The sequence below is a fragment of the Lycium barbarum genome, chromosome 8, assembly GCF_019175385.1.
Source record: "Lycium barbarum isolate Lr01 chromosome 8, ASM1917538v2, whole genome shotgun sequence".
NCBI lineage: Eukaryota > Viridiplantae > Streptophyta > Magnoliopsida > Solanales > Solanaceae > Lycium > Lycium barbarum.
The window spans coordinates 13748091-13809038 of record NC_083344.1 but is presented as its reverse complement, the minus strand read 5'-3'; the positions used below and the strand labels follow the sequence as shown (position 1 = coordinate 13809038).

The 60948-nt window shown below is 34.2% G+C and overlaps 2 protein-coding genes and 1 pseudogene across 2 annotated transcripts; all 3 read right to left on the bottom strand.

Moving 5' to 3' along the window:
- Window positions 1-405: 405 nt before the first annotated feature.
- Window positions 406-25301, bottom strand: LOC132607703 (uncharacterized; annotated as a pseudogene).
- Window positions 25302-38219: 12918 nt separating this feature from the next.
- Window positions 38220-38902, bottom strand: LOC132605959 (protein transport protein Sec61 subunit beta). Its single transcript, XM_060319244.1, has one exon. The coding sequence runs from the start codon at window positions 38770-38772 to the stop codon at window positions 38461-38463; it is 312 nt and encodes a 103-aa protein (XP_060175227.1). The 5' UTR covers window positions 38773-38902; the 3' UTR covers window positions 38220-38460.
- A 7706-nt stretch (window positions 38903-46608) lies between these two features.
- LOC132605958 (MLO-like protein 6) lies at window positions 46609-56821 on the bottom strand. Its single transcript, XM_060319243.1, has 15 exons — window positions 56402-56821; window positions 56232-56289; window positions 55768-56027; window positions 53621-53737; window positions 53427-53487; window positions 53219-53307; window positions 50947-51021; window positions 50729-50823; window positions 50572-50621; window positions 50145-50185; window positions 49554-49727; window positions 48143-48178; window positions 47904-47971; window positions 47731-47791; window positions 46609-47290 (listed from the first exon to the last, which is right to left on the bottom strand). Exons 1-15 carry the CDS (start codon window positions 56522-56524, stop codon window positions 46787-46789), a joined length of 1812 nt encoding a protein of 603 aa, XP_060175226.1. The 5' UTR covers window positions 56525-56821; the 3' UTR covers window positions 46609-46786.
- Window positions 56822-60948: the final 4127 nt, after the last annotated feature.

The window sequence follows — 60948 nt, the reverse complement described above, 5'->3', positions numbered from 1 at the left end:
TTCAGTTCTCTGTAAAGCTTTATAATAGAGACTTCTCTCTAGTTTTTTCTCATACTCATGAAGCATTTGTCCTTAAAGAAGAAGCTTTTAGTACCTGAAACTTGGTGCCAGTTGATGTGCCAAGTTCTTCTCAAGGTCACTTTGAGCGGAGTTCTTTCTTGAATCATCATTTCCATCACTTGGCCAAGTCATTGGAAGTGTTAAATTTCTATGAAAAGATATGAAGACTTGTAACGTCAGCTTCCGTATCCGAAAATGTCAGTATACTTGGATTTTTTAAGAACAAACGACAAGACAGCAATTCAGAATTAAGAAATGTATGTACCGCTCCACAAGCTTGCATTTGCAGCAATTCAACATATCGATGGTATAATTACCGAAACGGATGTCAAGGACTTTTGCCAATTTTGATATCTGATGTTCTGGTAACTTGTCCCAGAATTTTAACACTTGAAAGTTTGTCAAGTTCTCTAGCAAAATATCTACACTCCAAATTAATTTTAGGTGCTTAACACTGTTAGATCTCCAATAGTTCAGATGAATTCCCGCCCCTGTTGCCGAATAACCTGTGCTTTCCTGGCTTGCGCCAACCACTTGAAAGCTTCTCCAAAAGGGAGATCACTTCTTTACGGATCTCTGCATCTTTAATTCTGGCAATGGACTTTGAGAAATCCTCACTAAAGAGAACCTGCTATTTCACCGAATTGTAAACAGAATAAAAGAATTAAATCCTGTAAAGAAGGAATATCAAGCACTTACTAGCAAAATCCAAATCCAACAGACTTTTTCAGTCATCAATATTCAAGAAAAAAAAACATTAAAAAGCAAAATACTTTTCGCCAACGAGTTTTAAAACAGTAGGTAGTTTATGCTTAGGGAGGAGTTGTGGGAAGGCCTTCAAATTTTTCATCGTAACTAATTGACTTAAAGAAAAGATCGATTATAAGCCAAATGAAACATCATACCTTCCACTTGGCTGTTCTGAATATAGGGGAGTCCATGCTGAGTAATGTTTCAATCTGTCCAACCTCAATGGTAGCACTCAAAATTGCTTGAGTCAAACTTTTTTCTTCATTAGCATCAAAGAAACAACCCCGAGCCTTGGAGTCGATGACTAATTGCTTCCAAATGGAACCACTCTTCACCAAAGTTGTGGCATTCCCTAATACCCAAAGGCAGAATCTGCGTACAAAGCCAATGAAAGAGCATACTCATCAATTATCTTATCACTGATTGTAATGTTCAAACACTTTGCATAATATTGTTGTCCAGTAAATTAGTACCTTGCTCGAGTCAGTGCTACATTTTCTCTCTGATAACTAGAAAGGAATCCCACTAATCCACTTCCATTACTACGAACAGTGGAGATAATAATCACATCTTCTTCACTGCCTTGAAAACCATCAATAGATCGTACATTCACTGAGAAGTGACTGTTGACATCTGTGCGATATTTCTGCCCAAGTTTTTGTTGAATCGCAGAAACTTGAGCCTTGTAAGGAGATATACAACCGACAGAAATCTTTCTCCTTGAAGTAACAGAATCTGTAATTCACAAATGAAATTAGACTTGCCAGCACAATTGCCATGCGAACCGAAATATAGTACTGAAAACAAGAAAATTTCATCATAGGCATAGATGAAGTCCGTGACAGATAGAGTATTACCTTTATAAAGGTTGGCAACGATCTCATCTATGACATAAACTTCTGCCATATTTCTAGTACTGTGTTTGTTATCATACTGCTCTTTTCCATTGCTTATGTTAATAAAAGAATAGGAGCCAAAAATATTTCCTTTAAGAAATCTCTTCTCATACATTGCTTTTTGAACATTCGGACCATCCATAATTTTATTTTCATAGAACTCTCTGTTTGGAAACAAACTTATTGCAGGATGCATTCTATACTGAACATTAAGAAGGTGCTTCTTGTGCCCCACAATTACCAGCCTCTCAAATAAGCTCCTTCCAAAGTCAGCCTTCTCACAGATCTGTCAATAATGGACACTTTGTCAATTATCTAAGAGCAACAAAGTCATAATTTCTAAAAATTAATAAAAATATAAGCGGAAAACCTTGCTGTGAACCATTGCAGGCAACTGTTTCTCATCCCCAATGAGTATGGCATGACGGAGACCTGGGAGCTGTAGGGGAATAGTGGTCTCACATTCCTTCAGCTGAGCTGCTTCATCAATTACCAACATCTCCAGAGGCGTCATTCCTTCTGTGTACAATTTCGATTAGCTAGAAGCAGTGCAGAAAATCAGACATGCACCTTTCAGACAAAAACCTCGAAAATCAGTGGTATTTGGAAGAGAGATTCTCTCACTAAGAGATTTCAATACTTTGATGCTTTCTGTTTTAGTTGCACATGTATTCGCCAAATGTATCCCATTATTCCCAGTACGGAACAGTGTTCCAAGAGTTTGAAGCATCTCAAGAACTCTGATCATATCTTTAGCTACTTCTAGTGGAATGAAAGAAGTAGGCAGATAAGTGTACAAGCTCGTTAGACAAAATGTCAACTGCTCATGGATCATTTTGAATTGACTTATGACAAACTCCTCAAATGTAAAACTACGGACTTGTTTCTTGTTTCTTGCCTCCCCCTCATTCGAAATGGCCTTGTTCGCTTTGCCAACCGATCTCAATCTTTTATCATCATTTGATATCTTCTTCTCATTATCTTTTAAAATCTGAATGACGAATGTTTTCCGCAACTTACTCTTCCTATTCTCAGCTAGTCCTTGATTATTTATACTTATCGTTCCTTTCTCTTCCTTTGCAACATCATTCATTCTATGTTCCTTATTTTCTTTTACCAAGTATTCACGGTATTGCTCTTCAGGATCTTCAAGCAAAGATATCATGGACTGTGTACGATTTTTCCACCCCTGATCAGGAGACAGAGAGCTCGCAATAGCAGCAAGTCGGTTATCAAGAAATACATCGAACAGATCTTCATGATCATCAATCCCCATTCTTTTTCTATTACCAAATAAAACTATGTCTCCTAACCCATAAGTGTCATATTCCAGACCATCCTGTACTAGTTGCATCACCCTCTTTATAATTCCCAACACAGCAATGTTGGTGGGAGCACAAGTCAAAGTTCTGCATTTCATGTTAAACAGGAGATAAAGTAAGGAAGCAACTGCTTTTGTTTTTCCAGTTCCAGGAGGACCCCAAATTAGCTTAACAGCATTCTGGTGACCACACTCTCTTGCAGCAATGCAACTTATAACAGCCTCTCGTTGCGCATCATCTAGACCAAAGGAGTCAATGGTTGTCCTATGATTTGATATGGCACTAGTTTTTGTTTCATTGATGGAGCAAAGAGCGCAATTCTCCTCATCCTGCAAATCAGTGAAAATTGTAGATCAAAACTGACAGGAAAAGTTTCCATAAAATATTCCTTTCAGAATGACTACAAGAGTAAAAGAGAGAGAGAGAGAGAGAGAGAGAGATTCTCTTACAACACTTGGATCAACTTTCAACACAGTCCTAATAATGTTCAAGTTGGCACTTGCCGTGTCAGAATTCAAAGCTTTCCATATTCGAATACTTGTTGTCAAATTAGAAAGGTAAACAATGAAAAGACTGTCTCCTTGTTCACCCTTTTCCCTGTCTGTTTTTTTAAACAAGATAGGCCTCGAAGACAGGATTGTTATCCCGTTTGAACCTTCATTTTTGCCATGGACGAATGCAATGAGAAATGACCTTTTTGGCCTGTTCAAGTCCCCAGTGCTCTTCGGCCTCACATCTGATAGTGCAATCAGATCTCCGACCTCCGGTTCATATGTTTTTCTAAATCTTTCTCCCTCGATAGCAATGTTCAACCAAATGTTGTAGTATAAACCCTTGGCTGGCTTATAATCTGCTGATATTTTGACATCAAGTACCTCGACATCAAGTACCTCAAGTGCAGGGGATTGAGAAGCATTTGTCAAGCCTGAGAGCAAATCAGCATGTGTTTCTTCTATTAGTGGACTGATGAATGACTTGAAGTAATGATCAGTTGACAAGAATGTCTCTGGAATTTGTTTAACCTGACAAGTATTAATGGGACTAGCTGTTTAATAAATCGCACATAAACGAGACAACGACAATATCAAAATATGAAAAAAAAAACACAAAAATCTTTTTGGAACCACTATGTTTAACAAGGAAGAAAACAGCTATCTCCAATAACATAAATATGCAAGTCCTTACTTGCAACCGGGGACACAATGGAAGGCGCTTTACTTAATAGGACACGAGATGCAAGCCCCAAAGCATGGGGCACTACATGGATCTTTAAAGGGCGCTCGTGGATACGTAGATACTCCAATGAACTTGCCACAAATTGACATACTGGCAGCGGATGCAAGATTTTTACTAAGAGAATTCAAAATATAAAGGAGTAAACATAAGTGGAAGACATGGATATTCAACGCCTACTATGTATATAATTTTTTACTTTGTATATGTAGTTAATTGTCTTTACGCATTCACAACTCAATTCCAGAGAGAGAGAGAGAGCAGCACCAAAATTTCCTCATAAAGCAACAAATATCACTCCCTCACAGTTCCCCCAACAAATTCTTTAAATACAACATTTCCCTAGACAATCCAGAATCTGGATAATTTGACCTGAGCAACGTAGACATTAACTATGCCTACTCCTAGGAGGCATTTCTATCTTATTTACCGCTTAATTTGGATCAATTTAACTTCACTGAGTGCCAAGCATTTATCGGAGACAACCTCCCTACCCCACCAACCCCACAAAGGTATATAAGGTCTGTGTACATCCTACCTCCCAGACCCCACTTGTGGATTACAGTGGGTATGTTTTTGTTGTTAACTTCACTAACTAGTGAGTTTAAGAAGTGGTTTAAAACAAAAAAATCACTTAAACAGCCTTTAGTAAGAGAAAATAAATTGAAAGGAAAGGAGTATTTTATGATATGTTACCCCCTCCATCCTAATTTATATGCCACTTTCGGCTTTTTCTTTGATCGCGTTTTTTTTATATGCCTATTAAGTATTTTGAAGTGTTAATTATTGTGACTTATAGTACTTTCTTACGTAGTTTTTAAATATATAAACTTTATTTTAAAAAATTTAAAGATCCTAATAAAATGACATAGTAATATAAATATGAAAAATACATAAAATATTTGAAAGTTTAACAAAATAATTAAGAATCTTTTAGTGCCATAATTTAAAGCATCACTTCTAAATTCTAATCTCGATGAAATTAAACTTCAAAAAAAGTTTAGTCTTAAAAAGTGACTTGCACATACAGACTACAGTTCAACTCCATATTAATTAAGCACTTCCATACATGCAAATAAATCAAACACTTGCTGAGGTTATTAGTCAGAGAGTATTCCTTAAAGATAATTATTTGAAGGTAATTATTCTTCAAGACTCCACTTAAACGTTAATTAGACCCTTTTACCAATTAAGTAAAAATATAACACATGGCCAATAATAGTTGAAGATATAAAGTAATTAGATTACCATTTTTTCAGAAATATTGAAGTAAAATATAACACATGCAGACCAATAATAGGTAAAGATATAAAGTTATATTACCTATTTTCAGAAATTCAATCATATGTGATTTAAAACATAGAATGTATATATGATACTAGAATAAAGGATTCGAGTTGCATTAAGATCAAGGATTAGCTAAAAAATGGCATATTACTCTGGGACCCCTCTGAACTTGACACCTTCTATTCAATATGTATACCTGAACTATTATTTGTCTTGATTATACCTTTGAACTTGACAATTGGATAGCATTTACCTCTTGAACGCTGACATGGCAAAAGGCGTGGTCGATTTTAGTCATATAGCTACTTTGGTGTCAAAATAGTTTAGACGGGGAAGGAGGGGTAATATTTAAAATATTTAAGTTAAATCAGTTGATAGTATAAGGAATTTTTACACTGTCAATGTAATATAACTCATTAAAATAGGTACTGTATTTCCTACGTTTCCAAATAAAGTCTATGAATTACTCCTTGTTATTCACTGGGTATATTGTCGTTGTTGTAGTTGAATTATCCCTTGTTATTGCAGCTAATTAAATTTGATGGTGTACGAAATGTCTATACTTACACTCCCAATATATATGTATAAGTAATAAGTTCATACTCACACTCAAATATTTTTGCGATATAGAGAGAGAGAGAAAGACAAGAAAGACTCAAACCTCGTGTTTGAAAAGATTTTTGTTGAGAACATCAGCGAAAGACCAAGAAAATATCACATCTATCAAGCCTGGAATAACTATTTCTTCACTTCTTTTATTCCTTATACGAACACAATATTCCTCTTTCAAGCCTGCTGCTACTACTTGTTCTTTTTTCACCTCTTCTCGATGTGGAACATTTTCTTGCTTCAATGAAGCAAAAATGGAAGCAAGTTTAGTCAACATGGAGAATACTAAATGGTACTTTAGACAAATTAATATATTAAGCACAACAGTGTCAAATGATCAAGGTATTTAATTAGGTGAAGATCGAAAATGAGAAATTTTGAGGAAGACAATTATGAGTCGAGGTTGGGATAGATTAAGGGAAATTAAAGGACTTGCAATTAGGAGGCACAATACTACTACTGCTACGTATATAAATAGGAATAAGAATTTCAACAATTAATTACGAATGTCGTTATATAATATGCACGCAGTGGGGAAAAGCGGTTTTAGGGATTAATGTTTCGTTTTCTTCGTTAGGTATTGAACATTGACGAGGCTTTACATTTATCCATCTCATTAATTAATTCTTCTGCTCTTTCACTTCTCATTATTAAAAACATTTGACATGGATGCACGAGTGGACTTAGCTATGTACTACTCCAATATGGCTATATTAATGATGCTACCACTACTATGTTTATTTTCATTTCTCTTCCCCTCCTTAATTTGTTCTTAGATATTATGTTCTTTAAGTTTTATAATTAATCAAAATTAGAATATTATTAATTTGATTTTTTTTACCATATTAGTTACAAATATGTGATTACTAATTAAATTTTAATTTTAAATTTTTTATAATTAAATTCTATTTTTAAATCAAACTAACTGTGTAATACACTTATGCAACCAAATAACACGCTTGTAATTACACTGCAATTACATTATGGCAAACAAACATGTCATTGTAATTACATTATTGTGTAATTACTAGGATGTGTAATTACTACCCTAGTAATTACACCAATTCCAATTACCAAGTGGCTTCCCAAACAAACCCTTAATGACTGAAAAAAATTTGGGCACTAAAAATGACTTATTACGACTGGATTCATGTCCCTCCGTAAAGAAGTGGTCGTTAAAAGTCAAGTTTCTTGTAGTGCAACCTAAAAAGAAAAACAAATCATAGGTAAGGGTATCTTTGTTAACGCAAGCTCGGAGAGGTTATGTGTTACACCCCGCACTTTCAGTGTTACACCCCGTACCTCGGAGAAGCTCTGGTTAAATTTGAATGTAAGTATGTCGAGCTATGGCTAGGTAAAACAACTTTGGAGTGTGAGGAAGGAAGCATTATTAAGTATATTGTTTAAGTAAAGGATGAATTATGATCTTGTAAGTCGTAACCGGGAAGGACAACCTTGGAACCAAAGTACATGACCATTATCAAGTATGATTAGTGATAAATATCATGTATGGAGAGTTTTGGAAGATTTCGGGATCAAGCAAATCGAAGAAAATAAGTTTGACGAAAATTTAGAAAAAGTTGGCAGGATTTTGGGCAGCTTTTTAGTCAACTTTGGAGGGGTATATCTCCTAGTATATTAGGAGTTTTAAAGTTTTTCAAAATCCTAAAATGAAGTTCGTTGAGTCTAGTTTCCAATGCAACAAACCTCTCATCGATACGATGTCGAAGCAAACAATTATGAACGTTACAAGTTAAGTGGGTAGAGCAGGGCGCACTGCTACACTGCCGCTACAGTGCTATAGTATTGCTACAGTACCACCGACTTTGACACCCTATATAAGGGTTAAAACCACATTTTTTCTCCATAATAATTCCCCCAAATGTTCTAGAGAGATCAGCCACCATATGAGAGCATGCACACAACATAAAAGTGAGGATTTTGAGTAATTTCAAGTGACGGAGTATTAATCGAGGTCCGGGTAACGTGTAGTCGCGATTATAGTTTTGTCTTGCGTTGGAATTGACTTGGATTCAAAGTAAATATTGAAGATATTGCTGCTCTAGCAAGAATAAGGTATGAATCTCTCCTTATTAATATTAATTTCAATTTATTTACGGAGATAAAGTTATTAAATAGTCGTATAACAAGTTGGATAGTTGAGAAACTTGGAAAAGATCGCGTGGGATGTTTTATGGAGCCTATTGGTGTTGATAATGTTGTTGTGATGTTGGTATGGTTGTTGTTGCTGGTCATTGGATTGTGATTTCGGGCTAGGCATATAAACAAGGGAGATGTTGCTCGAATTTCGGCAGATTCTAAATGGATTTAAATTGAAGGCTTAAGATAAGCATGTGACAATGATCCTAACAATAGTATGAATGGTTTACATGTAGATTTACGAGCTTGGAAGGATAAACGTTGAATAGTTAAGGAGACCAAAAGGTATGTTAAGGCTATTCCTCTTTCTTTTAAAGGCATGATTCTTTTCCTACCAACCCATGCATGAATTCCAAAAAAAAAAACAAAAATCCTCATTTCCAAGAATGTTAGAGATTCATGACTCTTAAAGTTTTTATGGTGCTAAATATGAATAATTTTTATTTTTTATGATAACCATGACGATGATTATGAGGGATTTATTTATCAAAGCTCCAAGGCATACAGATTTCCTAATATTATGAGATTATTTTATTCATAGAGATTTCCAAGTACATGAGCTTTATATTATTATGAGGTGATTGAGCTTACTTTGCAATTTCTTAATTTCCTTCATTGTTGGTAATCTCACCTTATAACCCTTGTTCCTTCAAGGTGGGATAAACGATGATGATTGATTCATAATATAATCGGAGGCTACCGACCTTACGTCACTCCGATATAGTTGTGGCTTTTGATTGGGCTCTCACGCATATATATATATATATATTTTCTCACACCGCGCCGCGCTATAGTCGGCCGAGCATGGCACGTAGATGTGCACACCACTGCAGTGGGCATGTCATGATATTGCTCCGGACGCGGGCTAATGATGATAACACCGAGCCTTAATGGTCGGGCATGATACTATATATATATGACACCGAACCTTAATGGCCGGGCATGGTACTATATATATGTATAATTTTTTTTTTAAATGGCTAAGCATGCATGACACTGCCTTATGAGGCATCCAGATGTACATGTTATCTCTCATATTTCATGTTACCTTTCAGATCTGTATTATGTTGTTATTCATGCCTTACATATTCGGTACATTATTCGTACTGACGTCCCTTCTTGTGGACGCTGCGCTCATGCCCGCAGGTAGGCAGGGAAACAGATCAGACCCATAGGTGTTCTATCAGCGAATTCTCAGGAGCAATCCACTTATTTCGGAGCTGCAGTCTATTTGGTATTGTCCTTATGATCACTTGTATTCTATGTAGAGGCTCGTAGACATGTGTGTACAGTTAGATGTTTTATAGCTCCACCGGTTCATATTGTTGTATAATATATTGGTGGCCTTGTTGACCTTATTTTGACTCTTGATACTTTACTCTTAGCCTTGCCGGCTTTATGATATATGTTATGTTGTGGCGACCTTGTCGGTTCGCATATGAATATATGTGCTGAATGATCGGATATTCCTATGTTGGGCCTTTTCTGCATGCAGGTGTTCTTTGAGTCATGGTTTATAATGTTCAAAGTAACGGATAAGTCAGGTGGTTCCCGGCCTACGGGTCGGAGCCCGTCATAATCCTGGTAGGGGTGTGCCTAATTGGTATCAGAGCAGTTCGTCCTAGGGAATGTCTACGAGCCGTGTCCAGTAGAGTCTTGTTTATGGGTGTGAAGCGCGCCATACTTATAAACAAGAGGCTGCAGGGCATTTAGGAACTATTGACCTTTCTTTCTTATCTTAGATCGTGCTATAGAACTAAATCATAGGATATGATGCCCCTGATTCTAACCCAAATGTTTGATCATAGATAAACACTTGATTATGCCGCTTTGAGGTAATTGCTGAGAATTGAAGTTGTTCATTCGAAAGGTATGTTTCCTGTTTTATTAATATGGATAGATGTTGATATAAGAACTTGAGCAAGATATTATGGGTATTTGTGATTGCTCTGTGGGGTGTTGGATGTGTTTTCTGAGATATGTGCAAGAATGAGGTGTCATACCCCTTTTTAACCGGGTTAAAATAGAAGTACGACATATTGGTGATTCCTATTTTGTTTATGTTAAGGAGTCGCCACCTAATCATTTATGGTGAATTAGGACACCTAAAGTTTATTAAAGTTATTTTAAAGTTAACTCTGTTTTAAAAGTCTGCGAAACTTAAGATTCTAGGTAAGGGTTCAATTAGTCTAAAGGGAAGGTATTAGGCATCCTTTAAGACCCATTAACAATGGTTAACCGACCGGACTTTGGTTAATTAATTAAAGCTAAATATGTAGATGTAATATTTAAATATTTAAGAAAATATCTTGTAAGTATTGCTAAAGTTATAGACAAATAGAATGTTATTTAAAATAAAACTTGTAGAAAAGTAATAGTTGCATAAAAGAGTTTAGTTACAAATGAACTAAAAGAAACAGAATGTTTAATGTTTATATGTTTTTGGAGAAAATGCCTAACAAATTTAAAATAGTTATTTAATAAAGTTTTATAGAAAGACTATTAGTTCAACGTATATTGTGCGAAGGTTGTTTTAAACAAATATGTATTTCAAGTGTTGGAAAGGAACTAAAGTGAAAAAGTTATCCGTTGAAACTAATTTGCTTTTTATTTCTTAGAATAAGCTAACGTTAGTGTAAGCTTTGTGACGTTTTAAACTTTTAAGATAGTAAGCATAAATTATGATTCCCTTAGCCAAAAGATGTAGTCATGCTATTTTGAAAATCCATTACTCAAATAAATGTTATAGATACTATAAATAGTTTAAAAAATAGAAGTGAATGTAATTTGTGGAATTAACTACCCATTACTAAACTAAAACCCTTAATGTTACTAAAGTTTATCTTAATTAACAAGCACAAATGTTAGTCATACAATACATGTTAAATGCACACAGAAATAAAAATAGAGGGATAGATATAATGTAAATGGGCTTGGCCCATTTGGATTGCTGTGATCCGTTTGCAGCTAGGCTTCGGCCCAGTAACAGTTTTTTAAATGTGTTGCTGCTGTTGTCACGCCTATTGGGCTTCGGCCCAGAATTTATGTTTTCCCCCTTTTTCGCTGTAGACAGAGGCTGAACAGGAAGGATTCCGTTGGACTTTGGCCCAACGCCGAATACGGGAGATGACATTGAGTCTTAAAGTAAGACTCTTCGACTCCGGTGTGTACATGTAAAAAGAAAAAGAAAAGAAAAAATAGGATTAGAGCGGTGGCATGATTCGGGATTTTATAATTGGCAATTAATCATAACAGCAATTTCAATATCCCAAACCAAAACAGGTGACTGGTCATATACGTTCATGCACATAATCAAACAACAATACACTTGCAATGTAGGGACGAAAAAGATGGACAGGCAGAAAACATGAGATGCCTTATAGGTTTTCATTTTCGCTACTATATTCTGTGAGACAAATAAGGTATGAGGGAGACGATAATCTTTCTACATGCTTCCTTATTCATGTTGGGTCATTTGTAGCAGTTGAGTAAAATGAGGGTGCCAAACAGATAGTATTCTAACCAATAGCCATGAACAATTTAGGCACAAAACAACCAACATTCGATCGAATAAGACAGGATCGTGACATTTAGGCATACTAGTAAGCTGCAGTGATCCTTTCTTTCGTACAGATCCAAACATGTATTTCACAAGAGCGTATGTTCATCCAATTTATGCAATGCCCTCAGGTGAGTACAAACAGATCCAACTCATTAGGAAATGATCAAATAGTACATATCTAGCACGTTTCGTTGATAAAGAAACTTCAACGTTATCACTAGACTCAACAGGTCACTTGTATGGGTTTAAAATTGCTAAAGCCGAGTTTTCAACAGAACTGAATCACAGCAACAGTGAAACTTAAATAAGTAAGACCTTTGTTTGGACAGAGAGGACCGAATCAAATGTAATTTTGGATGTGAAATAGGCCAAGCCCAAGAAATGGAAAATCAGCAGATTTAAATAACATAAGGCATGACCTATCCTTCTTATTTATCTTAGTTACTGGACTGAAATCAGTGACAAGGTATTTAAGTATAATAAATTATGTGAGTCAATGATAGAATCAGGTATTCAAACATCATATCAACCAAACAGATCCTTCATGGTAAATATGCCATTTTTTTTAGCACAGCCGAAAAGGAAAGGGGAAGGGATGGTGCAGTTCCAGACCTGCAACTAACAAAATCAAGTGAAAATCTTTAATCCCAGTAACACACCAGCAAATATCCCATAGACAAGATTCAGCCCACATAGAAATTTTGGAAAGAACTAGGAAATATGCAAATGACATAAAGGGACTGACTTAGCATATGATTAATTGACACAAGAATAACAACTTCCACTGAACTTAGCAAAAGGATTCAACAGGTATAAGGTCAGGCATTTTAGAGTTAAAACCTATATGTGGATCTAAACACATAAACACATAAACATGCTTATTGATCAACAAGAGAGTAGGGAAGGGACAAGCCCACACGAGCAAATTCAAAATGTGCAGAAAAAGGGAAAAAAAACTCATGGGCATCTCATATATCCCAAGCTAAAACAAATATGCCAAAGCAAATACAAAACACAATTACATGCATAACCAGAGAGAATACCCAGGTATCTTGACATGCTTCAAAAAATAGGTAATCAAGTGAACATGCATATTTGGCATTCCCATTTCGACATGTTAACTAGATGCAGCAGCTTCACCATTCTTACAGGTTCGAACGAATGTCCTCTAAAGGCGTATACTCATATGATTCATACAATGCTTATAAGTAAACTTAAATAGATTCTACTCAACAGGGAGTGATCATATAGCGTACAGTTAGCGTGTTTTATCAATAGGGAACCTCAAATATATTTTTCAGAATTAAGCATAGCCCTAGCATGTATTTGAAGGTACTGAAGCTGGATCTAAAGTGCTGTTCAACCTTATTAACATGTTCTAAAATTTGTAATATTGATACTAACAACATATTAATTGCAGAGGCTTCATAGCTTGAGCATGAGTCATTCGGATGAATACACAAGTAGTCTTTTTTTTTACTTAAAGTACCAGGTCAACGTCATTCTAATCCTAATGAATGCAGTTTAGGCCCTATTTTCATGAACCAAACAGGATTGAATGTCTCGACCCAAACTCTAATATATGACACTGAAGCTAAACCCAAAACTGACCTGTTTACCACATTTCTCATGGAACAGAATTGAAACCAAAGATGAAAGGGAAAGAAATTTGAGCTAGGCATCAGGGAATAAGGGAAAACACACCCATACAAACATTGCCACTTCCCTATATAACTAAATTCAGGCAACCAAACACACCACAAGTCACAGACCAAGATTACTGATTCAGATAAAACGAGTGCCCATTATGAATTAAACTGGTCACAAATAAGCCACATGAGGGCATTTAGATTTTACACTCACATACACAACCAACTGACACATACTAACCTATCGCAAAATAATTGTCGTTAGTCTAAATCTGATTTTGCCAACTTAAACCCAACCATTGCATACTAACACAGGTGGATAAACTGGAACAAAACTAACTTGTATGTTGGTCCACAGCAAGGCCAGATTAACCAACTAATTTATAACCTAAACCTATATGAGAACTTCACAAGCCTAATCTAAACAGAAACCAACACCACATCTATTACCAACGACTATTAGACTAATCCATAAGCTAACTAATAAGTACATAAACATATGAAACACATAAGATAACAGGACATATTTAATTCGCCGATAGTTACATAAAGCAAAAATGTTTACTGACCTTTCGCGTGTGCAGTGAACGAGGCGTCGGAGTCTCGAATCTATGCTCGAACGCGAATGACACTCGAATTTTTTGAACGCAAAACTCAATAAATCCAAGACACACAATGCAGAAGAAGGTTTCAAAAATCAAAGAAATCAAATTGGATTTTGTCGGAAGCCCTTTGTTGCGGCTAAAGTTCGTTGAAAAGGAAAGAAAATGTGGGGGAAAAAAACAGCGGGGTATTTCTATAAAAAATGATGACTAATCCTTTCACAGTATAAGCTTGTGTTTTGTAGGAGGAATCTTGGGATTCCAGATCTTGTTCGATCTAAAGCTGATTAGGTTTTTCCGCTAAAAAAATCCCCCCTTTTTAGGTTCCAGCTCCTCCCTCTTTATAGCGTGAGGAGAGAGAGGAGCGTATGAGAGAGAGATGAAGGAGCGGGGGGGGGACATACAAGAGTGGAGATGAACGTGAGGCGTGGGGGGACAAGGGGAAGCCGAAGGTGCAGAGGAACGTGAGGGAGAGGAGGGAGAAAGGGGCAACGGATGAAAGAGAGGTGAAGGAGGCAGCGTCTGTTTGTTGAAGAGCTTAGGGTAGGAAGATGAAAGTGATAAGTGGACTGGGTCGGGTCGGTTTGGAGTGGGTATTGGTCTATTCCGGGTAAGAAAGGGTGATGGGCTGATTTGAGTTATTAAATAGCATGGGCTGATCTGTTAAAATATGGACTGAGCTGAAATTGTTGGGTGAATTGTTAAGGGATGTGGGCTGGACGTTTGGGCTCAAATGTTGGTCCGAAATATGAGTTCTTATTTCTTTGTTTCAATTATTTGTGGGCTTCTAATTTAACAACTAGTACAATATATATTATGTGAAGATAAATAGTAATTAGTGTATAGAAAGTAAAGGATTTAACAAAGTAAAATTAATTTAACGAGTACAAATCCTACAATGAAACGATGACGAACCATTTAAAATTTGTGATAAAGTAATAATAGTAATATTGATAGTAGAATAGTGTAGATGAAAGTAACGATATCAATAGTAGTAGAAATAGTAGTGAAAATAAAATACTTAGCTCGTTAATAAATTTAGAAGCCCAAGGAAATAAATTAGAATAAAGGAGGGACAAAATTGGGTGTCAACATGAGGTAGTAAGAATTATAGAGGAAACTCTGCCGAAATTTTTAAAAATTGAATTGTTTGCATGTCTATAGAGAAAGAGTAAAGGGAAAATGTGACCATCAGCCGTTTGGTAATTCATGATTGAAGGAAAAACTATGCGATGCTTTCAAAGAGAAATTTTAGAGTGATTTTAATTTAATTTAAAGGAGAAAACTTGGAGGGAAAAATGGTTAGTAGTTCAGAAACTGGGATGAGTTGCATTCGAGATTTCGGAGGATTGGGACCTATTGGAAACATAAAGAAAGTTGACATTAGGAACTCAAATAAAGTATTACGGTTTATAGATTAGATTGACAACAAAGAGATATTGATATGAGAAAGGAAGTTAACGAGTACGGGAAAGTTCCACCCTAGAAGTATATATATATATATACGAGATCAAGATTGGTTTGTACTCATAGTGAAATGTTCTGCAAACTTCTAGGTAAATATTATTAAGTGGCAAACGGGAAAGAGCACTTTAAGAGCAAAGGAAATCAAGGAGGACCTTGAGGACAGAAGTACGAGAAAATGCGGTTATAAATTAATGAAAGGAAGTTATGTGATCGGTGACGATAAGAGGAAGCTTAATAAATTAGTAAGGTTGGCCAAAGGTAGACAGTGATGGCATATGACAGTGGACCTAGAATAGAGATGCGATTATAAAGGAAACATGACGAATATACGAGTAATAGACATACATACGAGCAAGCTATGGTATCGTAAAGGGAAATAAGAAATGAATGAACAAAGAAAGAAAAAGGCGTATTTTACTAAAATTTCATGATGAGAACGAGAATCGGCGGGACATTAGAAGGATTATGATACAAACAATTAGTTAAGAGAAACTATGGGACACTATGAGCTAAATTAAGGAAAGGACAAATCGTGAGAGTGAATGAGAGAGAGTATCAACTTTTACTGGTATGGTATAAACCTAACTCGGAATCGGGAACCAAGAGTAAGAGGAATCTCAAGGGTACTCGTGAAAGGATAGCTATGAAGGAAAATTGCGGCTGAAGGAGCATGGTATAGTCTGGCATTCTATAAGGAGCCTAACGAATTCCGATGTCACCATTGATTCATTAACCTAAGGGACTAATAGGCATGAAGGAAGGAAGTGGTTTGAGTTGGGTCCAATATGTGTGGACGTTTGACTTGATACAAGAATCCAGTTAGCAAAAAAAATAATAATAAGGCAAACCATGCGATGAAAGTAACTCCGGCATTATGTGGACTGGAGGAGTTGAAGGATCGCTAGGGTCGGCCAAATGACTACCAAAGACGGTCAATACTCGAATGTTACTGGTATACGAGAACTTTCTTAGACGAATTAGAATATTCCAAAGTACAAAAGAAGGAAATGTACTGGCTTGAAGGAGCCGAAATTCGAGATGGACTAATATATCAAGGATGTGCTAAAGAAAAGTGGAATGGACTAAATGCAAGTATATTATGAGACATACATAGGAAAGGAGGCATGACAAGGTAATGAAGGTTTAGCAAATCAAGGAAATAAGTTTTGTCAATGCAATACGTTGTGTTCCGGGCTATGATTCGAATCGCTCGTACCAGAGAAATTTTTAGTTACAATTAAATTTGCAGCAAATGTACCCCAAAAAGGTAACAAAAGAAGCGAGAAGGCATACAAGTGACCAAGGATAAGTATCAGGGACAGTCGGGATTAGTAAAGAGAAATCGTAGCACTGGAAGAGGTGAGGGTATTAAAAGAGGAATATTTTTAGGAATTTCAATGATCGTCAAAAGAAATAAAGACAGTATGCCTATGGATAGCACGACAGCAGTACTGCCTGAGACTAGATATACCTCCTGCGGCTTGAAATCATAAGTCACCGTTTATATAAAATCGTGAGAGTATATGTCATAGGACCATATAAATAATCGTCCTGATGAAATGGCTAGTAAAATGGTGTGGGGACGACAATAAATATTTGAAGAAGAATGAAAGCTAGTTAAGTCTCAATTAGCCGCTGGTACAGGAGAGCCAAGGACTTAAAGAGGGAAGACACTCGTATTGAAAAGAAGTTGTGATTAAGTAAGATTTTATTTTAGTCTCCTGCTTATGAGTTATTTTGTAATGATGTTAAGATTAGAGCAGAGGAAATTGGAGGAAAGATTCAAACATAGATTTGAAGATATTTTGAATAGTAGATTAGCTTGGGATATGAGCATTAGTATGTTATAACTTGTAAGTATAATCTTGTGATGAGGGATAACGACGGTGATAAGAAAATGCTGCATACAAGTGTATAAGGGATAATGCTGAGGTTGTTGTATGGGTCGAATTGAGTCCCATTTGAATAAAAATCCCTTGGCTATAGTATTTTTGACGCATCAGATAAGTAATATGAAGTAAAGTAATTAATGAGAATAATAAACCATTAGCAAGGAAATGCTATTGCAAGCCATCTGGGCGCTACCATAGGTGGAACTATGATGACATTGTAAGGAATTAAGGAATGATATGTATATAAAATCGATTAGTACTAAGAGGGATAATTTAAAGTAGCACTAGAGAAGCAAGCAAGGAAAAGTGTCACAGCCAAATAAGAAAATTGTCCACTATTAGAGAAATAGAGGGCTGCGAAACAGGAGGGACTAAGAACGGAAGGTGAAGTCATGGAAGTAGATGAAGATAAGATCGCAGGAAAAGGATTCAAGGATATAAATAAAGGAGATGGACATTTATGGAATTAAGATCCGCTTGATTGATAAACCGAAATGACAGATAATTACGTCAAACTATGGGAAAGACTTATTAAGTGAGAATCGGGAAAAGGTTAAAAGTAAAAGGAGAGCCCCAAAGGAAATGAGCCAAGGATATCACATTTGATTGGAATAAGCGGGTGACAATGAGACTTCATGGAACAAGTAACATGATGGCTCTTATTGAAAAAAGGGATGAATGAAGGTTACAGACAAAGAAAAGAATGAAAAGATTCGAATTCGCTGCATGACTAGGAATCTTGGTTATTCTTCGACAAATTTCTGAATTCACCCCTAAGTTATTAGCCTAACTAAGGATCAGAAACCTTAAGAGTAAATTGAAGGAAAGGAATCATTAAAGAAGAGGTTTGAGATGTTTTTGATATAACTACAAGAATTACTGTTAGTTAGCCAAGTGCCAGAAGTCCAATTGAAGGAAAGAGAAATTAAGCGAGACATTTCGATGTTAAACTAGTTGAAAGATAAAGTACCGCAAAGATTAATTCGACTGCTATAGAAAGCAAAGGATGCTAAAATCTTACCAGTATTGAGGTTATCTTTAATGGAGGAATAATAAGAATAAGTAAACTCCAAGAAGACAAGGGCCTGGGACATCTGTAAAACGTAAGAAAGATACGTGGAGATCGAAGAGAACAAGAATTTTTGAATAAAAAATAAAGGGATCAAAATTGGATAAAAGTATGTGGTAAGTACGGGATGAAAGAGAACACAAGAATGTAAACAACGAAGGCTGAAGAGACAATGAGAACGATAAAGCATAAAGAGTTGGTAGACAGACAGATAATAAGAAAAGAGACGAGCTTGAGTACGGGCGTAAATTTTGGCCACAAAAGAAGAAGGATAAACAGCGTAATTCGGATAAGTTAAGTTTTAAATGAGAAAGTAAGACTGCAAGTAAGTAAAGTAAATACCGACAAATACAAGTAAGAACATTGACATCTACCTCAGAGCGAACTCTACCTCAACATTCGAGGATGAATGTTTTTGAAGGGGGGGGGGGGAGAATGTTACACCCCGTACCTCAGAGAAGAACTGGTTAAATTTGAATTTAGGTATGTCGAGCTATGACTAGGTAAAATAATTTTGGAGTGTGAGGAACGAAGCATTATTAAGTATATTGTTTAAGTAAAGGATGAATTATGATCTTGTAAGTCGTAACCGGGAAGGACAACTTTGGAACCAAAGGACATGACCATTACCAAGTATGATTAGTGATAAATATCATGTATGGAGAGTTTTGGAAGATTTCGGGATCAAGCAAATCGAAGAAAATAAGTTTGACGAAAATTTAGAAAAAGTTGGCAGGATTTTGGGCAGATTTTTAGTCAATTTTGGAGGGGTATATCTCCTAGTATATTAGGAGTTTTAAGGTGTTTCAAAAGCCTAAAATAAAGTTCGTCGAGTCTAGTTTCCAACGCAAAAAACCTCTCATCGATACGATGTCAGAATAGAGAATTATGAACGTTACAAGGTAGGCGGGCAGAGCAGGGCGCGCTGCTACAGTGCTATAGTACTGCTACAATGCCACCGACTTTGACACCCTTTATAAGGGTTAAAACCCCATATTTTTCTCCATAATAATTCCCCCCAAATGTTCTAGAGAGATCAGCCACCATATGAGAGCATGCACACAACATAAAAGTGAGGATTTTGAGTAATTTCAAGTGACAGAGTATTAATCAAGGTCCGGGTAACGTGTAGTCGCAATTATAGTTCTGTCTTGCATTGGAATTGGTTTGGATTCAAAGTAAATATTGAAGATATTGCTGCTCTAGCAAGAATAAGGTATGAATCTCTCCTTATTAATATTAATTTCAGCTTATTTACGGAGATAAAGTTATTAAATAATCGTATAACGAGTTAGATAGTTGAGAAACTTGGAAAACATCGTGTGGGATGTTTTATGCAGACTATTTTTGTTGATAATATTGTTGTGATTTTGGTATTGTTGTTGTTGGTCAGTGGATTGTGATTTCGGTCAAGGCATATAAACAAGGGAGATGCTGCCCGAATTTCGGCAGATTCTAAATGGATTTAAATTGAAGGCTTAAGATAAGCATGTGACAATGAGCCTAACAATAGTATGAATGGTTTACATGTAGATTTATGAGCTTGGAAGGATAAACGTTGAATAGTTAAGGAGACCAAAAGGTATGTTAAGGCTATTCCTCTTTCTTTTAAAGGCATGATTCTTTTCCTACCAACCCATGCATGAATTCCCAAAAAACAATCCTCATTTCCATGAATTTTAGAGATTCATGACTTTTAAAGTTTTGGGAAAATACATAACCCCCCCCCCCCCCAACGTATAGCCAGATTAATTATGACGCACCCAACCTTTGCGGGCGACCTATTACTAAACCTGTCAACCGGTTCAAACCGGAACCGGTATAACCAGTTAACTGTTTATTTATTACCGGTCCGGTTTCGATTTTTTTGAAACCGGAACCGGTAAAATCGGAACCGGACCGGTTAAATTATTTTTTTTTTAAAAAAAAAATAGCCGTTGCGGCCCAGCACTTATGGACGTTATTGGACCGTTGGCAACGGTCCATTTGCAAAAATGGCCGTTGCCAAACGGCCATAAATTAATTCCCCCCCCCCCCCCAACCCCCCAAACCTTTTTTTAACACTTTAACCCATTCCCCAACCCTATATAAACCCTTCTTCATTTTCATTTTAATCCACACCAATTCACTCTTCTCTTTCTCTCAATTATAGTTACTTTGCAATAATTAGCCACTTTAAATTTCTCTCAAATAAATATTATTCTAGTTTCAATTATTAATTTTACAATTATAATATTGTTGGTGGAGTTGGTGATTTTGCAATAATCCGAAGTAGCTTTGGTGGATTTGCAATTCTAGCCGCCTTCACTTTGTTGGAAATTAATCCGGCAATTTGGTACCTTCGTTCCAACTCTATCTTTATTTTTCGCAATTTAATTTACGCAATTTAATTCTAGCAATTTAATTTGTTGTAATTTATTTTCTTGTGATTTATTTGATTGTGATTTAAATTAATTCTATTTAATAATGTCAAAGAGATTAAGACGTGGTGCCGGTAGTAGTAGTGGTATTGTTAGGGGTGGGCTTAATGAGGAAACATTTGTGGAAGAAACACCTGAATTAGGTATTGATGTTGGTGGAAATAATCCACTTTTAGGTCATGAGGCAATGCAACAACATTTTACCGACACTTTTAATGAAGATGATGATGATGATGATGAAACACAACCCCCCGAAAATCCCATAGGAGATACATGTCCTCCACAATCACATACACAAGACAAACCGCCTAGAACTCGTAAGCCAACAGCTAAAGTTTGGAAATTTATGACTAAGAATAGGGAAAACCAAACAGCTACATGTACCCTATGTGGACAAGTATTTAGTTTTAAGCAAGGAACTTGTAAGGATGGTGGAACGGGTACACTAAATGGTCATATGAGAACCAAACATATGGATGTTTGGGGAGAGCAAACGGGTTCAAATGTGGGGGGTATTCAAATGACGATAGACCCACGAACCGGTAGAAACTTTAAGTATGACAAGAAAAAAGAGCGTGTAGAAGTAGCTAAAATGGTAGCTTATGATTGTTTACCGTTTTCCTTTCCCTCGGGTTTGGGGTTTGTTACTTACATTCAACGTTGTTATAATCCGTTATTTGAGGGTATTCCTAGAAGTACTTGTAGAGCCGATGTTATAGATTTGTTTAAAAAATATAGATTTTATTTGCGCCATGTATTTAATTCTTTAAATTGTAATGTTTGTCTTACCGCTGATTTGGGTCTTAGTCTTAACAAGTTAGATTTTTTTGCTATTACATGTCATTGGGTTGATGACAACTGGGTTATGCAAAAAAGAATTATAGCTTTTTTATATGATGAAGGAAAAGGTCGTCACGATGGAAAATGTTTAGCGGATTCAATGTCTACTATTATGAGATTTTTTAACATTTATAGAAAAACACTTTGTATTGCTTTAGATAATGCTTCTAATAATACAAAGGCGATAGGTCTTATAAAAAGATAACTAAATCCTCCGCTACGAAATATTTTTCATGTAAGATGTAGTTGTCACATTTTAAACTTAATTGTTAAAGATGGTCTTGTGCATTTTGAAGATTCTGTTCAAAAAGTTAGAGATGCGGTTGCGTTTCTTTTTTGTAATGCTAATAGGGGAAGAATTAGAGATTTTAAGAATGCTTGTGTGGAAAATAACCTTAGACCTAGGAAAATTCAAGTAGAAATTGAGACTAGGTGGAACTACACTTACATTATGCTACAACAAGCATATGAGTATAGGATTCCCATACAACAAGTTCACAACAAATATAATACTGATAGTGATGATTGGTTAAATTTTTCGCATTGGGAAGATATTAAAGAATATGTTGAACTCTTAGAAATTTTTTATAATGCAACTCTTGCTTTTTCTAGACAATTCTATCCCACGGTAACCGGAATTTTAGCCTACTTAGCGGAAATAGCTAGAGTTTTACAAGAGTATAAATATAAACCCGATTATCAAGTGGCTATTTTTGAAATGATAATCAAATTTAAGAAGTATTTTTTTCCCATCCAACTTTATTTATATTGAGTTCTCTTTTAAATCCTTGTTTAAAAGTGTCTTATACTAAAAATTTGGTTAGTCAAATTTATACATTTTTAGAAATTGAAGAGGGAGTTCAACCATCTTTAGCTGAAGTCGAACTCGCTATTGATGATGAGTTTAGAAAAGTTTTTACTCATTATTCTAGTTTGGAAGAACGTGCTACACCCGTTGCTCCACGCCCTACTACTTCTCAGAGTAGCAAAAGGGGCTTGTCGGGTTTAAAAGTTTTACATTCACAGCCAACTTCTTCTTGTACTGCAAACTTTGATGAATATAACTTTTATTTGATGCAGCCAAATGTGGATATCAAGGAACTGAATGAATTGGACGTCTTAGCATGGTGGAAGAAGTACAAGGCAAGCTATCCGGTACTTTCAAGAATGACTCGAGATATCCTTACGGTTCAAGTATCAACCGTGGCTTCGGAGAGCGCATTTAGCTAAGGAAGACAGCAAATTGGAGACCATAGACATTCATTATCCGGCTTTAGCTTGCAAGTACTAGTGTGCATTCGCGATTGGATAAGATCGGAGCGACGCAACCAAAACTTAGAATCTCCATGTTTGTTATTCCAAGTACAGAATGAGCCAGAAGATTTGAGGTCTTGCTTCCCACATACGTCCACACATCTCTTAAAATCTCTTATTTCAGCTACTGATATTGTGCTTCCAACTCTTTTATTACTATTCGACATACAGTTGAAATCTCCCATCACTGCCCATGGACCTTGAACAATCTGATGAATGGATTCTAGTTCCTGCCATATTTCTCTCCTTAGTGCTTGATCATTATATCCATATACCAAGACACGCTGAATTGTTTTCCAGTTCCTCTATGTTGAACCTCATAATGCATCACTTGTGCAGACATACTAACTATGTTGACATTGAATACCCTTGGTTTCCTTGTTAGGTGTGGAATTGGCCAAACAAGTCAATTCTTTTGTTCACATAGTCGTGATGTAAGCGCTTACCTCATAATAGTTGTGATGTAAGTGCTTACCTCATCATAGGAAATTCATTCCTATAAATAGGTAGCTTATGGTTCATTTGTAAGATATCATTAAGATCATTTGCTATACACATCCCAAGAGAGAAAAAATCTAAGAGAAATACTCTTAGTGAAAGGCCTAAGTAAGAGAAGGTCTTTGAGAGAATTTTCTGTGGTAAAATTCTTGAGTGTAATTGGGATTGGGGTTGTGAGGTTGAGTGTTGTAAACACTTGTAATATTTCTTCTTTAATAAGATCTGCAGCAGCAACGTGGACGTAGCTCTCACATTGAGGGTGAACCACTATAAATATGTGTGTGCTATTTATTCTTCGCTTACATCACGGCGTAAGTAGGTTCTGTCTAAGGAGGTTGGTATTTAAGTGGTCCAGCTGTGACCCTCCAATCTTTCCTGGGAACCTGCTTACAAAGGTCGGATTTGGGATTTAAATCCTAACATTCCTTACTAACCATATCCTCCCACCAGGATGTTTAAATAGGTTAGTACTAAATGACCATCCATTGCATAGGTTAAGAGATACCCTCTGAGCATTATTTCTTGTAACCTTGGTTTTCAGAAGGCCAAACAGACCAATCTTACTATTATGCAAAAATAGATTCATCTCCTTCTGCTTCTCTGGTCTGTTCAGCCCCCTGGTGTTCCAAAATCCTATGCTATCCATTTTCTGGAGGCTTACCCCCAGCCTGTCCTCTTCTTGGAACTGCACCAGCTTCTGCCCCTTCAGGGATAGATGCATCAGCTTTAGAATTGTTACCTGCCTTCTGATTCTAATTAGTAGTGCCCTTGTTTGTACTGCCACCTTTTTGTGCTTCTCTATGTGCGGGATCAGCAGTTCTGCTTGTTGTTGTGCTTGATCTAGCCTTCATATTCACCTCAATCTCCTACTAGTTCAATATGCTAAAAGAATTAGCAATATTGACTGTAGTTCCTTGTGATGGAGCACCTTGTGGAGTCTTCTTATTTCTATTCTTCTGCACCTGTACAAATCCATCCTTGTCCTGGTTTTGTTCTTTCTTGTTTAGGTGTTTCCTTCTTTTCCAGGGGTTTGCCCTTCACTGCTTCCTTAGTCTTGTTTAACTTCCTACATACTTCCTTTGAGTGCCCAAAGTTTTTGCAATGGTCACATAATACGGGCCTCCATTCATAAGTCACCTCCTGTTCCACAATTTGGCCCTTCTCATTCTCAAACATGATAAAATCTGGAGTAGCTTGATTTAGTGGAACTTCCACCAAAATTCTGGCATACATCAATCTTTCCCTTATGTTTGTAGTACTATCAGTCTTCAATGGTTTCCCAATCAGACTAGCAATTTTTGTAAGTGCAGGCTATCCCCAATACTTAAGGTCTAGCGCTTCCAATTGAACCCAAACTAGAACCTTTTCCACCATCACTTTACTCATCTCAATATCTGGTTACTACCCCTTCACAACCACTGTTTTAGGATCAAACATTTGGATCCCCTCATTAATTGCCTTGTTCCTACCCTCCATACATGAAAATCGTACCACAAATACACCCTTGTTAGACTGAGCTACCTTTTCTATGCCTAATGGGCTCCATATATGTTTAAAATAGCCTTCAATTACAGTTAGGGGTGGATCAGATCCCAACACATAACATATCACTGTTGTGCGCCAGTAAACAACTTCGTCCTCAATGTCTTCTAATGTTATTTTCACATTCATTTCAGGTGTTATCTCAATTAATTCCAACCCCTCCCGATTTGGGGATTTTCTTACAGTCTCAGTCCATTTGATCTGCCCATGAACTCGTAACCGATGCTTGTGTTGGGCTCTGTTGGTTGCTAGCCTGTGGTGTTTCCATCTTCAACCCCGAATTTGGTGATTGTTGCAGTACTAATGGCGTAATTCCTTGTAGAACATTGACACTCTTCATTTTCTTCGCATCATCTGTCTTTGGGACCCCTTTCCTCATGTAGGTGACAGTTGTAGTATTCCCCTTGTCCATTTTTCCCTTCCTCCTGGCTTCGATTTTCCTGCCATTCAGCCTTAGCTGAAGGAAGTTCGCATCCTAGAGAGAGAAAGTTGATATCCTAGCTAACAAGATATTGTCGTTAGCTATATATAATATGGCTATATTAATGATGCTACTGCTAATATGTTTCTCTTCATTTCTCTCCCGCTCCTTTATTTGTTTCCTTTCGGTCGGTCTTTATTTTATGTGATGCACTTTAATTGCATACAGAGTTTAAGAAAAAAAAAAGTTATTGGTCTAAAAGGATATTTATATGATTATAAATTTCCTTATTAAGGATAATTTCAAAAGTTTTAAGTTAAATTATTCTAAATATAAAAATATCATTATTTTTTAAAATATACTAAAACAAAAGAGCTCACACCTAAATTAGGACAAAAGGAGTAATTCCTAGTGTATATAGTACAAATATACACACACAAAATCAAAGATTTTCTTTAGATAAATGTTAGTATGATGGAGGGTTTCTAGCGTAAAGTTGGGAGTCACAGAAAATTCCATATATACCATAATTAAGAAGGAAATTACTATATATACTAGTCTAGTTACGGGTTCGAAGTGCATTTTTGCTTTAATATTCAAACAAATGCAGTTCTATTGTCATAGAATATTTGTATCACCGTAATTGGTTGGGTGAAAAAAAAAAAAAAATTGGAATCAAAATATTTTACGTGACATAACATAATTTGTGTCACTTTCTTTTTCATGATGTATCAAAATGTTTGACATTCCATTCCTTACCACAATCACAACTTTCAAATTCAATTATCTATTCATATTTTGCCCTCGACACATTCTTATATTCTCATAATAATTATGTCAACTTAAAACGAAAAAAAAATAATCATAAGTAAGGGTATTTTAGGCAAAATCCTTCTTAACTTTTAGGAGTTAGTAAATACTTAATCCGTGTGCCCAAGCTCAAAACCTCAATTATTTTGGACCGGAATAATTACGAATGTCGATATATAAGATTGCATGCAGTGGAAGAATTAAAAGTCATATATGCATGGGGAAAAGCGGTTGTAGGGATTAATGTGTTTTTCTTCGTTAGGTATTGAAGTTCTATGAGGCTTTACATTTATCCATCTCATTAATTAATTCTTCTGCTCTTTCAATTCTCATTATTAATTTGACATGCATGCACGAGTGGACTTAGATATATACTACTCCAATATGGCTATATTAATGATGCTACCACTACTATGTTTATCTTCATATTTTCATTTCTCTCCCCTCCTTAATTTGTTTCCTTTTGATAAGTCTATGCAGTTTGATTGGATATAGAGTTTAAGAAAAAAAGAAATATTTATTGGTCTAAACAAATCAGGAATATTTATATGATTATAAATTTTCTTATTAGGGGTAAAGTCGAAAGTTTTAAATTATTCTAAATATAGAAATATATTATTATTTTTTTAAATATACAAAAAAGAAAAGAGGACATCATGTAAATTGATACGGAAGGAGTAATTCCTAGTGTATTAGGGGTGGGCATGGTACGGTATTAGAAACTTCGGTATGGTAATTTCGGTTTTCGATTTTTAAAAACACTATACTATTACCATACCAAATTAATTCGGTATAGTTCGGTATTTTGAAGTTCGGTGTCACACCCCGACTTTACTAGGGTGTGATGGGCACCCGACCCCATACCCGGAGCCGAGCGAACCCGCTGACTCTTATTACGTACTTAATTTCCTTAGACTCTTGCATTAATAAGGAGTGGAAAACATAGTAAAGCTTTCAAATTTTTTTTTTCATCGTACTCAATCAATATAGTCTGTGATCATATGGACTTTATAACATAACATAAAATGACACATAGGCCAGTGGAGCCGTTCACAATACCGACATCTTATACCCACGACTTTGTCTGCAAAGTCTCTAACATTTATCAGACATCGTAGCACATGTACTCTAACTCGGTAGCACTCCAGGAACAAGTGGAGCTTGCTGACTCTGCGGGAATATCTTCTATATTAGCTTCAACTCATCTGGGTGTACCTGCGCGGCATGAAACGCAGCCCCCGAAGAAGAGGGGTCAGTACGAGCAATGTACTGAGTATGTAAGGCATGAACAACAATACAAGGAGAGGTACCAGTGGATATAATCACAAAGGAATCATATGGCATCTCGTATGGAACATATCATGTCATATCATATCGTGTCATATCATATCATGTCATGTCACATCATGTCCTGTCGTATCATGTCATATCATGTCATATCATATCTTGTCGTATCATATCATATCATGTCATATCATGTCATATCATAGGGAGTCATATAATGTATCATAGACTGATTGAAGTACATGTACATATGAATGCCACTTAGGGCGGAAAGCATGCATGCTTATCGGTCATATCATATCATAGCACCGAACAAGTCGGCTCACCCACATAGCGCCGAAATACGTCGGCTCGCCCATATATCCCGCGTCCGGGATGATAATGCCAGCTGACCAGGTGGCGATGAAACATGTTTCCCTTCCCCATATCCCCATATACATGTATCCCTTCCCCCCTCCCATATATATATATAGCATGCATGAGAGCCCAAGGAAAGTCATGTGTCTATCGGAGTGACGTAAGGTCGGTAACCTCCAATTGTATTATGGAATCATCATGGTCGTCATGTCACGCCTTGAAGGAACAATTATAAGGCGAGACTATCAATGAAGAACATTATCTCGGGAAAACATAAAACAGGATCATAACATATTACTTCATATACTTTAAAACCTTCAAAGTAGTCATTATCCAAAAGTAGCTTAACATTTCATATCGTCGTATTCATGGTAAGAACATATCCTTGGCATATTCGTCATAGACACTTTCTCATGTCTGGCTTCATTATTGTCATCATAACTTCGTAGACGTTGTTTTAGTTATAAAAACTTTCAAAATTGTAAAACTTGGATTTTGGAGAAAAATTGTATATTTTGAAAAACATTTATAATTTTTTGGAAAGGAAATCATGTTTTGAATTCATAACTTCTAGCTTTTGAAAATAAGGACGTTATAGGGAACATATGAAGACTCAGAAACATATTTAGGGTCGATCGGAATTAGTATACGAAAGTTATGAGCGTTTGAAGTTCAGAACCTTTTATGAACATTTCAGAAGTCATTTTTGGAAAATCATTCTTATCATAATCATCATAGAACATTCTCAATCTTGACATCATCATTGTCATCGTGAAACATATCCATCGTCTTTGCCATAAGAGCTTACGACACCATAACCTTTATTTTGGAGAAATACGAACGTTTTGAAAAACATTGACGGGTTATCGGGGAAGTAAGCATACCTTAGAATCATAGACATCTAACTTTCAAAACACGGACGATATGGAAACAATTACAAAATTATAACATCGGGATCGTGCCATAGAAAGAAATGGACGAGCCTTAACATACCTGTTACACGTCCTATTAGCTACGCTTATGTGTCCGAGCTTGTAAGTCTACATTTAAGATAATTCACACTAATGTTAGCCTTTTCATCGTACACTTGTACCATAATTCAAATTATACTATTTTATATTCTGCCGAAAATCGGGCAGCATCTCCCCTGTTTATATGCCTAGCCCAAATTTTTAACTCAGCAGCCAACAACACAATAACAGCACCAACATCAATAATATCTTTTTTTCCATATCAACATATTCCATAAAACAGCCCACACGCTGTTTTTCAACTTTTATAAGTAATTAACTCAGTATACAATTATTTAATCGCGCCTTCTTCGTAAATAAACTAGTATTAACACAAATAGGAAGAGATTCATACCTTTCTCCTTTTAATATTATTGTATCTTCCCTTTTTCACCTTAATTTTATGCCACAACGCACCGCCATACGATTCTGCAGTGAAAACTATACGCTATCCGGACTGAAATTGGGAAATTATACCTGGTTTGGGCTAAAATTTGGTGGTGAAAAGTTGGGAAATTTTCTGGAATATTTAGGGGGTTTTTCGTGGTTTTGGGACGAAAATGAGGAGGTCTCCCCCTCTTTATAATTGTTTTGGAAGCTGCCAGAAGCAGCTGGAAAAATGCTCTGCGCGTTCGCGCTTACTTCTGGCGTGATCGCGTAGAGTTAAATAATTTCCTTCTGCGCGTTCGCGCCCCCTTTGGGCGCGTTCGCGCAGGGTTAAAATTTCTGACTGGATGTTCGTTCAGTAAAACGGTCATAACTCTTGATCCCGATATCGTATGAGGGCCCACGACCTATGGTTGGAAAGCTAATTCAATTATCTACAACTTCTATTTCTGAGAGTTTTCCCAAATTCCAAACTTATAATGCCGTTGTTTCCCTTTCAAGTCAGATCATCCGAAAACGTTTCCTTAAATCGTCCTTTTGGAGGGCTTATGCCTATTTTTGGCTTATGGGTCCTTCTTGGACTTGCTCAACTTTCCATATACTACTCGTATGTATCTTCATATGTCCTTTATAAAACTCCGATGTGTGGGCCCCACTTAGCTTGCAGCAACGAGGGCTTTTTGTCAAATAACGTATGAACTAATCTACACCATATGGTCTCCAAATGTCATATATATATGCTATTATTACCTTCTTATAACACCACCTTCATTCCTAACTTGATTCTTGAATTTTCGTTGAGCGCGTTCGCGCCACGTGGGGGCGCGTTCGTGCTGTATCAACCCTTTGGCCTGTACTAGCCGTCTACAGTTTTTGGTAACGCGAAATTTTTCCGGGGTGTAACATTCGGTTTCGGTATTTTACGGTACGGTAAATCGGTAACCAAATTTTGTTCGATTTCAACTTATATATACTCATATAGTAGAGATTTATGAATTCGGCTATTTAAGAAATGTCTCAATAGTATCGTGCTAACACCTTACACATGTCAAAATATTCAAAAGAAAGCACAAGCAATCCCCTTCGTAAATCAATTAGACAAAAGGGGCATTTCAATCAAGTTTAATTAGTCAAAATTCCAACATCTAAACAATTAATTTTGTACTAATACTAGATTATATAGTTGTTAATATTTTAATACTAATATATATGAATTGTATATGTAACTATATACTTCGGTATGGTATTCGGTATTTCGGTATATTTTTTATAAATACCAAATATACCGTACCGAATACCAAATTTTTTAAAAATGCATACCAAATACCGTACCAAATACCAAATTAAAACCACGGTATAAAAATATCGATTTCGGTATGGTAATCGGTATATACCGTACCATGCCCACCCCTAGTGTATATAGTAATATATGTTGAAGAATGAGAAAAGTCCCTCATCGATGGTTAATGAGATGGGTGGTCTCCTTATATGAACTTGGGCAATCCTCCCCTCATAAGCTAGCTTTTGGGGTTGAGTTAGGCCCATGATCCATTTCTTTACGTGATATCAGAGCAGGACCCATCTCACCTGATGTGGGGCCCCCAAATTAAATTGTGCACGCACCAGATGTCCAGTCCTGGGCGTGAGGTGGGGTGTTGAAGAATGAAAAAAGTCCCTCATCGGTGGTTAATGAGATGGGTGGTCTCCTTATATGAACCTGGGCAATCCTCCCCTCATAAACTAGCTTTTGGGGTTGAGTTAGGCTCATGATCCATTTCTTTACAATATATAAATACACACACAATTCCATATACCATAATTAAGAAGTAAATTACTACATATTCTAGTCTAGTTACAGGTTCGAAGTTCACTTTTGCCTAAATATTCAAATAAATGTAGTTCTATTGTCATAAAATCTTTGTATGATCACCATATTCGGTGTTAGGGTTTTTGCCCTGATTTTTCTACCATATATGAGTTTTACTTTTCTCTATAAGGAAAGTCAAAGTCTAACCATAATCGTTTTACTTTTCCTGAAAGGAAAATATAATTCTCTTCCATATTTGGCTTGTCCTTTTCTTGAAGGGAAAAGTTTTGGACCTCTATAAATTAAAGAATTTTTCTCATATGACACAACACAATAGCATCCACAATGTAGTCATTAAAGATTCTTGTTTAGGGGGAGATTATTCTCCCAATAGAGGTTATGCTTCTTTATATTAGTTTTTCAATATGTAGGTCACTTGACCAAATCATACTATAATATTATGTCTTTTTAGTATATTTTATTTGTTCTTGATTTATCGTCGTTCAATGTTTGTAATTGTAAGCTTCCGCATGGCCCCCTATTATTTCGATCCTAACAGTCGGTTGGGGTGAAAAAAAAACAAATTTGGAATTAGGTGATAAGTAATAATATTCGAGATAACTCAGTTACGATATTTTTTTTTTTTATGTGACGTAACTTAATTTATGTGACATTTTTTTTTCATGATGTATCAAAATGATATTTTCTTTTTTATGTGACATAACTTAATTTATGTGACACTTTTTTTTCATGATGTATCAAAATGTTTGACATTCCATTCCTTACCACAGGCACAACTTTCAAATTTAATTATCTATTCATATTTCGTAAAGCTTGTCGTGTAAGTAATAATGACAATGTAAATGGATATACCATACGTTGAGAGTGATGCAAAGGATCAATTCCCGGTTATAATTAAAGCTAATACAGTACAATCAACAATGGTATATTAGCCAATTGTAAAGTATCATTGACTTTTCGCATAGTTCACCATGCAATAAAAATAGCCTTTTTATATGTAACTTGCCATTGGAATATTGGATTGATGATAAAAAATGACGAATACTTTTTCATGTTGCTTTATTGCTTAGTTTTGTGATCCTTCACTCGCACTGAAAGAGTAAATTATTATTATGGATGTTATGATGCTTTATAATATCTGTTATTGTTTCCACACGGTCAAAGTGGATGACATTGTGGTATTGAGAAAATTTGTGGGATATAGAAAATTTGTAGACATCCTAGAACTTATGAAAATGAATAGGTACCAAACATATGAAACGTTTGCTCTCTTGTCGGGTATCTTGAAATGGAGGATGATATTCTGAACAAGAGAAAGCGGAAACGGAATACGATTTCCGTTCGTGAATATTATTGTTACAAACTGCAAATGAGAGATGATGAAGAAGTTGAAATCTTACACACTGGAAGAATATTTCAGCAATATTCGGTTGACGAATATATAAAACTTGAAACACAAAGGTTGGATTTTTATTCATTTAATCAGGATTTATTCAGAACGGATGTACTGCAAGGACTCATTGATATTTTGATATTGGGTGAGAGAGATGCTTCAATATCGATAAGAGAAGATTTCTCTCGAATTCTTTTATTGGTGGGCCTAGAGATAAGCGTCAACGCTACATGGATGCTATTGCATTAGTCTAGCGTTTTGGTAAACCTGATTTAATTATAACCATGATGTGTAATCCATCTTGGCCAGAAATAAAGGAACATTTAGCATCTGTTGATGAAGCACAAAATAGACCTGATCTAATCAGCAGAGTGTTTAGCGCAAAAATAGAAGAACTAAAAACGGATATCCTAAAACGAAATATTTTTGGAAAACTTGCAGCTTTTATGTATACCGTAGAATTTCAAAAACGAGGTTTACCACATGCTCATTTCCTTCTAATACTAACTACTGAATACAAGTTGTTAACACCGGAATCTTATGATAATATTATTAGTGCTGAATTACCTGATCAAGATGTAGAACCATATTTATATTCATGCGTTCTTAAACACATGATGCATAGTCCTTGTGGTAATCTTAACCCTACAAATTCTTGCATGAAGAAGATGGGATGTTGCAAGTTTAATTATCCAAAACGCTTCGGCGATCATACCTCAAAACGAGATAGTAAAGATAAGAGAGCACTACTTGGACAATTCGTGGGTTGTTACATACAACCCTTTTTTGCTTGGAAAATTTAATTTTCATATGAATGTTGAAGTATGCTCTGACATTAAAGTCGTGAAGTATCTATATAAATATATTTGTAAAGGACATGATAAAATTGCATGTTTTGTATATGCTAATGAGAAAAACGTAGATGCTAGATGGGTATCACCACCGGAAGTTACATGGCGCTTGTTTGGTTTCTCTATTAGTGAAATGTGACCAAGTGTATGTTCCCTTCAAATTCATTTTGAGGGACAACAATTTGTTTCATTCAAAAACAATGCTAATATACGTGCGGTTGTCAATAATCTGATGACTAAGCTGACCATGCTAACTGATTTTTTTTGCATGAATAGAACTAACACGGATGCTATAGAACTTAATTTGTTGTATAAAGAATTTCCTGAATATTTTGTGTGGTCGCCTAAGGACAGGAGGTGGTCACGCCGAAAAAAGGGCATACTATTGGACGTGTTGTAACATGTCATCCAACAGAAGGTGAACTCTATTATCTAAGATTGTTATTAATGAATGTTAGAGGACCGAAATCATATGAAGACTTACGAATTGTTGATAGAGTACCGTGTAGTAGCTTCAGAGAATCTGTTGAAAAACGAGGTCTTTTACATTATGATAACAATTTGATTGAATTCATGTTAGAAGCAACAAGTATCAAATGCCACATAGTTTAAGACGCTTGTTTGATACATTATTAGTATATTGCAATCCAGTAAACCCAAGAGAATTGTGGGAACAATTTGAACAACCCATGTCTGAAGATTACAAGCTACTACCCAATATTGGAAGAAGCCAAATCCGATTTCAAGTTTTAAGTCATATTAATGACATATTGCATTCTATGGGAGCTGACATAAATGAATTTAAACTTGTTCAACAAACAATCCGGCCTTCCAAACAGCAAAAAGAAGCAAAGGATGTTCATTTTGAGAGAACAATTGTCGTTAGTGAAGAAGACGTGTCACTATACAAGAAGCTAAATAGAGATCAACTTAAAGCTTATAATATAATTACTGAGAGAATATTCTCACACAAAGTGGGAGCATTTTTTATTGATGGTCCAGGAAGAACAGGGAAAACATTCGTATATCGTGCTTTACTCGGAACTATACAGTCTAAAAGATATATAACATTGGCAACAACTACTTCTGGTGTGGTTGCTTCCCTTTTTCCTGGTGGACGAACTGCACATTCACGCTTTAAAATTCCAATAAATGTTGATGATACGTTTAGCTGCAATATTAGCAAACAAAGTGCACTAGCATGCTTAATTAGAGATGCAAAATTAATCGTGTGGGATAAAGTGTCAATGGCAAAAAAAAAAAAATGATTGAAGCTTTTGATTTACTCTTGAAAGACCTCATGCATACAAATAAACGTTTTGGTGAAAAAGTTGTGGTTTTTGGAGGTGATTTCAGGCAAACGCTTCATGTTGTGCGCAACGGAAAAAAATAACATTTCATTAATGAAAGTTTATTATATTATGACATTTGGGAAGAATTTGAAAGATTGCCCTTATCCGAAAATATGAGAGCAAAAGGAGATCCTCAATTCTGTGATTATTTAATGAGAATTGGAAATGGACAAGAGAAAGTCAATTCTACAAATAAGATTGAAAATCCAGATTCTTTCATTATTCCCTTTACAATTGAAAGAGAATCTTTAGATAAATTGTTCACAATAACGTATCCAAATATGCACACATTTTTCTCAATATCATCTTCCTCAAATTCTTGTGTTATTCTAACAACAAAAAATGATTTCGTAAACGAAATAAATGACATGCTTATAGCTAAATTTCCAGGAACATCAAAAATGTTTGTCGGTATTGATGAAACCATTGAACCTAATGATCAGGCACAATTTGAAGACCTATTACATACTCTTAACCCTGCTGGTTTGCCGCCGTATAAGTTATCATTGAAAGAGAATTGTCCAATTATATTATTACAAAATCTAAATCCATGTGAGGGCTTATGTAATGGTATACGGTGGACTTGCTATGACTTTAAAAACACATGTTATAAGTGCTAAGATTTCATCCGGTGACTTCAAAGATACATGTCTTTATCCCAAGAATACCATTAATAGCATCTCAAGATGAAAAAATGTCAGTTCTTTTCAAAAGGACGCAATTTCCTATACGACTATATTTTGCTATGACCATAAATAAAGCGCAAGGTCAAACATTGAATTTTGTTGGAATTTATTTGCGAGAACCTGTCTTTTCACACGGTCAACTTTATGTTGCTTTATCTTGCAAAGAGTTCAAACTGTGTAAAAATGCTGATTCGGCCCCCAATAGCAACTGATCATGATGATCGCTCAACATATAATGTAGTTTATGATGAAATCATTCAAAAAACTGTTCCGCAAAGATAATATAGCATAACCAAGTACTGTTTTGTTCTTTAGTAGAGTTTCGCCTTATACCTGAAGTCATTAAGACAATTTTTTTTTTTACTCAGTTGAAATTTTGCAAAACTCTGCCTTAAGGCCTAACTTTGCTACGAAACTCTACCTTGCGATTTTTTTAAAATTTTTGATTGAGCGGGAGTTCGAACCCGAACCCAAAACCATGAGTTTTTAGCGAAGGGCAAATATTAAAGACCACCAGTTTGAGGGGAAAAAATTAAAGACCACCACCGAGTAAGGACGATCATGCAAATTGCCCGCAAAGCAGTTGGGCAATCAGACCTGCTCTCTCCAGCCATGATAGTTTTGCTAAGAGTTTAAATTATTATGAATATCATATCAATTGTGGGATGTCAACTGAATTTAGAATAAGGTTCAATCGGGAGAAATGGTTTTTTAGCTATTTATAAACTTTTTTTAGTTTTATGATTCTTTTATGAGAGATCTTCATTGTCTGCACACAAGAGATCTGAAAATAATACATAAGAGATTTGAAAAAACATTTTTCTTTTATCCAAATTGTAAAAGGACAAGAGATCTCCTTTCCTCTGCATTGATCTAGAATGATATTTGTACTTTTTCCATGTACATTGTTCTTGTATTAGTCAATAATAAAAGTTAGGCAAAGATTCCTGCATATTGTGCCTTTTACATTATTAAATTGCTGCCAAAAGACAGAACTAAGTCCAAAGGACAAAACTAAGCCCAAAAGGCTCAAAAACTATTCTAAGTGCTGGGAAGGCTAAGTTAAGTGCGGGACCTGACAGCAGCACAGGGACAAACCTCGGGCATAAGAAGTTTACTCCGTGACAGCCTCAGTTATCACTGATACAATACACAAGTCCAATTAACATCTCAAGCACCATCATATGATACACAACAAGAGTGGCACTTCCAATAATGTCAGTACTAATGATAATGCTATTCAAACATTAAGAGAACAAGTAGGGCTAGAATTCCTGATTTACTTCATGTCAATGTACATGTCATAAGCTAGTTACACGAAGCTGCTTTCCAATGAGATAAAAAGCTGATTGATGAGACCACTAGCGGTGCGATAGTTGGGGTGAATGGGAGTGTTTCACCCCTTTAGTGGGTCTATCTGACGTGAACCTGATATAATCGGACCAGTGGATTTTGGATACCGATATGTTCAACACAAAAAAAGAGGAACGAGATTTCACTGAACGGAGTTTCTTACACAACATGGATATCAAACCTTCCATAACCTTGCAACTGTTGGATAATAGCTATGAGAAATTCCCAGACTTCTACAACTGTAAAAACCCATAGCTCATCGATATCTTTGTAAAATGCACCAAGAAAAATCGGTGCTAGTCCAAAATCAATTCCAACCATCAATTAGAACCATGTTATAACTACGAACTATTACAAGTACCTCTGCATGTGGTGCTTTCTAAAATAAGAAAGCCCCTAACAAAGCCTTGTTGAACAAACAAATGCAAACCATAATCACGTTATTCTCTAATAATATGCTATTCAATCTCATTCCAACAAGAAAAAGAAGCCAATTGAAGGATTCTCAGAGCTCAAGACAAAAGGGCTATGCAAAAATCAAGCAGACAGGGCAAGTAAATATGGAGTGTGGTGCAAGTTTAGCACACATGGACACTAAACAGAGCACCTCCAGAATCAGTCTAAGATTGCAACCCCTTTGCTAAAAAGGTATTAAAAGTAACTTCCAGGGATAGCAAGAACATATACCTGGAAGAAAACCAGAAAGCTAAAAAAAAGAAATCAAACATATCTATCACAATCTTGTGGCAACTTCATCTTCAAATCATATCACGATTCACGACGAACTGTGAAGGAGTAGGAAGACTAATCAGGCTCTAAAACCCCTTATTCAATTCATCAATCCACCTTAATAAAACTTAATTCGTTCACAATTGTATCAATTAACTACGAGCTAATCACAAATTATTTAAGGCCAGCTTTTAAATCCTCACAAGTGAATCCAAATCTTCACGGGGATCAACTAGTCCACTATTTTCACATCTGATCATGTATAGTTACCCTGTTTTTTTACTGGTCGTAAACCTACCACACTTTTTTTTTTTTTTTTTTGGCTCTTCATTCGGATTCAAAACAAGCAATTCTTTGCGAAACATTGGCTGAATCAAATTCACAAGCACATGAAAAGACAAACGAATAAATACAGCCAAACAGATCAATACTCCGAATCAATGCTCCTTTTTTGGGCAAAGCCTATGCACTAGTAATTAGAAAAAAACAAACACACATGTAAAACATCCAAAATTCCCTTAATTGAGATGAGCTTCTTTTATCATCTTCCTAAAACTGAGTCAAATTCAGCCAACAAAAATAAAAAGAAACAAAAAACAGAACCATCAAAAGATTTAAAAAAAAAAAATATTCCGCGTTAACAGGGTCCACAAAAGAGATGTGCCGCGTGCAAGTATTAGTGGCTGGTTCTACAGCTCGAACACGCTAGAGACAACTTTACTGTTGCATGGTAAAACAAAAACTGAATTAAGAACCCAAAAAAAAAAAAAACTAAATTATCCTGTATGACGTGGCATGATCCGAAATAAAAGATCGGAACCCAAAAATCAGGCTCCGGATCGATAACGGTAGAATTTTCCCAACACATGTAGAGCAGTAACGAATCCGATAAAGCAGAGACTCATAACAAGCACGACAGTCGGGCTGATTTTAAGACCGGGCGAATCATCGGTGTAGAATCGCAGCATGTTGCTAGCGTTGCCGGAGCCGACTACGCCGCCGCCTGTGTTGGAGGAGGAGCCGCTGAGTCTGCGGCGGCGCATGCCGGCTGTAGCGGCGGCTGAGCCACGTGGTGCGGCGGTGGTACCAGGACGGGTTGTGGAGGAGGAAGTTGACTGGGAAGAAGAGCCTCGCGCCATTGTTTGTGTGTATGTGTTAGTTGTTCGGCGTGAAGAGTGATTATTATTTTGATGATGAATGAAATTTTGAGGGAATATAAGAGACGTGGAAGGGTAATTAATGGGAAATTTAGGGAATATAAGAGAGAGAGAGAGAGAGAGAGAGTGGGGTGAAAGTGTAATTAAATGGGGAATTTAAGGGCTGTTGAGATGAGGTGTCAGTTTGATTAGTTAGGCTGGTGGTTTACGTGGATAAACATGAGTGCATAGTGCACAACAAAACAAAAGGCACTTCGGGTCGTTTGGTAGAGACGTATATACGAAAATAGTATTGAATATAATAGATTAATATTACTGGGATTAGTAATGCTAGGATTATTTTTCATTATTATTCTTTCCGTTTCAATTTTTGTGAATCTATTTTCTTATTAGTTCATGTAAAAAAAGAATTGTTAGTGCTATGATTTTAATGATGATAAACTATTTTTGTAGGTACTATACTCAAAGGTCCACCAAGCCCATTGGACATACAAAGCCCAAATTGAAAAGTGAAGTTTAGTCAGCTGCAAAGAAAAGAAGCCCAAATAAAGCTCGGTCGGCTGCAAAGGGAAATAACCATGAAGTGCAAAGAAAATAAGCCCATGCTTATTTTTGGAACAAGGATCAGATCCTGCCAAGATTTCAATCAAGTAAGATTATAAAGTCTTATGCTATGTCAAAGGAAAGGAAATCAATCAAGAGATCAATCAGTGCAAATCATGAAGATTCCAAGATTGAATCAGATCAGCGTATACAAGGAAACAGGTACCATTCAAGGCCAATACTGCACAAGGAAAGAAGCTGTACAACATTGAATAACTCTTGCTTTACTCTTGGAAATTAGGATCCTCAATATTCCTAATTTACAAGAATCAATTCTTTTGGGGTTGACATCTCTGCTGAAAAGAGTCTAACGGCTACACAAATTGAAGAATATAAATACAAGACTCCGGAGACAAAGAAAAATATACCTTTGTCTCATTCTCTCAAGTTCTCTGCTTTACTTTTCATAAACATTGTATTTCCTGAGTGATATAGTGTAAACAAAAAGAAAGGAGAAATATAGTATAGTTTGTGAGGCACTGTATCAAAAGATTACGAGTGTTTTGAGTGTAGACGTAGGAACTCCACTCAAATAACCATTGTATCAAAACTATTTACAAAAGAGCTGCAAAGAACACCCTTGCACTCCAAGGGGACTGGACCAGGATTCACATTGAATCTGAACCAGTATAAAACATCTGGTGTCATTTAGTTTCTGCACTTTAATTCCTACATTACTTTATAGTTGACTAGTTTGTTCATATAGTCGACCGCCTGAGCGAAAAAGTTACAATTCACCCTCCCCCCTCTGCACTTTCAATTGGTATCAGAGCAAGGTCTCATATTTTGTTGCTTAATCGCAAGTGAGAAAAGATCAAATAGCTAGATATCAAATTCCTGGAGCAATCTTGCAAGATGGGCACTCCACAACAGGACCACCATACTTCAATGGTGAACACTACTGTAAGTGGAAGGAAAGGTTCAAGATCTTTGTGCAATCAACAGACTATCAGGCATGGATCGTGATCAAGAAAGGACCTAAGCCTATTCCAAATGTAGATACAAAGGATGCAGATACAACAAAGATTATTTAGAGTCACATGATGTGACTAAAGAACAATAGGAAACACTGACAACAAATACTAAAGCAATAGCCTTGCTTTACTGTGCAGTTAGTGGAGAAGAGTATCTAAAATATCCAACTGTGAGACTCCAAAAGAAATGTGGGATAAGCTTGAAGTCATCTATGAAGGAACGTCAAAAGTAAGGGAACCAAAATTGATGCGCTGAGGCATGATTATGAAGCTGTTAATATGAAGGATGATGAGAATATTGAATCAATGTTCACTAGATTCAGCAAAATCATTGGAGAACTCAAATCCCTTGGAGTAACTTATACCAACTCTCAACAGGTGAGAAAACTTGTTAGAAGTTTACCAAAGACTTGGAAAACCAAGGCAATTGTCCTGGAAGATGGAAATCTGCACAACTTTACTTATGATGAACTGAGAGGAAATCTGATGGCCTTTGAAAAGAATCATATTCAAAGATATCAAAGGATGAAAAGAAAAAAATGGTTGCTTTCAAATCTCAAGTTGAAGAATCTGATGATGAGTTTAAAAAGGAAGAAGTGGTCATGATCTCTAGACATGTGATTGAAGCCATGAGAAGAACAAGAAACAGTAGAAAAGGAAGTTCAAATTTCAGAAAAGGTAAAACTTCTACTGTTCAACAAAGGAATGACGGAAAATGCTATGAATGTGAAAACTATGGTCATATCGCATCTGAGTGTCCTGAGGCAAAAAGAAAATCACCCAAAAACTATCAAAAGCAAAGAGCCTTTAGCAGTTGGAGTGAAGATGATGATGAATGAATAGAGAACGTCTGCTTCATGGCAATTGGTGAAGCAAGTGAGGTAAGACCTTATCACTATTCTAACTATAGGGAAAGTCAAGAACTGCTTGATCAAACTCTAGAATATTTAAATATAGTTTTTGATGAGTATAGGAAACTTAAAAGAGAAAAAAAAGACTGGGAACTTAAACTAGAAGTAGTTGAAATAGAAAGGGATCTTCTTCAAGAAGAAGTTGAGGATTTGAAATTGCAACTAAATGGGTTGCGCAAATCCACCAGTCATAGTTCATTCAGGTCTAACCAATCGACTCGTGACAACAAGTTAACTGGAAAAAGGCCTATCAGTGATGGAAATACTTCTGGAAAATCTAAGGGTGTGTCGACCTATTATGAAGAGACAGATCAGTCTACTAAATCTTTTAAATCAACTGAAAGGATGTCTCAAAGAAAAATTCATTCCGTTAATAAGTCGACTACCCAGGCAATCACTGAAGAACACTCTTTCCAAAAATGCTTTTGCTGTGGAAAAATGGGTCACAAATTTTTTCAATGTCGATTTCGTTATACATCATCTCCAGGCTGGATATGGAAACCCAAAACTGATCATCAAAATACTGACCCTCAAGGGCCCAAGGAAGCTTGGTACCTAAAAGAAAGTAACTACTTTGTTTTACCGGAACACCACAAGAAGAAATCAAAAGGCAAATGGTATCTAGATAGTACGTGTTTCAGTCATATGACAGGCGACAGAAGCTTGTTCAAATCAGTTGCAAATTTTGACGGAGGACTTGTAACTTTTGGTGACAACTCAATAGGAACAGTAATTGGTACATGAACTATTTCTTTCAATAATTCTTATGATATCACTAACGTTTATCTTGTTAAAGGACTCAAATACAACCTCATAAGCATCAGTTACCTATGTGATTCTGATTTAGAGGTGAGGTTTAGAAAGACAGGCTACATCATAGAAGATAAAACTAGAAAAAAAGTCCTTCCTGGAAGCAAAACAAAGAATGTATATGTGTTAGATTCAGTTAAAAGTCCAGCTGGACACATCTGTTTGGCTTCAATAGGAGAAGATCCTTGGATTTGGCACAAGAGACTTGGGCATGCTAGCATGCGACTAATTGAGAAATTGGCTAAACATGATCTAGTCTTAGGCTTGCCTAAATTAAATTACTTAAAAGATCATATATGCGATGCTTGTCAAAAAGGTAAGCAAACAAGAAGTTCTTTTAATTCCAAAGATATTGTATCTACTTCTAAGCCCCTGCAACCTTTACATATGGACCTTGTTGGTCCTACTAAAACTGCTAACATTGGAGGAAAAAGGTATGCTTTTGTTATCGTTGATGATTTCTCCCATTTTACTTGGGTTACATTTCTTGCTCATAAAGATGATACTCTAAAGAATTTTAAATTTTTTTGGGAGAAAGTTCAGTGTGACAAAGGATACAACATTACTTCAATAAGAAGTGATCATGTAGAAGAATTTGAAAATAAAGCATTTGAGGACTTCTGCGATGAACAGGGTTATACGCATAACTTCTCCTCACCAAGATCTTCTCAGCAAAATGGTGTTGTTGAATGAAAGAATCGAACCTTACAACACATGGCAAGAACTATTATTTTAGAACACAGCCTACCACATCACTTTTGGGAAGAAGCTGTAAGCACAGCATGTCAGGTATTAAGCAGGTGCTTGATTCGACCAATTCTTAAGAAATTCTCTTATAAGCTATGGAATGGTAAGAAACCCAATATTAGTTATTTTCATCCATTTGGATGCAAATGTTTTGTGCACGATAATGGAAAAGACAACATCTATAAGTTTGATCCTAGAAGTGATGAAGGTATTTTTGTTGGCTATTCAAATACTAGCAGATCTTATAGAGTATTTAATAAACGCACTATGTCTATTGAAGAGTCAGTTCATGTTATTTTTTATGATACTAATCGCTTGGTCGAGAAAGAAAAATTTGCAGATGAAGAAAATTGTTAACCTTCAGTCACTATGATTACTCCTTCAACTAATCAAATTAGTTCTCCAAAGGAAACTACTTCTGCTGATGAGTCGACTATGATAAAACATTTGCCCCTGTTGCTCGGTTAGAATCTATTCGAATTTTACTTGCTTATGTTATTTTTAAAGGTTTTAAATTTTTTTCAAATGGATGTTAAAAGAGTTTTTCTAAATGGATTTATTGAAGAAGAGGTATTTGTAAAACAACCACCAGGTTTTGAAAAATCCTAAATACCCCTATCATGTGTTCAAACTAACTAAGGCTTTATATAGTCTTAAACAAGCTCTCAGAACTTGGTATGATCGATTAAGCACTTTCTTGGTAGAACATGGGTTTTCTAAAGGAAAGATTGATACAACTCTTTTCATCAAAAGAGCTTCCTATGAAAATCTTATTATATAAATTAATGTAGATGATATTATTTTTGGAAGTTCTAACCCTTCTTTGTGTAAGGAATTCTCTGATCTCATGCAAAGTGAATTCGAAATGAGTATGATGGGCGAACTAACTTTTTTCTTGGGACTTCAAATTCATCAATGTGACAAAGGAATATTCATTTGTCAAAGTAAGTATACAAAAGAACTCATTCACAAGTTTGGACTAAGTGATGCCAAAGCAATGAAAACTCCTATGAGTCCCACATGTTCCATTGACAAAGATGATACAGGTAAAGCTGTTGATGAAACTAAATATAGAGGGATGATTGGTTCTTTACTACATATACTCCCTTCGTCCCGTGTCTTTCCTTTTTGGTTTATTCCAAAAAGAGTGGCTCTTTCTATATTTAGTAAGTTAACAATTCGAACATCATACATGGTAAGTTTATAACCACATGATTGAATGGTAAGTTTATAACCACATGATTGAAATGATATTTTGTACATTATACACATCTTTAATTTAGGACCACAACATTCAAAAGTCTCTTTTTATTCCTTAAAATCCGTGCCTAGTCAAACTACGACACTTAAATTGGGACGGAGTATAATGCAAGTGACATTGATTGCACAAAGGACTCCTTGCTGGCTGGTTAAGTGCCTTGCTAATCTAACATTCACCCAGAGTTCAAACCTTCTCCACAATGAAATTGAGGGATTCTTTCTAAATTTTTTGTAAGCACCTCCTCTTTGTTCGTCTGCTAAAAATACATTTTGTGAGTGAGGCTCAAGAACCAGCGATGCCTTCCTACTAAGGATCAAACGAACCTGTCAGCCTAAGTTCGTTTCCACATAAATCATGGACAATAAAATTACTTGAAACCAACCTGTTTGAACTAGATTTTTCAAGCAAGCTTACAATCTTAACTTTGAAAAATTATTCATTTTTTATAAATGTCAACACTTTGTTTCAAAATACTCTGCGTACCCCACTAGTACCTGTAGATAGGGGTGTATATGGATCGGATTGGTTCGATTTTTTTAAATACCAAACCAAACCAAACCAATTGTGTCTAGTTTTTAAATTTATAAACTAAACCAAATAAATAAATTCCGGTTTTTCAACTTCGAATTTTCTCGAGTTATTTGTTTTTTTCGGGTTGTTTGGGTTTTTTTTCCAAAAAAGTCTTCATATAAAATATATGACTTTTACTTCAAATATTTCTTTAGTCCTAGTAAGAAACAACTATATAACTATGGTATTTCTTAAGAAAATAACACAAAATGTGAGATGGGTGATGACATCGTATTAAAATATTCAACAAAAAGATAATAAAATTGGTTAAAATAAGTATTGCTAATTAATAAGTCATAAAAAAATGACTTTAATCTAAATACTCATACAATATGCTAAAATAAGTACGGCTAATAAGTATTAATTACATCACAAAGAAAAAAATTAAGCTATGTATTTTTACGCTCTAAACCAAATATGCAAAACTAAATTAAGAATAAATATCCAACATTATTGCCATTCCTAGTGTTAGAATTGAATTTATTTTTTAGCGTTAGTGTTGAGTTGGTTTTGATTTGGATTTTATTTGAGTTACTAACATCCATGGGATATAAAACTTATTGATATTCAAAATTCTAAGTTCAAGCTTAAAGTAATATGATAAAAGACAAAAAATTATGAAAAAATTTAAGAAATATTTACAAATTATATTATGAATAAATATTTTTATGTATAAAATATTTTAAAAATTAAATACACGTAATGTCGGGTTGGTTTGGTCTGGTTTGACTTTTTTAGCTAAAACCAAACCAAACCACTAGTCGGATTGTTTTTTTTTTTCTAGATTTGACTCAGTTTATCGGTTTGGTGCGATTTGTTGGTTTGCTTTGTACACCCCTACCTGTAGATATTCTTTTAATGACCCGATGATGTAAAAAATGTTTCCACTAACAATGTATTAAACTTAAACTATTTCTAAAATACTTTGTGGCCTATTTTACCTTCAATGATGTCAATGGTGGTTCCCATTTTTCACTAGTCAATCTGAAATTTGAATCTACTTCTTGAAAAGGTGACTAAAAGATCACAAAATTGGACCATACATAATTAATTTCATAATTTTTTATCTCAATTTTGTTGTTAATCATAAGTTCAGTACTATTTAGGGGTGGGCGTTCGGGCTATCGGATTGGATATGAAATTTTCGGTTTGGATATTCAGTTTTCGGATTGAAGAAATTACAATCCAAATCCAATCCAAATAAGTTCGGATTGGATTGGATATTTTAAGTTCGGTTTCGGATTATTCGGAGTTTCGGATTTGACTCTTGAGACTTAAGGCAAACTTATTAGGAACGAAATTCATGTGGTAGTTCCACAGAGGTAAATCTAAATCATAATTGCTCAGTAAAAAACAGCCTTTCAGTTCAAATTAGGATTAACAAATCCAAGTCATGTCCAACATAGTAAATCCATACCAAATAAAAGCATTCTAGAAAAGTGAAAATGAATAAAACAAAATCTAAGTAGTCATTTGGAAAAATAACAAAGAACTCTGCCATGAGTGACACTAACGTGAGACTTTTGAGACTTGAGAATAAGAAACGCTATATTATATTTGATTTAGTAGAGAATTATATATTAGACTTAATATTTTAATGAGTAGGGCCTTAGGTACTAATCTATTGGACCTTTAGAAACTAGACTTACTGGTATTGGGCACATATGATATACATTGGGCTAGATATAAGGTATAAAAATTTCGGATTTTTGGATATCCAAAAATCCGTAGTATTAAATCCATATCCAATCCGAAATCCATAAATTTTAAAAATAAAATCCGAAGTCCAATCCATAATCTAAATATACAAACCAAATATTTAAAAAGTTCGGATTTCGATTTGGCCCAAACTGTGCCCACCCCTAGTACTATTAGCGAGAAGATTTGTAAAATACATGGCAACTCAAAGAATTTTAACTCGCCCGGACATTTGATACCCCTATTGTAAACCGAAATTCAATGCCTTATTTGCATTTAGCAGAATTCTCAGATCCATTTCTCGATCCCCTAATTGCAGAGATTTACACCGTGCATCAATTGTACAATGCTGCAATTAGAATCAAATTTACATGTCATCATTATCTTAAATCAATAAAATAATCTAGAATGTGCCTTCTAAATCATTTATATACTTCTTGTTCTTTCTCAAATGAAAACTCTCTTGATCCAACAATAGTAATCTCATGTTGTTCGCAATCCTCTTGTACTGACAAAGGAACCACTTGTGACGAGCTAGGTCCAATAACTTCTGACGAGTCATGTTCCAACTGACCAAGTTGAATTTTGTGCATGTAGGACGACGATAAGCCATCATGAGCCTCTTGGTAAAACGGGAAGGTTGAAGGCGAGCCCACCTTGTTCATCTCCCAATGATCAACCTCGTAGTTCGATCTATGAGGCGAGTTCTGTGGGCTCCCCATATCGCTTCTGTAGTGAGCTGCACCCAATAAATGCACTGGTGACATGGCATGATGAGAAGGTGTCCCCGGCCTACTTGACATTGGTGTCACTGTATTAGAATGCTTGCTTTGATCCTTAACATGTTTTTTTGCTGTGTGGTGCCAATTCTTCAATGTTGTTGCTACTCTTTCATTGAAGATGGTTGATTTCATGTTTGATCCCATCTGCGCTCACAATTATACAAAAGTACATTTGAGTATTTTTGCTTCAAATTAAGTATATAAAAATACAACACTCATAACTTGATAAATTACCCGTTCTTTCCTGAAAAAAAAACTTAAATTCTAAGGAATTTACACTTTTATGCACTAGTAACGTAAAATAACTTTTACATTATAGAATCACTAGAGAAAATAACTACAGATAACCTCACATAAGAGTTAGGATTTTTAGTAATTCATGAAAAATAAGGCGAATTACCTGCTACAACATATTAAAATGCATTAATAATTTGAAATTTCTTTCTCCCAGCATATATAAGTTAATGATATGCTTAATATCTTCTTTGGATAATATTTCAGCAGTTAATTGTTTAAGCAGTACTGGCATAATTTGCATATTCAAGATCTACATGATAATTCTAAAATTGTAATCAGTTAATTACCTGTGTTACAAGGGCATAAAGAGGAAGAGTGACATAACTGCATAGAATCTGAATGAGAACCCTGTTCATCATACACACCATTATAATATGTTAATGCTTGGATTAAAGAGGAGACAAGAAATTAAATTTAAAAAAAAACTAGCTTATGATAAATGAGTATTAGTAATTCTTACCCCATAGTTATTCTGATGACGATATTCTCAGGATGGTCGTGGTAACAAGATTTCAACTCGAACTGATACTGGTAACATTACCACATGAAAAGAAAAAAAAGAAAAAAAAAGGTTTCAACTTTGGTCTCTTTTAGTTGTAAAATTTCAATTTCTTTTTCGAAAATTGTCCTTAAAAAGTATTGCAATGGTAATGGCAAAATTGCAGTGGTAATGGCAAAAAGTTGGCGCATAGTGCTTACCCAAGTCCAAGCAAAGAAGGCCAATTGGAAAGCATTCTGCATTTTTTCAAGAAAAATGTAAACAAAATCCATTAAGATGTGTTATAGGAGATCTAAATTGATAACTAGGGAATGAAAAATGTAATCAAGTTATATACACTGAAAAAGTAAATGTTTTTTTATATTATAAAAGATAATTTAACTGGTTATAGCAATTTTTACTCTATTTTTCAAGTTATAATCATATCATATTTGTTATAAATTACCTCTTATTGAAGATTACTTACCTGATTGTGTAAAACATTATTTCATCTGCTTTAGTTTATGTGTCTTATAACCTGTTTGGCCAAACTTATTTTTCCCCCAAAAGTACTTATTTTTTCAATAAGTGCTTATTTTAAAAAAGGTAAAGTGTTTGGCCAAGCTTTAGGGAGAAAATAAGTACTTTTGGGAAGTAGCAAAAACAACTTTTTAGAAACAAAAAAAAATAGTTTTTGCCCAAGAATACTTTTTTGAAAAGTACTTTTGAGAAAAATACATATAGAAACACTTTTTAAAAGTTTGACCAAACACTAATTGCTGCTTAAAAGTACTTTTTAAATTAATTGGCCAAACACAAACTGCTTTTGGCCAAAAGTTTTTTTTGAAAAAGTATTTTTAAAAATAAACTGTTTTTAGAAGCTGACCAAACAGGCTTATTCTCTTTTTAGTCTACTTAGAAGGAATATCAGTTTCTATATTTAGTAACTCGTTAGTTCCGACATTATATGTGACATAATTAGAACTACATGATTCGAGAACATTTTGACTCCTTATATATATCTTTAATTTAAGATCATAAGATTCAAAACTCTCTCTTGCATTCTTAAACTTTGTGTCTTGATCAAATTACTACACAAAATGAAGCAAAGGGACTAGTATATATACACCAGGGGTGGCAAAATCTCATAAGATCATAACTCGCCCAATCTATTTAGGTTTGGGCGGATTAATACTCGTTCTTATTTTATTAACTCAACCCATTTTGACTCGCTTAATCAACCCATTTAAGAATTTAGCTGATATGCAATCCAGATTGACCCATGAGAAACTTCTCTAAATATTTTTAAAAAGACTTTTTTTTTTAATTTGATATGTTATATATAGTCATAGTATAACGAAAAAAGTTTTATTAGGTACTCAAACAGATCATAAGAAAACAAACAAAGAATTTAAGATTTTGTAAGAATTGAATGAGTTGGGTTATGCCTGATTTGTAGCCTATTTCAAATCAACCCATTTTAGCCTAAATAACTTTTGAATGGGTCAATTTAGCCCATTTTAACATGCCTAAGTTCAGAACAACCCGCTTATTTAACACCTCTAATATACACTATCAATCCACATAATTTAACCTCAAATGAAATAAAATCAAGATCGGTTAATCAATTACCTGAAAGAGGACAAAGTTAATGAGAAAAAGAACGAGATGAGGACGGTTGAACCAAAAAAGGTGATCCCCTAGCTGAACCACAGGTACACCCTTCACTACTTCTCCTTTTTCTGAAATCCTTAGCCCCATCTTTGTTATTATCACTTGTAGCTTTGTCCCTACTAACAATATCACCTGCATTGTAATCAATCGGGATAATTACCTTTCTGACCCACTCTAAAAAAATAATAATCGACAAATGTATATGTTTTGTATATTAAGGATGAATATATACATTATATACATATTGTATACATAAATAGACATAATCAATGTATATATTCGGAATATTTTGCTAGTGTCCAAATTAATTTGGGCCGATATGCAAAAAGTGAAAAGATCCCTCTTTAATTGTCATTGCCACACCTTAGATTTATATCATCTATTGTTTATGAATGAGACTATATATATTCTTCGTAGACCCAAAGAAAATGAAACAAATAAATAAATGTAAACTTTGAATTGATATATGATGTGAAAAAAGATAATGGAATGTCCACATGCACAAAGTCAATTAAAAGATGTATACTTGTGAACTACTACAGCACTTACAATCAAGGGGATGAATGGTAGCCAGAGATGGGAATACCAGCCTGTCCAGTAATAATAATGAAATTTGTTAGTCAAACATAATATCAAAGCAATGATACGATCGATGTTGCGTGATAATTAAAGAGTACTATTTCAAGAGTTTTAAGGTCTATATACTAATAATATATTATTAGAAGTATTTACTTAATCAGGTTACTTATAAGATAATTAAAAGTTATTTTTTACAATAAGAAATCGGTAACATGGTGTTCGAAAAAACCGAAATGATATATATTTCACTTGAGAAAGTATGTGCTATTACAAGTTAAATTACATGGACTGTTTGAGAGTTTAAAATTAAAAATTCCATTCTTAAGCATATACTAAAACAATTGAGTTGGTTACATAATACAACGATGAACATATTTGTGGAGTAGTTTGTATTTACCATGAGTATTGAAGAGTAAGAACAGCACAGCGAGAAACCACATTGGGGGGCTGAGAAAAGCATAATAAAAGATTAGCATAAGATTAATTATTAATGTAGGCTAAATCAGGTCAAATATTATGTTCACAAATTAAAATTGAAAGGTAAATTAAATAACCTGATTCCTACGACCACTTTGAAATCTTCTTCAAGTGATCGTTTGATGTACTTCCTGAAATCGAATTTTTGGTGGCTTTGAGGTGCCAAATGCGCCTGATAATATTACATTAAATTATTATTTACATTTGAATTTAATAATTATAACAATAACTAAACGCATATCTAATTTAGTTTTTTTTTTCATGCATGAAATTAAAAAAATGAAGATGAAGTTACCGCGATAAATCCATGCCTTAGTGTTAAGTAATCAACTTTTGGGACAGATCTTACGAATTGCCTGAAGAAACAAACCTGCAAAAAAGGCCAAGCTAAAATTATTTTAAAAATAAGAAGATGGAATATTCAGCTTATTTTCTTGTTTTAAAGTTTGAGGAGCAACCAGAAATGAAATGGACTTTTACTCAGTATGGCCGTCCATAATAGCCCAAAAATGTATATGTTTTTATTTTGATGTATATATACTTGTAATACACGCAACTAGTATATATTTATTATATATATGACTAGCTATTGTAATTATTTTTGTTGAAAAGCCAAAATGTGTAAGTTGCCCGATAAGAAAAAGAAAAGCCATCAAGACATTCGACTTGCCAGTCAAACACAACGTGAGGTTGACTAAAACTAAACATAAACGAAGAGCTCATAATTTATGTTTCAATTTCAAGAGTAAATATAAGAAGTGTAGATAGTTAATCAGATGTGAACATCACCAAAGATTTCTTATTAGAAATTTCAACCAAAAAATAAAATGTGTAATAAAATGTTACACAATACGTACCTCTACTATGTAAATTATTGTTATTTTGAAGTCAAAAGTCAAACTAATTGCTTTTAGAAAAAGTCAGATAATTGAAAAGGTAATTATTCATTCAACGATCTTTGGCTATATATGTAACGTTATACTCTTTCTTTCCACATTTGTAAGTTTCTTTAACGGAAAAGGGCCAAAATTACCCTTGAACTTTGAAAAATAGTTCATTCATACTCTTCGTTATATTTTAGGGCCAATTATACCCTTACAGTTATACTATGGGGTCAATTATACCCTTATGTCTAACGGCTGTCACGTGGCATCATCTCAGCCCTTCAAAATTATTTTATCCTCAAATAATTTTTTATCCACTAAAATAACTCAAAACGACCCGAATTTTTTTTTCAGCAAAAATAATACGAAATTATTTTTATATTTTTTCTGGAAAAATAATTCGGTATTATTTTTGTTGGAAAAAAAAATCGGGTCGTTTTGAGTTATTTTAGTGGGTAAAAAATTATTTGAGGATACAATAATTTTGAAGGGCTGAGATGATGCCACGTGGCAGCCGTTAGACATAAGGGTATAATTGACCCCATAGTATAACTGTAAGGGTATAATTGGCCCTAAAGTATAACGAAGGGTATGAATAAATTATTTTTCAAAGTTCAGGGGTAATTTTGGCCCTTTTCCGTTTCTTTAATAACCAAACCTCCAAAGATTAGGGGAAAAGTCTGTATTTGGCATTTATTAATTCTTGACCTTTTTTTTTTTTCACATCGATCAAGGCCAGAGAATGGAGTGATAATAAACAATTTCTTTATTAGTAGGAATAGTAAGATAATAAACGGTTTCATCGTGCAGTAATCAGTTAGGTCGACATACACTTAAGAACAAAGTGTCATTAAACATAATATAGTACTTATTTTGGTACATTATGCATCAATGATCGAGCTTTATATAATTGACAATTATTAGACTTAGACAAAAAATATTCTGAAATGGTATTTTTGTTTTTACTTAATTGAATATAAAGTCTATTTTTCGCATATTTTATTGCTTTTCTAGCAAAGAAGTTGCAGCAATAATTCAATGACATTTCTAGGACGTGAACAGTATTGTACTATAGATATATTTATAATGCATGTCGCATCAATTTGAATAATCTTAACCATTTGCGATTTTGTTGACCTAATTTTAATATACATGAAGGGTCCTTCTTGATTTTGTGTTATTCTTTCCACTTATTTGCATTATCATTGTATTTTAACTTATTATTATAACAAGCGGCATAACTTATTATTATAACAAGCGGCATGCCTTACTTTTCAGTTTTCATAATACTCATCCACTTATTATGCCAGTTATTAATTGTTATTCCATCCGTCCCAATTTAATTATCTTACTTAATTTCTTTTTTGATTTGTTCTAAAAAGAGTGTCTCTCTCCATATTAGGTATGTTTTTTAATTTCAACATTCTAATGGCAAGTTTAAGACCAAAAGATTCGAAGGACTACACACATTTTTAATTTAAGACCGCAAAATTAAAAAATATGTCTTTATTTTTTAAACTCTGTGCTTATTCAAACTAAAATTTTTAATTGAGACGGAGGGAGATTTTAGATGATCTCACAATATAAACCATCTTTTACACGATCATTATGTAAGAAGTGAAACTATGGAAAAAAGCAAAATAAATAAATAAATTATGGAGATTAATTAAGAAATATGCTTACAATCCAAAGTAGGACAGGATTTTTGGTCCAAAAGCTCAAGTGCCTTCTCCCAAATGATGTTTCTCTGGTAAACCGAAACCTCTCAGGATCTGTCACGTACGTAAGTTATATCAATGTTAGATTAATGACGTCTTCTAGAATCTTTTAATTTTCTAAATTTTTTCTATATTCATGAATGAATGTTAAAAAGAGTTTGAGTTATCTTTACCGTGAGAAAATTGGTATTCAGCTGTTTTGGCTTCATTTTCCCATGACTTCCAATTTCTCATCTGAAAAAACAGAAGAAATACGAAAAAATATTAAACAAAGTCAGAACGAAAATGTATAACAACTTTGAAAGAGATGCTAATTCCTAAAGGCTTAAAAAAACAAAACAAACAAAATCGGTGTCAAATAAAGTACCTTAGCTCTTCCCAAAGCCAAAGTGGTAATACAGAAGAGAACGTGAAAAACAGCCAGCACAAATATGAAAATGTGTAATTGATGAATGCCATCAGAAGACACAAATGGTACTTTTCCCTGCAACAATATCAAAAAAACGTTTAACAAAACAATCCTACTATTAAATTGAGGAATTAATATAACTTAACTTGTAATAGCAAGTTATTTACTATTTTTATCGGGTAGTCACCAAGTAATGTTTATCATAGAAATTTATCTTCAATTATCTTAAAAGTAACTGGAAGTGTTTGAACTTATGTGATGGTGTTTGATTTGATACGGAATTTAATCAAAAGAAAAAAAAACTTATGATCTGAATAAGCCATAAATATTTGTGTGGCTATAAATCAGATCTCATCAAAGGTAAAATAGATATTCTAAAGCTAAACTGCCATTTAATCTATAAAAATGTCATTTTCTTAACACTGAACAATAAGGGCCTGTTTGGAAAGCCACCCAGGTAATTGGAATTGGGTGTAATTACACAGTTTGGCCTGTTTGTTTGACCAAGTAATTACACAGTTAGGTGGGAATTGGGTGTAATTGACAGGGTGTAATTACACTCTCCAATTCTCAAGGGGAGGCTGAGAATTGGGTGTAATTACACCCTGCAATTACATGGTTACTTTTTAGTTTGTTTATTTTTTACTTTAATTTATTTTTATTTTTAATTTATTTTTAATTTCTATTATTTTAATTTTTTTGATTTTTTATTTCTATTATTTTTAATTTTAATTTTTAATTATTTTGATTTTTTAAATGTATTTTTATTTTTATATTATTTATTTTTCGTTTTCTTTCTTCTCATTTCCAACCTTTACTTCTTGTGGTTTCATGTAATTGCTCGTATTTTTTATTTTTTCATTTAGCATAACCGTGTTATTATTCTAATATTTGAAATTACACCTCTTAATATTGGAAAGAATGAATCATTAACAAACTTGACATATAACAAGTGACGTTATTAAAGTAGAATTTCATTGTGAATGAGGTTATAGACTTATATTTTTCCTTTCTTTTGAATTATTTACTTAAGTTACGTTGGAACTTACTTATGTAATGTTGGAAATTTGACATAAAAGTATTCTATTGAGCTTTTTCTTTTTCTTTTGAATTTAGGTTATATTTCCAAATTTAAGTTATTTGCTTTCACATTGCATGTTGTGTACTTTTCACTTACCTTTGATGGATTTTTTATGTCAAACATTTGAATAATGTTATGGCATTATATTTCTTAATATTATTTTTTTGTCAAACATCCAATCCATGACGTTCTCACAAAAAAAGTCTTCTTTTAAGTTTTATAATTAATTAAAATTAAATATTAATTTGAAAAATATATATCAATTATTTTTTACAATATTAGTTACAAATATATGATTATTAATTAATATATTTTCAAGAAACAATGTGCTATTAAATAACTAATTTAATATCATTTATAAAGGCAATATTTTTTAAATATTAATTTTAAATTTTTTATAATTAAATTTTATTTTTAAATTAAATTGACTGTGTAATTACCTTTGTGCAACCAAACAGCACGCTTGTAATTACACTGTAATTACGTTATGACAAACAAACAGGTCATTATAATTACACTATTGTGTAATTACTAGGCTATGTAATTACTACCCTAGTAATTACACCAATTCCAATTACCAGTGGCTTTCCAAACAGGCCCTAAGAAAAGAGTGTCAACATAAATTTGGAGGGAGTATATGCAAAATCTTTTTGATACTATCGTTTAAATTTATTTATTTGTCCTCGTGAATAATTTATTTATCTTTCCTCGTGAATAATTTGATATGCTTGATCTTTCAAGATTCCCCTCTTTGTCACCCTCCTCCTTGCCCCCAGAAGTTTGAAGGAGCTTTCCACGAAGTCTTATATGTTTAAATTGTTCAAAACTGGTAACTACAATATAATATGAAAATTAATGAAAAGAAATTATGATGATGTTTGATTTGGTACAGAATTTAAAAAAGAAATAAAAAATTTTAAAACTTATAATTCAAAATAAGTCATATATAGGTATTGTGGGGTTATAAAAAAAGATCTCATTAAAGGTAACTAGAATTAATGAAAAGAAATTAAATAATTCATGCCTTGGCTGCACATTTGTCCTCCCCACCAGCAGCCAACATTCGCCGAACGCCGCCACCGGCAGCTTCCATAAGAAGTCTCCTGCGGTGTTGCTCCGATGAGTCATCTGGAATTTCTTCAGCTTTAGTTATAGTTATATTTTTTTCTTTTTGCTTACTACATGGATGCCATGAATTTCCAATTTTTTCTGATACACATATGTTGGAAATTGGACTTTGTCCTACTGTTAGCAACAATGATATGAATCCCAGCAGCATAAGCTCTGTACCAAGTAAAAACATAAAAAAAGAATTATTGTTAACAATAAAAATTAGCTTAAAATGGTTACGACAGTGACAGATCCAATCATGAGTTCACAAATTCGGAAAAAACTTAACGGAAGTTTGTGAATAAATGATGGTTTGATGATGAGCAAGAAATATCTGATTCAAATACTATAATATAGGTTAAAATTTAAGAAAAGAACCTGCTTTGATCTTTTCAAGTGATTCATACAAGGCACTTTTATTTTTAGACTTCAACCACTGCAATCAGAAAAACAAAAAGAAGAAGAGAGAATTAAGAACTCATAAAGATGTGTTTTTTTTTTTTTTTTTTGCTTTCTGAAACATTGCATGGCAAACTACTGTATCGTACCTTTCCAATGAAGTGGATAATATGCTCAATCACAATTGAAATTGCAACCAACACAAAACAAACTACGGCAACCGCCCATGTCGGTGTTTCCTCCAACGATCTTCCATCACCACCACCAGCCATCTAATTTTGCTTCGTTGTCGTCGTAGTTGTCTCTAAAGAACCACTCAAACTTCTTCCTCAATATATATATATAGCTTTAGAAAGTAGTTATAAGAGTGAAATGATTAAAAAAAAAAAATGAGCTGTCTTTGGTGAAATAATCCAAGAGAATAAATGCTTGGAATTAATTGCAGTGACCTAAGAGAGTAATTAAAAAATGAGAGTATTAGGTGGTTCAATTGCTAGGAATTAATGGCAGTGACATAAGAGAAAAGTGCAAGGAAGAGAATAATACTAGGAATGAGTATAAGGGAACAATAATGGTTCAATCAAATTAAATGACAATTTTTATAGTACTTAAGTGTTTGTGGAGAGGAAGAGGCAAATAATAAGGCAATGGAAAGACAAAATGAGGTGGATAACTTTTTCGACTAATAATTGCGCGTGAGAAAATTACAAAGATGGAAAGGAAAGGATGGCTGACGACTCACTTTATGCAAGCGACAGAAATTAATAGTTATTAATTATTTGACTTAATCAAACCATATGGAGAAGTATACTATTTTCGGACTATTTTGATGTCCAACCATATGCTGGATATGAAATACTGCTCAATATAATACTTATTTAGTAATCATGTATATCTGGGGCGGACCCAGCACGTTGGGTAGGGGCAATTACCCCTAACTTCGAAAAAAAATCATATTACTATTATATATAAAGGAGAATAAAAGAACTTTTGTAGTTTTCACAAAATTTTCTCAAAAAATATTAAACTTTTCAATTAATTACTTTTAGGTTTTAATCTTATTTTTTAAAATCAAATTTACTTTTTGTTCTTATGGTCTACTTTTTAAAAACTGTCGAACATTCTGCCTTATTTACCTTTTTCTATCAGGTATCCGGTATCCATTGGAGCTCGCTAATCCAGATTCGTGTAGCATAGAGCCCAATCGGGGGATCTCTCCCTACCAAGAATTTTTTCATACCCAGGCTCGACCCCGAAACCCCTGGTTAAGAGAGGAACAACTCTATCTGCTGTACTTTATTTTCCCTGTTATATTTTTCTATTGATCTTATCTATTAACCTAAAAAATAGTCATTTCTTCGCTAGATATTCTTGCTTCTTGTTGCTCTTTGTTTTCTTCGTTTTCATTTGTTGCTTATTATAAATTTTTACATGTAAGTATTTCTTTTACTTTATATTTATACTTTAATGAGCTCATATGTGTTTACCAAGATTAGTACAAAAATGATTTCAGATAGTTTTAAAAATTATTAAATGATGCCATATAATGTTAAAATAAAGACAATATTATCAGTTAAGATCGGGTTATCTTTAAAATCTCTTGTTTAGTTAACTAAAATTAATCTTTTAAACACAAAATGAGTTTGAAGTAGGGCAGAATTAGAGTGTCAGCTACCGATTTGATCGGATTCAGTAGCACTTTGGTCCAAATTCTGTATTTGTCTTAAAAGTTCATTAAATATGTACAAGTTATTAATTTAGAACTAAATAACTTAAAAAATTAGGATTCGAAACTCATATATTTCAAATTATGGATCCGCATTAATTTGAAGTAAATAATTTCATTAAAATGAAAGTTAAGATATTAAAGGAGTGAAATGAAAGTTTTTCTTTTATATATTGAAAATATACTTATTTGAAGTTTAATTATTACCAACATAAATTATATTTCCTTAATTAAAATATTACTTTTTATATCTGGAGTTGGATCTGGGCTTAGCACGGGCCTGGTGAAACTAGTGTATATATACATAGGCGAAACTCATAAGCGGCCGTCTAAATTTATCCACATATTCCTTATAACCACCTCAACTAACGATTGTTCCAATTTGATATCTAAGAAGTACATATTTAAACCTATTAAGCACCTTTTGTAGATATGGCAAAGTGTGTTTAATACACACAAAATAGGCGCGTGGAAGACATTATTTTGCCTATTTTTCCATTTTTTGGTGACAGCTTTGCAATTAATAGCACCAGCAAACATGACAGCTTTGCAATTAATAGCGCCAACAAACATGACAGATTTGCAATTAATAGCACCAACAGATTAGAAAGAAGTAATGCTGATAATGAAATTGAAGGACATAAAAATCTAGTTGATTGAGAAGTGAATCTACAGTTGTCCCAAGTCACACTCAAGAAATTGAATTGCTTCTTCTTCTTCGTTTGCTTCACAGCCCACGCCGCCGCCGCCGTCGCCACAAGGTCACGCCGGCGATTTTTACGGGGTCCGTAATAGTGGCTCCACAGATGCGCCCTCAATATTCGTCCCAAATTCTTTGGCCCTCACGCCGGCTTTTCTGCATTTTTATCGCATCTTGTTCATCATTTTATGTTTCAAGTTCTTTTCAATTTTATTTTTGCTTATCCTTGTTGTTTTCTTGGGTGGTAACTCTCTTTGTCGTGAGATTTTGATCATGTTCGATTACTTAAAAAAAAAAAAAAAAAACAAACAAAAGGCCTCCTAGTATTTTTGCAGTTTGATCCTTTCACGCAATAATTTAGTTCGTGAAACCTAATAATGTTTTTTTTTTGTGCTAGTTTGGTTCAATTTTTTGTTGTGCTACAAAAGTCGCGGATTTGTATATATATAGACACACACATATATATAAACTATATAGAAGCATGGGTTTGCACTCATGTTTCGTCGTCCGTCCATCATTAAAAAAAATAAAAAGTGTGGGCTTCATACTAAACACTAACTAATATTAAAAAAAAAAAAATGGAACCCATCATCTCCAAACTCACAGAAAAAAAGTGGACCCCATATTAATAAAATCAAGAAATATATAAAATAAAATAAAAAGTGAATCTCATATTAAAAAAATAAACAATGTAAAAAAAAAAAGTGCATCCTATATTAAAAAATCAAACAATATTCATGTAATTTCTAAAGTATCTCATTAAATCAATAATGATGGATTCATTGTCACATGCGTATTAACCCATTAGTGGGACCAATGAAATTATTGTACAACAACATACTTAAAATACTTATATATTAAAATAAGATAGAATTTAATAACTTTTTTATTTTTTCCTTACTCTAATAAATGTGAAAGAGATTAATGTCATAAAAGAAAAAATAATATTAAATGGAGATCAAATAATTAATAAGGTAAATTAGTGAAATTCTAATTCTAATTGACGTTTTCTTAAAAACCCGTGCAAAAGACAACATGACAAGTAAAATGAGTTAAATAAAAAATATTTACCAAAAATTATAAAATAGCAGTTCTTCATTTAAATAGAAAATCAAATTTTTACTTTGTTTCATTCTAAACATGTAAAATTAATATAATAATTAGAATTAGAATTATCCAAATCAAATTTTGATAAAAAAAATAATAGGTATTGTTTAGGCCCAATCTATATACATTAACAATAGAATATTTTACACCTTTAAATTAATCGAATTAAAATTCAAAGTACCAACTGATGCTTAAATATTGCTATTGTTTTATAAGCAAGATCGTCATCCGTCCTTTGATCCTACTTTTTTATTTAAGGGCAAAAAAATCATTTGTGGTCCCACCCACTTTTCTATTTAAGAGCAAAAAAATAACATTTTATACTTTATATTACTAACTCTTCTAGAAAGTAGATAGAAATACTTTATTATATTTCTATTTTTCTACTATATAGAAGCATCGGTTTACCCATGCTTCGTCGTCAGTCACTTTAAAAAAAAAAAGGTGGATCACATACTAAAAACGCCAAGCAATATTAAAAAAAAAAAAAAAAAAAAAAAGTGAACCCCACCCTCTCCAAACTCATGAAAAAAAAAATTAGATCTCATATTAAAAAAACAAGCAATCTGAAATCTAATCTAAATATTTAATTGTTGTATTTGTTATTCCGCCATTCCATTTATTTGTTATGTTTACTAAAATAAATATACTTAAAATATTTATATTTTAAAATAAGATAGAATTTAATTATTTTTTCATTTTTATTCTTACTCTAATAAATGTGAAAAGAGATTAATATCAAATGGAGATCAAATAATGAATAAGGTAAATTAGTCAAATTATAATTCTAATTCACGTTTCCTTAAAAAATCATGCAAAAGACAACATGACAAGTAAAATGAGCTAAACCAAGAATATTTATCAAAAATTAAAAAATAGCATTTTTTTGTTTAAATAGAAAATTAATTTCTACTTTGTTTCGTTTTAAACATGTAAAATTAATTTAATAATTTGAATTAGAATTATCTAAATCAAAATTTGATAAAAAATAATAAGTATTTTACACCTTTAAATTAATCGAATTAAAATTGAAAGTATAAACTGATGCTTAAATATTGCTATTGTTTTATCTCAAAAAGAGGAAAATAGTTTTCTTTTAAACAAGTCTTCTCTTTTAAAAAGTATTAATAAATTTTCATAGCAAACACGTATATAATAAAGTT

What these genes read in the sequence shown, in the direction of transcription:
- LOC132605958 (XM_060319243.1), bottom strand. Translation starts at nt 56,524, where the DNA reads ATGGCTGGTGGTGGTGATGGAAGATCGTTGGAGGAAACACCGACATGG. An exon ending in ACTTGAAAAGATCAAAGCAG is followed by an intron (nt 56,028 to 56,231) that starts GTTCTTTTCTTA and finishes TACTTGGTACAG; the next exon opens with AGCTTATGCTGCTGGGATTC. An exon ending in AAAGTGGTCGTAGGAATCAG is followed by an intron (nt 50,622 to 50,728) that starts GTTATTTAATTT and finishes TGCTTTTCTCAG; the next exon opens with CCCCCCAATGTGGTTTCTCG.
- LOC132605959 (XM_060319244.1), bottom strand. Translation starts at nt 38,772, where the DNA reads ATGGCGCGAGGCTCTTCTTCCCAGTCAACTTCCTCCTCCACAACCCGT.